Source organism: Nansenia antarctica (assembly GCF_963989245.1).
Source record: "Nansenia antarctica genome assembly, chromosome: 15".
NCBI lineage: Eukaryota > Metazoa > Chordata > Actinopteri > Argentiniformes > Microstomatidae > Nansenia > Nansenia antarctica.
The window spans coordinates 31,608,592-31,680,680 of record NC_137685.1 but is presented as its reverse complement, the minus strand read 5'-3'; the positions used below and the strand labels follow the sequence as shown (position 1 = coordinate 31,680,680).

At 43.5% G+C, this 72,089-nt stretch overlaps 5 protein-coding genes and 3 pseudogenes across 8 annotated transcripts in view; 4 read left to right on the top strand and 4 right to left on the bottom strand.

Annotated features, from left to right (window-relative positions):
• LOC308170782 (delta-1-pyrroline-5-carboxylate dehydrogenase, mitochondrial) overlaps positions 1–53 on the top strand; it is a 19,500-nt gene extending 19,447 nt beyond the window's left edge. The window contains exon 15 of the mRNA XM_080545621.1: positions 1–53. This exon is cut by the window's left edge and continues 992 nt beyond it. The gene's annotated coding sequence lies outside the window, so the exon portion shown is untranslated.
• A 2,719-nt stretch (positions 54–2,772) lies between these two features.
• On the bottom strand, positions 2,773–3,378 carry LOC308170801 (transcription factor HES-5-like; the record flags this gene model as incomplete). The annotated part of the gene is made up of 2 exons (XM_080545642.1): positions 2,773–3,207; positions 3,325–3,378. The coding sequence occupies 2 exons, from the start codon at positions 3,376–3,378 to the stop codon at positions 2,773–2,775; spliced, it is 489 nt and encodes a 162-aa protein (XP_080401768.1).
• A 4,397-nt stretch (positions 3,379–7,775) lies between these two features.
• LOC308171037 (transcription factor HES-5-like) lies at positions 7,776–8,390 on the top strand (the record flags this gene model as incomplete). The annotated part of the gene is made up of 2 exons (XM_080545909.1): positions 7,776–7,844; positions 7,965–8,390. The coding sequence occupies 2 exons, from the start codon at positions 7,776–7,778 to the stop codon at positions 8,388–8,390; spliced, it is 495 nt and encodes a 164-aa protein (XP_080402035.1).
• Positions 8,391–12,298: 3,908 nt separating this feature from the next.
• Positions 12,299–12,916, bottom strand: LOC308171344 (transcription factor HES-5-like; the record flags this gene model as incomplete). The annotated part of the gene is made up of 2 exons (XM_080546179.1): positions 12,299–12,727; positions 12,848–12,916. 2 exons carry the CDS (start codon positions 12,914–12,916, stop codon positions 12,299–12,301), a joined length of 498 nt encoding a protein of 165 aa, XP_080402305.1.
• Positions 12,917–17,851: 4,935 nt separating this feature from the next.
• Positions 17,852–18,540, top strand: LOC308171330 (transcription factor HES-5-like; the record flags this gene model as incomplete). The annotated part of the gene is made up of 2 exons (XM_080546163.1): positions 17,852–17,914; positions 18,202–18,540. 2 exons carry the CDS (start codon positions 17,852–17,854, stop codon positions 18,538–18,540), a joined length of 402 nt encoding a protein of 133 aa, XP_080402289.1.
• Positions 18,541–20,917: 2,377 nt separating this feature from the next.
• Positions 20,918–21,598, bottom strand: LOC308170722 (transcription factor HES-5-like; annotated as a pseudogene). The gene is made up of 2 exons: positions 21,474–21,598; positions 20,918–21,352 (listed from the first exon to the last, which is right to left on the bottom strand). The product of its transcript is annotated as a transcription factor HES-5-like (transcript).
• Positions 21,599–25,234: 3,636 nt separating this feature from the next.
• On the bottom strand, positions 25,235–25,758 carry LOC308170750 (transcription factor HES-5-like; annotated as a pseudogene). Its single transcript has 2 exons — positions 25,634–25,758; positions 25,235–25,519 (listed from the first exon to the last, which is right to left on the bottom strand). The product of its transcript is annotated as a transcription factor HES-5-like (transcript).
• Positions 25,759–35,827: 10,069 nt separating this feature from the next.
• On the top strand, positions 35,828–36,505 carry LOC308170726 (transcription factor HES-5-like; annotated as a pseudogene). The gene is made up of 2 exons: positions 35,828–35,952; positions 36,074–36,505. The product of its transcript is annotated as a transcription factor HES-5-like (transcript).
• The last annotated feature ends 35,584 nt before the right edge of the window (positions 36,506–72,089 follow it).

Sequence of the window (72,089 nt, the reverse complement as noted above, 5' to 3'; positions counted from 1 at the left end):
CCATTACAGCATGCTAACTGTACAGACAATATTTATTAGAGAAGACTACAATAATAATAATATTTATTAGAGAAGACTACAATAATAATATCTGCAATTACTATTAATATGTACAAACTTCTGGTCCTTATCTTAGCAAAAAATAGCGGTTGTTATGTTCTTTTTGTCGGGTGCTAAAACCATATCCTTATCCTAAAACCGTAAACTCATCCATCCACCTCTTTCACAAATGAATGTTTAATTTACAGAACTAAAGCAATGATCATCGCATAGGCTCTCCTCTTATGTCCTAATTGGTTGGCTGAGCTGTCACAGTGAAATGCCCCGCCTCCTGACCTGTCACTGATGGGAGAGGAATGTAGTTGGAGGTATAGATCTGGACAGGCTCATTGTAATGCATGGAATGAAGAATGGTGTGTTTGATACCATCCCTCCTGCCATCCCATGCAGTACAATGAGCCTGTCCTCCCATTTCTACCTCCACCAGCCTCCCCCGCTGGGCTGCTTGACAGTATGTGTGCTCTGTGGCTATGTGCATGCTGTTACCCTTTTACTTCAGTCTTGCTTTGCTAGCCAATTAATGTTTACCACAGTAACACTGCATCCTTACTGTTGCTTCTTCACTTGTAAAATACTGTATTTTACAGAGCTAGCTATTTTAATCTGTACATTTAAAAAAATGTCATGCTGTCTTAGTCGTTTGAAAATTAGGGGGGATATATTTTCATAAAGTGTATTTTGTATTTTAAACTTCTTTCTGTTTTACAGCAATGCAAATAGAAATGATTTATCTTCAAATGTGCCTGTATTAGTAATATACTAGAATAAGTTAGACTTTGAATTTGCAATAAATAATATTACATTATTTCAGTATTGATCTAAATCATACATCTTCGTCATCCTTGCTTCATTCGATGTCTTAAGAAAACATTTTCCATCTTCCAGTCTCTTCCATCCATTCTGTCATCCATCTATCCATCTTCCATTCTATCCTCCATCCATCCATCCATCTTGCTTTCTATCATCTAACCATCTTCCAGATCTTGTTGGCCCTGCATGGGGGCACTGTCCCACCCTGAGCCTTCAAAGTCAGGTCTTGTGCAGTCCTTTTCTTTTATCATCACCCAGTTCCTGGGAAAGCCTTTGACTGTCGTTCACAGAGTTATGTGGAGTATGCTAGTAGCTAATTTCTGATAGTGTATGGAATGCATTGTAATGCAGATTATGGAATAACATGATGTATTATCATTATGCACAATTCTTCATGAGACGGCATACCTCAAATACCTCTATCTCCTTCTTTGAATGATAGTAGGCTATGATTATGTGCATTGTTTTCTTCAATAATCAGTACGAACATTCACCTGTCAATAAGTATTCAACGGTTTATAGACTAAATTTGAGTCATGTCATATTCACGTCGAATTTTTTAAGCCGCTTTTTCCTAACTCTAACCCTTTCTTTCTTTCTTCTTTTCCCTTTTTTTTTTTAACCATATGGCCTTACTTAGAGCAACTGACTATAAAGTGCCATGCGTGGGATTGAGAATGTTGGCGCGAAATGCGACACACACTTCTAATTGACAACTCTGAATAGTGAGAGTGTGGAAAGCTTAGGTTAGCGGAGGCTTTCCAGGGGCGCCTTTGGCCGCTTTTGTACTCTGAGCAGCAGCTGCTGCTGGACTATTCAGTTTGAATGTTTACTCAATAGATGGAAGCTTTCGGGGTCTCAGTTCTCCCGCAAAAACTTTTGCCTCTTGCCATTTTTCAAGTGAAAGGTGGGGGCAAGTTTTAGGTCTGTAGATGGTCGTTAAGCCTACTTCAACAGTTGTCGATAGGAAGACTTGCCTAATCTCCGCTCTTGGCAATAGAGAGGCCTGGTCTTATATGCGGAGAGAGAGAGAGAGAGAGAGAGAGAGAGAGAGAGAGAGAGAGAGAGAGAGAGAGAGAGAGAGAGAGAGAGAGAGAGAGAGAGAGAGAGAGAGAGAGAGAGAGAGAGAGAGAGAGAGAGAGAGAGAGAGAGAGAGAGAGAGAGAGAGAGAGAGAGAGAGAGAGAGAGAGAGAGAGAGAGAGAGAGAGAGAGAGAGAGAGAGAGAGAGAGAGAGAGAGAGAGAGAGAGAGAGAGAGAGAGAGAGAGAGAGAGAGAGAGAGAGAGAGAGAGAGAGAGAGAGAGAATAATAAGAGAGAATAATGTAATACTAACCTATTTAGACCACTTATTTTATGACCATGAGTGTTTCATTTCTTTTTCTTATTTTAGGTAGCCTCCCAATGCTGGTTTAATGTGTATTGCAAGTGCAAGGGTTTCAGGCTGACACCAAGAGCTCCTATAAATCATTATCAAGAGAGATCCAAGATTCATCCAATATAATGTATTTTTTATTCGCTAATAATTTCAGTCAAGGAATACTGCCATATCAATGTGATACATCTACGTTCCACAGTTACAATTCAGCATGGGTTAAAACATTGTCTCCCAAATAAGAATGACACCGAATCGATATAAATATTTTACAATATGTAAGGACATTTATCTTCACATGTGTGAAGTTACAATACATGCGCAACTGCGCATTTGCACAATAAGAGCTAGAGCATTCTAAAGAGAATAATAGACATTAATTTCAACTTTTACAAAAAGATAAAATTGTAAAGGGAATAATAACTTCCTACAAGAAGAGAATACAATGGCCTGTAATAAGCCAACATCATTCTCTGGTATTTTTCACATTGACAGTCTCAGTGCTAAACGTCTCCAAATGATGCGCATCGATCACCAGGGTCTCCAAAGCGGCCCTCTGCCACCCACGGTGACGCTTTTTGGAGTGTTGATGTTGTGAGGGATCGTGGCGCGGCTTGGACTCAGCGTGGGCCTGTCACCAGGCTGCTGGGCACGATGGAAGTGACTGATGAGCTTCTGTTGTGAGTCTGACGGCTGGTTGTGCGCCGAGAGGAAACGGAGCGTTTCTTCCAAACACCGAATGAATCCCTCTGAGTGGCTCTGGCCAGACGCGCCTGCGTTGAGCGGGGCAGCAGGGTCCTCGGGGTGGTCTCTCAGGTAGAGCACTGCTGTCTCCAGGATGTCAGCCTTCTCCAGTTTGGAGTTGGGTTGGTGTTCTTGAAGCTCGGGTTTGAGGAGAGTTTTCAGCTGTTCGATGCTGTTGTTAATGCGGTCTCGTCGCATCTTTTCCACGACTGGTTTTCTTATCTGGAGAAAACAGAAATGAAGAAAAGTTGGTTAGGTATTTGCATTTGTTTTAAAATAGCACTTTTCAAATAGAAGACAGCGAGATTATAAAACACGACCGTTTTAGCATATACTTACTTTGATTTTATCTTTCGCGGTCAGCACCATGTTGCATACTTTGACAGGAGCCATCGTGGTGAATGAATGTTTGATATTGGTTGCCTATTATCATATGTTATCATGTCATATCAGAGGTCTGAGCTACTCACGTCAACAAGGCTTCCGTATTTATACGCCGCCCCACACTGTAAACCCGTGTGGGTCTCAGTGTGACAGGGCTTTCCCACACTTGCTGGCCAATCAGGGCCGCGGAGAGTACAATGACAGAGGCTTCAATTACTTCATGCTAAATGGACTGTCTATTGCCTCGGGGACAATGAGCGTGTCCCAGGGGAACAGGTGGAGTGTGCGATGAAAGAGTGCCGTGAAATAGTTGACTCTGTTCCTCGCGACGGCATTCCAAGATGTGGCTCCATTCACATGAAAGGCTGACAGATCAAAAGGCGGGAAAAGTTGGCCTCCATTAATGAATGAGGTTCCAAAAGATTAATCAGGATCAAGAGATTCCAGGCGTCTCTGCTGCAGGAGTTTTTCCCGCTCATTTTTGATAAATTAGTTATTTTGATGAATTCATTCAACGCTGTTATGATTAGTGTAGTCACTTTATTTATATTCACTCTCTACTGTATAATGGTATTATTAATGGATAGTTACTTATTATTATATTGTCATAATAATATATCTATAGTGACAATAATTCATATATTATAATTGTTATGTTATTATTATTATTATTATTATTATTATTATTATTATTATTAGTAGTAGTAGTAGTATTATGATCCACATTATTATTATTGTTATTATTATTATTATTATTATTATAATCATCATCATCATCATCATTACAATTAGGCATACACAATTGAACATGCATTTCAGACACAGTTTCGATACTGGAGCGAAACCGGTTATTCATCTGAACCTTAAGAAACAACCGTTTTTCTGTTGTTCCACATCTTTCAACGTGATATTTTTCCGTATGGACCCCTGGGAATTAGATGCCCCATTGAGGCCCGTGACTAATGCGGTATTGACCTCGGCACACTTCTATTGTTGCCGTGTTGAAAGTGTGCTGTGGGAAAGTTGGGACAACAGCCTCCAGGGTGAGCCTTTGAAGACAGGAGCAGCTGGCCTCGGTGGCGGGAAACCTCTGTCAGCGCGGGAAACCTCTGTCAGCTCGGGTGAACCGCGGCAGACTTGTCGGCTGAAGAGGGCGCCTGCGCTATGTCCAATGTCAATGCACTGACTGACTACGGTTCGAACAGTTTTCTTCCGTGAAATGTGTAGGTTTACCAAAGAACAATTCTGCTGTGGCAATGTTACACTACTCATCCATGTGAATATGTGTTCTGCATTGGCAGGTGTGTTAACTGAAAGTTGGACATTTGATAGGCCATATTTGCATGATGGCAGCCAGACAGTGAACAACTAGCGGTTTGGGAGTGAATGGACACTTGTTCACCCAAATAATTGTCTCTGAGTCTGCCTTTCTTTTTTTCTCCCACACATATTGCTCTTGTAAAACGGGCACAATGCATTCCTGGCTGTTGTGTTGAACCAGGCTTTGACTCTAGGTGCCCTCCCTCCCTCGCGAGGGCACAGCTCTCCCACAAAGAGGGGCAGGTGCTGGGTGTCACGCTTCCCATGAAGTGTCCTTGTGACTTCAGCCTCTCAGAGAACCTGGGAAGCGCCTGACCTCCGCATGCAGGAGAGGGGTCTCTCCATCTCCCCCTTGATGTGGCCCAGGGGCTGGTGTGTGTGTGTGTGTGTGTGTGTGTGCATGCATTCCTGGGTCATGTGACCTGTTTGCACCCACATTCACAGTGAAGGTATGCAGGGGAGGAGGCCACTCGAGGCGGGAAACCGCAGCACGTTGTCAAATACCTTCTGTCTTCCTTTAACGCTGTCGTTGGGTTAGTGAATGTGTTGATGGTCACCTTTACATTATGTCTGCCCCACACACACGCACACACACACACGCACACGCACACGCACACACACTATATTCTGTGTTGTAGTCTTGATCTTCAACATGACATACACATTTCTCTCCACATACGTGACCCACAAATAAGTCAATTTAACAAATGATCATCGCTGATTTGTGTATGTAATGCCATCCATTATGTGTGTGTGTGTGCGTGTGTGATTGTGTGTGTGTGTGTGTGTGTATATTTACTCTGCTATTATTTACCTTGTTGTTAGGTGTGCAGAGTGTGTGAGAGGCGCGGGTCCAGCCCTGGTGCAGATGGCCTATAGAGGAGCAGGATAATGGGGCTGATGGATCCGTGGTGGCCGCAGCAGGCCGGGCCTCGGCCCTGAATGGGAGCTTAAGTGTGGGAAAGAGGAGCAGGTCGGCGCTCTCACACATTCCTCACTAGAGAGAGGGCCTTTGGCTGCACACACACACACACACACACACACACACACACACACACACACACACACATTGGGGCATCTGGGCTCAAAGCCATGGAGACTGTTTGGCGTGTGTGTGTGGGGTGGGGTGGGATGTGTGTGTGTGTGTGTGTGTTTGTGTGTGGATGTGCCACATAATGAGGCCATCGCTTGTCTTTGTGAATAGATGGAATGTGGGCATTGGAATGCGTTCATCCTCCATTGATGGTGTTTTCATCTGCAGCGTTTTCCATGACTCACTCCCTGAGAAACCTCGAGGAGGAAAGAAGAGAAAGGAGTGAGGATTTCCCTCCAAAAATGACCCTGCCATCTGCCTCTTTACACACACGTCTGTATGGCTTTTTAAGCACATTAAACCTGATCAATATGTTTTCTCTATTTATCGTTAGTAACCATGAGAAACAATGTACATCATTATTTTTATGCAAGCTGTGACACTATATAGAAATAATGTACAGTATGTTGACTTATTCATGAGTGATATGATTTTTTTTTTTTTTTTAAAGAATAACATCATTGAACATAAGCACACTTTAACTATGTATCCATCACATCACTGGGCTTCAGTGACAGCAGCAGGATAGGAGGAGAGGATAGGAGGAGAGGAGAGAGGGGAGAGAGGAGAGAGAGAGGAGAGGTGAGGAGAGGTGAGGAGAGGAGGAGAAAGGTGAGACGAGGAGGTGAGACGAGAGGAGAGAGAGAGGAGGGGCGGGGAGAGGAGAGGAGAGGAGAAGAGAGGCAAGGAGAGGAGAGGAGAAGAGGTGAGGAGAAGAGAGGGGAGGAGAAGAGAAGAGAGGAGAGGAGAGGAGAGGAGAGGAGAAGAGAGGTGAGACGAGGAGGGGAGGGGAGAGGAGAGGAGAGGAGAGGGGAGGAGAGGAGAGGAGAGGAGAAGACAGGAGAGGAGAGGAGAGGAGAGGGGAGGAGAAGAGAAGAGAGGAGAGGAGAGGAGAAGAGAAGAGAGGAGAGGGGAGGAGAGGAGAGGAGAGGAGAGGAGAAGACAGGAGAGGTAGGTAAGTACTGCTAGACTATGTGAACGAGAAGGGGGGGGGGCACGTGTCCCCTGGCTCAGCGGTGCCTCAGATCTGGGCAGCAGGTTGAAAGGGTGTCTCTGGAGGGGAGGGGAGGGGGGGTGGGTGGGGGTGGATGGAGAGGTGGTGTGGGGGGGGGGCTATTGACAGGAGGATGTGTGAGTAGGTTCCTGTGCTGCTTTCCCACACTCCAGAGCCCATTTATTACACATTCTCTATTGGGGGGGTTCTATTGAACAATAGAAGTGTGCCTTTCCAGAGGACACTGGATAATTGTGTTTAATTGGCATTTATAATGGGAATGTTCCTCTCTCTCTCTCTGTCTTCTGCTCTGGGATGGCAGAGCAAGAGTTGAAGGATGGATAATCCATTTTTCAGACTTTTTTAATGTTGATATTCACTGTTACTATAAATAAGGAGGTCAGAAACATTGGTGAACTCTTTAGAGAGACTGAAAATGATGAAATATGAAATGATGAAATACATCATTTATTTCCTGCGTATTTACTTTTTATTTTTCTGCGTATTTACTTTAGATTTTTCTGCATCTTTGTTATTTTTGGTCTTCCCTATTTCTCTCTGAAGCGACCATATGCCCTGTGTGACTGGCCTCTACCGTGTGAAGTGTGCTGCTCCTTATCTTTATGCCTTTAGGGGCCCTTATCAAGTCTCCTGTCTCCCCCACGGCCCATCTGCAGAGGCCTGATCAGAGAGAGAGGGAACGTTCCCAGGTAATAAAAGTGTAACGACCTGCTTGTGTTCAGTCTGGACCTCTGAGAGCTGCAGCAGCCTTCCCTCTGTGGAGGCCATGAGGCCAGTTAACCAGGAGATAATTGATGCCTCTCCCATTGTTGTGTCCGCCTCGCCCACTGGCCTGGGAGTGTGGGAAAGCTAATCCTGCCTGGGACTCATGGCTTTGTAATGCTAATGTCCTCCTATAAATAGGGGAGCTGGCTCCTCTCTCAGCTCACAACTCACTCGCCTTCCTCAGAGAAGCAGCACTCTCCCTACTCTCCCAGAATGGCTCCTACCTGCTACACCAGAGACTCAACCGACAACTCGATGCTCTCGACCAAAGACAAACATAAAGTAAGTTCTGTTACCAATCGCTTTTTGCGTTATTGATTGTTTGAATGATTGAATTATTCCCTTCATGGATTGAGCTCAAAGGACATAGAACTAACAGACCTCCCTCTTTTTTCTCAACAGCTAAGGAAACCGGTTGTGGAGAAGATGCGTCGTGATCGCATCAACAGCTGCATCGAGCAGCTCAAGGCCCTGCTGGAGAGGGAGTTCCAGAAGCAGGACCCCAACGCCAAGCTGGAGAAGGCCGACATCCTGGAGATGACGGTGATGTTCATGAAGCAGCAGCTGCAGCCTCAGAGCGCCGCTTCCCCTCACAGCACCCGCAGCGACGGCTACTCCCAGTGCTGGAGCCAGACCCTGCACTTCCTGTCCGCCAACTCCCTGAAGGATGTGGCGCTTCAGCACCTGCAGCACTCCCACGGTGCCCAGAGAGCTGCCCGGGATGTCTGCCCCACCTCTCCCCTCTCCTCCTCCTCCTCCCAGCACCACGGCCAGGGCCCAGTCAAGCAGGGCACCAGTGGGCCGAGACCAGTCTGGAGGCCCTGGTAGAGCCGCTGGCAAAGATTTTCTCTCTCAAACTGGATGGCTGTTAACCATCTTTGATGATGTAGGAAGTTTCTACTTCCAGTGTTGATACATGCGTATGTCAGGTCCTTCATTTATGAAGGATAGCAAGCGTTGTGTAGCGACTGTTATGGTTTAGTTTCTCCTGTAAAGGAGGTATGTCTTGAAAATCTGCTTCGTGAAAAGAAGCACTGCAATCAGATTGATGGCAGTTTTGTTTATGAAATTAACTGTACTGATTTGATTATGCTCTCACAGAGAAGCAGACAAAAGTATTTGTATTACTTCATATTGAAGAATATGTTTGATTGTGTTTACAGTCAGTGACAGGTCAGGAGGCGTCGCCACAGTCACACTCAGATGCACCTGTGTGGTGCTTAGCCCTCCACATTTTCTGTGAAGATACTTTGTAAAGATTATATCTTTATAGCTCAATGGTTGCTTAGCCAACTGAAACCTTGTTATAACCCCAGCATTATATGTGCGGCACTGTCCTATTGAAGGATATTGCATTCAAATACATGAATATGCCTTTTGTAAAGGCTCGATTTGGGACTGCTGATGTTCCAGCTATGGTACTTTTGTACTGTGAAATACACTGTTGACACTGTGTGTCATTCGCTGTCACTTGATGAAGTGAACAAATGTAAAAAATGTTTGTGTCTGAACCAGAAAGTGTGTATATTTGCTATGAGCAGTTGTATCGCTCATGGCCTCAAATAAATGCTTTCAAATGTATCACACTGTGTGTGTCTGAGTTTCCTGAAGAGCTGCAGTCAAGTGAGGAGAAAGAGTTGGAATGTAGAAATGTTACAAACAGAACATTGAAACTGAAGTGTACGGGAGGGGAAGGGATAGTGGGATAGAACAAATAGACTGGAAAAACATTACAAAAAAAAAGTTACCTTATTTATTATTTACAATAATTCAGTTCCATATTACCTTAATATTTCACTACACTTCAAAACATCATACTTATTTGTGGAGTTTGGAATTTATAACTGCATTGATCTTTTATTATTAAGGACAGCACAGCCCTATTATTAGTCAAGCAGACTCTCTAATTCAAAGCAAATTACAGTTAAAATAATAATGGTAAGACTGGTATGTGTCATAGCTGATCTTGAAAGGGGAATATTGAGATAGATAGTAGATAGATAGATAGATAGATAGATATATAGATAGATAGTGAAACTCAATAATCAATGATCAGGGAGGGGCTTTGTGTGGATACAATAGGGTCTGCATCTGACCTCCTGGGTCTGGAGCTCTCTCTGCGTTCCCACACTCCTAACAATATACCTGCCCTGTGTGGGACAACAGATAACATCAACTACTGTGTGTGTGTGTGTGTGTGTGTGTGTGTGTGTGTATGCTTGTGCGTGTGTATGCCTGTGTGTGTGCATGTGTGTGTGTGTGAGAAAGAGAGAGAAGGAGAGGGGAGGGAGGGAGGGGGCACCCATGGCCTGGGGGTAGAGCCGCAGTCGATGAGGCTGGAAGAGGGAGTGTGCCATACAGGGTCTCACATGTGCGTGTGTGTACGTGTATGTGTGTGTGTGTGTGTGTGTGTGTGTGTGTGTGTGTGTGTATGTGTGTGTGTGTGTGTGTGTGTGTGTGTGATGAGTGTGTGTGTGTGTGTGTGTGTGTGAGAGTGTGCTCAAGGTGTGTTTAGGGCCTGTAAGCCATCACCTGGGAGAGGAGAGCAGACTTGTTCCCCAGACTGACACCTGCTTGCAGAGAGCCAGGGTTTCCCACGCTGGCTAACAGGCCCTGTGACAGGCCCAGGCCCATCCTGCCATATAGACAGCACCACTCAGATCTTCAAAGGAGACCTCACCCCTCATTAAGTTGTTGTGTCACTTAAGTCAATCCGTTCACTAGTCATATATAAATGAGGGCACACTCTGTTTTAGTCTGGATGAAAGAAAATGCACACATGGTCAGATCCTAAAAATAATTGACAGAATAAATCGTGTAACATTTAAATGGATGGAAGTTAGTATATAGAGTCTATGAAAATATTTACTATCATTTTTCTATTAGACATTTTTAAAAAAATACATTTTATTCACTTTTTGTGAGGAAAGGTGTATTTGATAATGAAGAACAACATGTTGATTAAATGAATTAGCTGGTTTTCCCTCCGGGGACAGATTTGAAGGGGAGGGGAGGGCGTGGGGTGGAGGGGGTGCAGGGTGGTGGTGGGCGGTCAGGGTTTTCACCAGCATGCCCTGAGGATAATTTAGCGTGGCACACTTCCTTTGTCCCGGCGATGAAAGGGGAGAATGAAACTGGAGTGTGGGAAAGGCGAGGAGAGGCAGGCCCCACACAGGAGGAGCACCACGCAGCCACGCAGCGCCTCGGATCACCAGCTGGCGGATGAAACAGGACCTGACGGAGCCCTGGCCAATGCTAGCCTGGGGCTTAGTTCACAAAGCACAGGACAGGCGCGCTGGACCTGGACCCACTCTCACGTGTAGATACACACACACACACACACACACACACACACACACACACACACTCTTACATGTAGATACACTAAACTACACACCCACACACACACACACACACACACACACACACACACTCACACACTCACACATACATATACTAAATTACACACACAGACTCACAGGCACTGACATACACGTGTGTGTGGATGTACACAAGTTCTCACGAGAAGTCATACCTATGTTTGTATACTCATACACACGACATGACATGCGATAAGCACATGGCCAGAATTTGATATTCAGAAACAACGCCCCTCCCTGACCCCTTACCCCTCTTATCCCCCCCCCCCCCCCACACACACACACCCTCATGGGGGTGACATGACAAACAAGCTGTGAGAGGGTAACATCATGAATAACTGATTAAACAAATCTTGCCCTAATGACTCATTATTTACTTCTAACATCTGGTTTTCAGTGCGCTCATTTTTAAACAGACTCAAATGGCTGATTAGAATTCCAGATCAGTAGGACACGATTAGCGTGTTGTTATCTTAACTGACTTATTGACTGTCGGCTTTAAGCAAAATGCAAATCTTAACTTTGTTTTACAAACCCAAAGTTATACCCTGTCTTGTGACTAATCTTTCTTTGCCTCTAATCCACATCAAGACCGCATCCTCTCTTTAACTGGAGCAGTGTACATTGATCTGTAATTAATAAATTGTATTATGTTTGTAATTTGAATGTACATTTACAATCTGTTTCATGTTTGTAAGCAGTGATTCTCTGTAAAAGAGACCAGTAGGACCTCCCCCTGCCTAAATAAAGGTTTAATAATAATACATATATAACACAATGTGACTGGGTAATGAAGAAATAATCAATTATCAAGATATGCATTTCAAATCATTTTTATTTCTGTGTGACATCAACAAGTGCATATGTTTTGTGTCAAATTTGAAATTCACACATAGAAACTCATCATATACAGACAATTCCTTTACAAAAGGTAACATAATCTGATTTACTTGTCATAAAAACACATGTGAGAACATGTTCTCCAATAAGTACTAAGCATTATAAATGCATTCAAGTGTATTTTCATCATCAATATACAGTTTCGACTTCATGGGAGTCACGTGGCTCCACAGGAGGCCAACAGAGTACAGTACTTCTACTTACAAAGCAGATTTTTCAAGACATACCTCCTTTACAGGAGAAACTAAACCATAACAGTCGCTACACAACGCTTGCTATCCTTCATAAATGAAGGACCTGACCTACGTATGTATCAACACTGGAAGTAGAAACTTCCTACATCATCAAAGATGGTTAACAGCCATCCAGTTTGAGAGAGAAAATCTTTGCCAGCGGCTCTACCAGGGCCTCCCGACTGGTCTGGGCTCTACCAGGGCCTCCAGACTGGTCTGGGCTCTACCAGGGCCTCCAGACTGGTCTCGGCCCACTGGTGCCCTGCTTGACTGGGCCCTGGCCGTGGTGCTGGGAGGAGGAGGAGGAGGAGAGGGGAGAGGTGGGGCAGACATCCCGGGCAGCTCTCTGGGCACCGTGGGAGTGCTGCAGGTGCTGAAGCGCCACGTCCTTCAGGGAGTTGGCGGACAGGAAGTGCAGGGTCTGGCTCCAGCACTGGGAGTAGCCGTCGCTGCGGGTGCTGTGAGGGGAGGCGGCGCTCTGAGGCTGCAGCTGCTGCTTCATGAACATCACCGTCATCTCCAGGATGTCGGCCTTCTCCAGCTTGGCGTTGGGGTCCTGCTTCTGGAACTCCCTCTCTAGCAGGGCCTTGAGCTGCTCGATGCAGCTGTTGATGCGATCACGACGCATCTTCTCCACAACCGGTTTCCTTAGCTGTTGAGAAAAAAGAGGGAGGTCTGTTAGTTCTATGTCCTTTGAGCTCAATCCATGAAGGGAATAATTCAATCATTCAAACAATCAATAACCCAAAAAGCGATTGGTAACAGAACTTACTTTATGTTTGTCTTTGGTCGAGAGCATCGAGTTGTCGGTTGAGTCTCTGGTGTAGCAGGTAGGAGCCATTCTGGGAGAGTAGGGAGAGTGCTGCTTCTCTGAGGAAGGCGAGTGAGTTGTGAGCTGAGAGAGGAGCCAGCTCCCCTATTTATAGGAGGACATTAGCATTACAAAGCCATGAGTCCCAGGCAGGATTAGCTTTCCCACACTCCCAGGCCAGTGGGCGAGGCGGACACAACAATGGGAGAGGCATCAATTATCTCCTGGTTAACTGGCCTCATGGCCTCCACAGAGGGAAGGCTGCTGCAGCTCTCAGAGGTCCAGACTGAACACAAGCAGGTCGTTACACTTTTATTACCTGGGAACGTTCCCTCTCTCTCTGATCAGGCCTCTGCAGATGGGCCGTGGGGGAGACAGGAGACTTGATAAGGGCCCCTAAAGGCATAAAGATAAGGAGCAGCACACTTCACACGGTAGAGGCCAGTCACACAGGGCATATGGTCGCTTCAGAGAGAAATAGGGAAGACCAAAAATAACAAAGATGCTGAAAAATCTAAAGTAAATAGGGCCTACACATTAAATAAATTATGTATTTCATTGATTCTCTCTTAAGAGTCCCCCGTTGTTTCTGACTTCCTTACTCACAGTGAATATCAACATGTCTGAAAAACAGATTATTCATCCTTCAACACCTCTTGCTCTCTCTCTCTGCTGTCCCAGTGGTGAAGACACACCTCTCCTCTCTCTCTCTCTCTCCCCCTTAAAAGTCTAAGAAGATTTGGGAAAAACCTCTTCCCACAGCCACTGTATCGTGAGGAGCTCTCTGACTCTGTGGAGAGACTAGACAGAACATGTCAACTTTGTTTACCAGCTACTGAAAGAAAAGATGACTCTTAGCCACTGCTACAGTAGTTAGTACTTCATTTGAACTACAACCATGACATCACTTCAGTTTGTTATGCCTAAGTGCCTTATTTCACAAGCTTAGGATAATAGGATATTTGCTATTGAAATATGTTGAGAAATGTCTGTTTAGTGTGTCCATGCTTATTTGAACAAACATGTTCTGTGTTTTATGGAATGCTCCTGTGTACAATTGAGAACGTATTCTGAAGTAATCGGAATACTGAATACACTTTGAGCCATGTATTCAGCAGCCTATTTAGCGGCTTAATACATTTTCAAAGTATTTCTATACAACCCTGTATGTCACTGCTGACAACTGGCTCGAGCAACACAGCCTACCGGAAATGTATATTGTGACCACCTGTAGAGTATGGAAGCATAAAGTTGACTAAATTCAAATGCTAATGCAATATGACATTGCAATTGCATGTTCCACTTTTGCATGCATTCTTTCAGACAATATTCAAATTCAAATGCAATTCTAATGATTTGCATTTTCATTTTCATGTACCCGATGTGCACATTCGCTGTCAATATTAAAATGATAATGCAAAGCCATTTGACATTTAATTTTCAGTCATGCGCTGCTTTGTAGCTGACAAAATTCAAAAGTTCATTCTAATGTGTCAATATTCAATATTCATCAGTGCGTCTGATGAATCTGCGTCATATGCGTATAATGCGGTCAACAAAAATACATCGCCATATGACTTCTCAATACGGTGATCAAGAACCAACTAACAAATTATTCATAAACACCTATGATCTCAAATTTAAAGAATTAGTGGACTTCAAAATGGCACAAGTAATGTATAAAGTAAAAAATAAGATGCTTCCAGACTGTATCCAGAGACTATTTCAAGTTAGACAGAGTAATTATGAACTCAGAGGAATATGTATGTTTATGAAAACAAAGATTAGAACAAATGCAAAACAAAGATGTATAACAGTTAAAGGAGTTAATTTATGGAATACTTTTGAAAAGGAAATGAAAAAGTGTAGTACATTAAAACGATTTAAAAAAATATTTAAAAATAAGATGATTAACAAGTATAAAACAGAGGTTTAAATATAGTTTTTTTTTTTTTTTGAACTTTTTGTTGACATGCGTAAGTGACATTTTGTTTATAAAAGTTTCAATGTTTTGATTATGCATTCATGGGGGGACATGCATACATGTAACAAGGGTAGGCGCAATAAGCCACGGCTTCAGCCTACACCTTTTTGGTCCTGATGTTATAAATTGTGACTATGTACATTTTCCTATTGTATTGTGAATTGTATAGGGGACCAAAATAAACATTCTCAATCAAAGGCAATAAACAAACAATCAAAGTAGGATTACAGACTTTCAGTCTGCCTCCATCCATGTGGATGAACCACCCAAAGGCCTGAGGTGTTGTCGGAGGCATGAATATGATTTAGGGGGTATTTAGTATAACAGGCTGGGTTTATTGTGAGTTTACTTGTTTGTTTATTGCCTTGATCACCGTATTGAGAAGTGATATGGTTATGGGGGGTGATATTGCAAGGTAATTTAAGCACCTGCGCACCTTGCATTGCGGTAGTGGAGAGAGAGGGGAGCGATGTATTTTTGTTGACCGCATTATACGCATATGACGCAGATGAACCACTGATGAACCAGATGAGACACTGACCTCATGTCTTTTAGCTTGCTTTTATAGTTGTTTTTATTTTCTTAATATTGTTGTCTTTATTTGCACTTGACACCACAGACCTCATTGGCTCTTAGCTTGTTTTATAGCATTTTCGCTTTTGAATTTGTCTAGTGTGTAATATTTGTGATATGTTATGTGTATATGTGAATATGTTTTTCTGTTTTTGCACCTTCAGAAGAACCACTACAATTTCATTGTATAGGCAACTGTACAAGGACAATAAAGTCTATTCTATTCTATATTCTATACGCATTGTTTGTTATTTTTCTGGTTTTGATCGCTTATGGATTATTTTTGTATGTCGCCAAGTTTGATTGTTCTATTCAATAAATGCTCTAAAACGTACTTTTCATCTCAGCGGATTGTTTGGCGCATCATACAATTACCAGCCAGACCCTGGTTGCGTTTCTCAGCGACTTTTTACTTTTGGCTCTATCTATCTATCTCGCTACAGGTGTCATATAACCCTAACCCATATCCTGTCATATAAAAGTACCTTATTGAATCTCCAGGTAATGTAGGCTATTTCTGACATCCATCACTTTTGCTGTCGTTAAGTGTAGTAGAGGTTATCTGCCGGGTCAGGAAGGTCCCGTGGGGGGGGCAGTATAGCTTCCGGGTTAGTCTAATGTGGGGAACGGCCATGCTCTGTAATGCTCTGCACTTATTACTATAAACCAGTTAATGTTTACCCGCTGTCCGCTCATCATTATTATATTAGGAAGATATCACATTAAGATACTTTATTTTTCTGTTTTGGTAGTCTGTCCAATGTGACACTTGCCCTCCTCCACCGGCCCTAGTTTTGGATCTAGTTTGCTGTTCATTATTTTCATGATAAATCGTAGCTAGCTAGCTATAACATCTTCATATACACCATACAGGCTACTGATTAACAGTAGGCACTGATTAACAGTAGGCAAATGCCAATTGAACAGATTTATTCATTATCCTATCTTAAGAAAACTAATGTAACACTCTCATCTGGGGACTTACACGGCAAATCAAATCAAAGATCGACAAATCCCTGATGACATGGAGATGACGTATGACTGCTCTGATGAATCAACCCCTATTTCATTAATTTTCTCTATCGACGTCGATCATTGATCGGCAACGACACTATATAATAGTTTGCCTAACTGGATTTTGCCTAAATCGGATTTGGGCTCCTAATATCTAAAAAGCACGGTTTTCTTATTTTATCGGATTAAAGTAGCAAAGACCAGAAATGTCCATTGACCGCCAGTCAAACTTCTCCCCTTCTATCACCCACAAAGGGGCGTGGACATGACGGGAGAGCAAAGTACCCGGATGCGTTCGAATTGCATAGATAGAGAGTTTTAATTTTGTCAGCTGTAAAGCGGATGTGTTTCCTAGAACATGTAAATGCAATTGCGTATCACCGAATTGCATAGAGAGTTTGAATTTTGTCAGCTGTAAAGCGGATGTGTTTTCCTAGAACATGTAAATGCAATTGCGTATCACATTATTGCATTACAATTTGAATATTGACTCAAATAACGCAGGCAAAAGTGGCAAATGAATATGCTATTTGGGATTGCAAAGTCATTTGCACATTAGAATGAACTTTTGAATTTTGTCAGCTACAAAGCAGCGCATGACTTTGGAAATTAAATGTCAAATGGCTTTGCATTATAATTTTAATATTGACAGCGAATGTGCACATCGGGTACATGAAAATGAAAATCATTAGAATTGCATTTGAATATTGTCTGAAAGAATGCATGCAAAAGTGGAACATGCAATTGCAATCTCATATTGCATTAGCATTTGAATTAGGTCAGCTATATGCTTCCATACGTGACCACCTGTAGAGCAGCGCGTGGATTAAACTTTATGAGCTGTTTTGACTGACCCCAAGCAGAGGTAGATTTGTCTCTGATGTTCATGGAAACGTGTGCCGTATTATGTTGTCGTCCCCCCCCCCTCAGCATATGGGTACGATCAAAGTCGCCACTAAGAAAAGGCCACCTCTTTTTGACACTGTTATAAATGTATACATGTAAATGGTGGTCTCGTGGACCGTGGGGCAGGCGTCTAGGGAGGTGAGACCCAGGAGCAGCACGCTTCTAGGTGGCAGGCCAGCATGTCACGCGTGTGTCTCAAAGTGACATCGGAAGTTGGAATGGGGGGGTCGTGCATCCGACTCAGGGGTGACAGGAGGAGGTGGTCGCCAAATGTTTGTTATTTAACTTTTATTGCGTCTCTGTGGTCTCTGGGGTTGACTGGCGAGTGTGGGAACGTCTCAGGTGCGGAAAGCCCACGCGTTTGGATCTGCAGCCTGCGGTATAAATACGCCTGGCTCCGGGACAGTCTCAGGTAGATCTGTTACTGACTGGACCACGAACACATCTTGAGCTGGGCTGAGAATCATCAACTACTTTTTCTGTTTATCATGGCTCCTAACCAAAGCAGTGATACTGCTGTTGTGAATGCACCATGTGGATATACTCCTAAGGTAAGTTAGATGATCAACCTTAGAAAAGCCTGATATAGAACAAATCAACAAGATAGTTTTGGAAAATTCTGGATGAATGAATGAATTAATGAATGAATGAAAGCTTTATTTCGAACATGTGAAAAAAAGAAATAGTTATAACAACAAAAAACTAAACAAAAACAAGAAAAAACCCAAACAAAAACAAGAAAAAACGAAACAAAACAAAAAACACTATTTACTTAACAGGACCTGTATTGTTTGATTACAAATCAACTAATCAATGTTTTGTCTTTTCCTTAATCCAGTTGCGGAAAGTGACCGTGGAGAAGTTGCGGAGGGACCGTATCAACAGCAGCATCGAGCGGCTCAGGACGATCCTCCACAGAGGGCAGAGGTGCAAGGACAAGTCCTCTGCAAAACTGGAGAAAGCCGACATCCTGGAGATGGCAGTGGGTTTCCTCCGGGAGAGGACCCATGGCAGCGGTGTGCCCCCCTGCCACTCCACGTCCCAGGGCTTCTCCCGGTGCCTGCGAGAGACCCTCCGGCATCTGTCCCCCCATGTCCCCCTGCGGCCCGCGGAGAGGGGGGAGGTCAAGCCCAGCTCCTCACCCCGGTCACAGGGCTCACTGTGGAGACCGTGGTAGTACTGTCCTGGGACACACCAATTGAATTATTATGAACTAATTCATAATGTAAAATATATATTAGGATCATTCATTATTATACTTGAATTATTCCAATTGGAACAAGATCTCCTGACTGTCTTAAGACATTGATATTCAGTGTCTTAATTAAGACATCTCAAGATGTTCTGTGTCTTCAAGACACAGAAAATATGGCTCTTATGCTCCATGTCTTAAGTGAGTGCATGTGTGCATGTCTTCAGGTTAGGTCTTAAGACGACTTGACAGACAAAATGTCTTATTTTGGTTAATTAAGACATCTTAAGATGTCTCGAGACAAGGTGATGGCTGGGTATGCTGTCATCACAAGACTGTACCCTGGTATTCTCTACTTGGGTCTGTTCTCCTCAACAAACAACGTATGCATATTATTGTCTTTGACGTGGCATGGTTAACTATGTTATTTGATTAGAGACGTTCCTTAGTTGTGCAATATTTGTACGTATTTTAGCACATATTTTTATTTTGATATACATACAAGCCTTCCCAGGAGGTTGTCTACAGTGTAGATGTTAGGCCGACTTCAGAACAATGTAGCCTAATGGCACACTTCTCATCATCACACAGTAGTTGATGTTATCTGTTGTCCCACACAGGGCAGGTATATTGTTAGGAGTGTGGGAACGCAGAGAGAGCTCCAGACCCAGGAGGTCAGATGCAGACCCATTGTATCCACACAAAGCCCCTCCCTGATCATTGATTATTGAGTTTCACTAAATATCTAGAGATCTATCTATCTATATTTATCGATCTACTATCTATCTCTCTCTCTCGGCTTCATAGTGTGGTGTATATCATATTATTTTTATTATGTTTATTTTTATATTATTGTGACCAATGACCATGTATTAAACATTCCCTATGTTTATTTCTTAAGAACTCTGCCTGTGTGTTGTTTTGTTTACTGCTATCTCACCGACGCTCCAGTGACTAAAATTCAAACCATGAGTGAGGATGAAGTTGATTTCAGATCAGTCAGTAATGCAGTCCGAACTGATTTCGTAGCTTTCGAAATTCATAAAGGGAAAATATACGGTGCTTCACCATGGACAAAGCTGCCAGCAACTAGTTGCATGAGTAGGCATGTATTTTGGCATGGCATCGTACGCATTAAGCGTACTTAATCAGTCTCATTTATAAGCACTTAATAAGCTATTTATAACACGTCATACTATTATATTAATTGTAAGACTGAAGGCCAAAATAATTGGATAAGACACTTGCAGTAGGCCTATGCCTATAGTCCTATCAATATTGCTCAAATAGCCTACACCATCAATCCATCACATTGGTATGTAGCCTATGTCCTGTATGTGATAGAGAATCATTCACAATTAATATTGATGAAAATATATTGATTTAGTGTGGCGCAATAGTAGCAGCGATATGCTACCAAATCCGTCATGATTACCTGCACGTGAATATTCTGTGAAACCTCTGAGATATTATTTGGTTTAAAATAAAGAGAGAAGCATGTAAAGAGACAAGTGAAATAATGAACAAGTACATATCAATTCATTTGTTTTGTTTTTTCATTTATTCAAGCTCAATGAGTCACATGGATCAACACCATGAATCAAGGTGAATAATTCAGTGATGAAACATCACAACCAGAGCTTGGACAGAAATCCAAGACATTATACTCTAACTGAGTACAGGATACACATTAACTGTCTTTACAAAAGACACATAGAGATGTTTAAGATAAACAGTTTTACATTGAGAGAACGTTATTTTCTCCATTCTGCAGACACATTATTTAACAAATGTGAATCTTATTTTCACAGAAAATACTAAACAGACAATCTAAACTTTGACATAAAAATACATGTAATTCAGTCAATATGACCATATCCCTAAAAACATGTAGTAACAACATTACTTGTAGTAACAACATTAAGTATTCCTAATAGAGGATAAGTATTGATCAATAAGAAGTGATCTTAATAATAACAAGTATTGATCTTAAAACAGTTCATTAATTGTAAATCACAGAGTGATTGTAAATATAATGCCCATTATGGGTAAAAGGTCCTCATGGATGCCTATTAGAAGCTGTTGATCTTATTTATCATAATAAATACATCAATCGACACATGTTTCACAGAACATGGTGTGATATCAGTTGTACAACAACTTTACATTAAAAAAAATAATCATTGATTATGACAATTTTCCCTGAAAAGGGTATCTTCACTTCTTCTGGACAGCTAACAAGTGCCAATGCATGGCATTAGAGTTAGTTGACTTTCTGTCAATATTACTGTCCATGACGCTTAATCTTAGACCAACATGGTCAATGTGTTTGTCTGAGAGTGGATCTCCAGTCTGTAGGACTCTACCAAGGCCTCCAGAGGGCGCTGTTGACTGGACTCTTATCTTTACTGATGCTGGGCTGGGCTGGGGAGCTTAGCAGAGACAGGTCACTCTCCCTCCTGTTCTTATCAGAGGATGGCTGCAGGCTCTGGACGTGGCTCAGCAGTCTTCTCTGGGTCTGTGTCTTCACCTCATCCTTGGACAGGAAGTGCACCATCTCTTGGACACACCTGGAGAAACCATGATTGGCAGCTGCTGCTGAACAGGAGGAGGAACTCACTGGCTTGTACTGCTGCTGTCGTCTCAGGTAGCAAACTGTCATCTCCAGGATGTCGGCTTTCTCCAGCTTGGAGTCAGACTGCTGGTTGAGGATCTCTGGACCCAGGAGGGACTTGAGCTGCTCAATGCTGCTGTTGATACGATCTCTGCGTAACTTTTCCACCACTGGCTTTCTTAGCTGCAAAAAGAAAAGAGGAGTCATTAATAACTTATTCTGGCATATATCAACTGTCATTTCAATAGGTATTAGTTACTAAGTACAGATAGTTACATAGTGAATAATTGTAATTTCAATTTACCTTGTGGGACAGAGTCAGGTGCTCCTTAGGGTAGGTCATTGCTGAAGTGATTGTAGGTGCCATGGCTGGATCTCTGTGCTGTGGAGGTCTCTGTGTCGAGAGAATCTGATTTCCACTGCCTTCATCCCTCCTATATATAGTCCTGAATCTACATATGAATGTGTGGGTCTTGGTCTTGTTGGAGTTTCTCACAGTCTGTAGCCAATGGGTGAGCTTGGAGAGAACAATGAGGAATGTGGAGCTGCCACATGCTCTTACTGCTGGGGGACAATGACCACGTCTCCGGGGAGCAGGTGCAGGGGTGGGGGGTGATGGGGAGAGACCCACAGAGCGCTGTGTGGATCTGGGAAAGTGGTGACCTTGTAAAGAGATCTGCTGCCTGATGTTGGGATCAATGACACTGACAGAGCACACGCTCATCATCACAGCATACACGTGTGACACTGACACAGATTATATGAAAATGTACAGTGTAATTTAATCCCCAGATAATATTCTGCATCTATAGTGGAACCTCCTTTTATGATTAATTTATTATTATGTCACATTTTATACCTTCATGGTGCGTTTGACCTCTGACAATGATGAATAACTCTGTAATGCTCCCCGTGTATTCATGATTTATAGTCATACTTAGTTTCACATTGGATTTTTTTTTAATGTATTGATCATAAGACAATGTAATCATCTTCACCATATCTGTCAAAAATAATAGGTGGGTGGAAAAATGTGATGATAGTTTTCCGTACGGTTCGATAATACATGGACATTCAGAGGTCGGTCAATATCAATTGTCAGGGGTCTCTGAATTCGCTGGGGCATGTCTGGACATGCAGTGACGTAACATACAGATGCAGCAGATGAAGCAGATGTGGTCTCTGTCTCCTGGCTGGTAGTGTGAGTAGAGAGCTGATCGGAGTTTCCCACACAGAGTCCTGTGTGCTGTGATCAATGCACCTCAAAAGCCCCTAAGGACCCTGAATAGACCATTAGTGACGGCTCCTTGCTCTATGACCATCTGGAGGGAAAGATCAGCAAGTGGTTTAGTTGGTTTTCCCTCTCTTTTTTTCACCTCCAATTCTGAATCATGAATCATGAAAGACTACGGAAGGATAAATACACATTTACACTCACAAGACACATTTGTATATGTTTTTAATAATTTAATTGCATCTAAAATGCAATGTTTAACGTAAAACATTTTGACAGTCTGGGCTCTGAAAATTGCCTCTAGAAAACTTTCACTATAAAAAAAAGTGGTTAAGAGAGAAAATCTCTCCCAATCACATGGGTAAACCGTACTCTGTTTATTTAATAGTGATTGTATCCCCTTCCCAAAGTGTGCCCATTCCTAATTGAGACAGTCAGGCGCTGGTGGGATTGAAGATGCTAATGGCACTGAACTGTGACTCTGCTCTCCAGAGCTTTCCCACACTTTCCCCATTGAGAGAGCCTCCACTAAACAATAGAAGTGTGCCTTTTGATATGCTAATCCATCGCTACACAAGCAGTTCCCAACAAGCCCGTGAGGGGTAAAGATCATTACTTAAATATTTCTGTTTAGAAACAAGTATAGACTCACTACTAGAGTGAATTAATTCAGCCTGTAAGTGTGTTTTTTAATTATGTTATTTTTAAACACAAAATAGTGTTGAGGGTAAGATTTTCCTATTGCAAATGGAGGACAACAATTATCTTTAAAATACATACTGTAGTATTTGCTGATTGCTGACAGTGTCCAGTTTACAGGTGTATCAATGATCATTATATGATGCAAATCATGTAGACTGAGACATGTACTGTACTGTACTGTACATCACATGATATTCAATAGTAGTTGTTGATTATTGAAACCTCACTTCTAGATAGTAAGTTTTATTCTAGACAAGTTGCACATCTGGTCACAGAATTAATGTATGAGGCTCGGAGTGTTTTAGATAATCAGAGATTTGACGTAAACCTACAAGTAATGTTATAGAAGGAAGAGGGAGTGGGAAAATAACATGAAGTTAGAAATGAAAATATGCATTAACTTGGTTTTAAAATATAGCTGTAACTATAACATATAACTTTGTGGAACCAATTTTTTCCTTATATTTGGGGTTTTCTTTGCCGGTTTATGCCAGATAAAAGTCTTATTTTACAGACCCAGACCCCCCCCCCCCCCCCCCCCCCTCTTCTGAAGGATCAGGGTAGAGGTCTGGTTCTATTGTCCCAAAGGGGGTCTGTGAGTGAGCTTTCCCTGGTTTCCCACACTCTGCCCATTCACTGCTTTCAAAGGAGGAACAACAGAAGTGTGTCTTATTACACATCACATTAGCTGTGGAGGTGACGTCATTGTTGAGGAGGGACACAGAAGCCCTAAACTGTTAGATGACATTCAGCAGTTTCTGACCAACATCTGGAGTCACATCGTTTCTAAGTGATTTTAGACGTTTAGGTGATTTGATAAGTTTAAAGGATTTTATACATTTAATTTTTTTTAACTGTATTATGAACAGCCATACTAAAAATACATTTATTTTTGATGTATCACTGATGCCTGCTGGCAAATCAAATTTCAACTGTATGATTAATAATCTCTCTGTATTTAGTTTTGCATATTCTGGGGGGCAAATAAAGAACTCTACATCATCACTTGTTGAAATACATTGTATTTCTGAATCAAACAGGTGTGATATGTGTTTTTCTTCTTCTTCTTACAGATGTTGAGTCCATTACTCAGTGGTGCTGTAGGCCACTATACTGTAAAAGAAGCCTTCTCTATCCATTCAGCCATTCCTTTGCATTCATTAACTAATAATTAAATATGATTTAGGTGGAAGTGATGTGAATAGAGAAGACAAGAATAAAGTAAAACACGGAGGAAGGTAATTTCATTTGATTGTTTTTGTATTTATTCAAACTGACTCAATGAGTCATCCGTTTTCGCACCTTGATTCAAGGCAGATGATGAGGTATCACAACCACAACTTGGACATTTATGTCAAATACAGTGTATAACTCTCTCTCTGAGTAAAGGATATACTGTAACAACTGTCTTTTTAAAAGACACACAGGATCATCTGTCTAAAATAAACAAGAGTTTCACATTGAGAGAACACTGTTCTCTCCCTTCTGCAATGTGCATGATGTTTTCACAGAAAAATCATGAAGCTAATTGCATTTTGATCTTAAAACATATCAGAACCAGTTAAAAGGTCATCACAGAGTGATGATAACAGGTATAATACCTAGTGATGGGTAGATCCTCATGGATAAACAGCGATTTTAGAACAAACATTGATCAATATTTAAAGCATAACTCATACAAGCTTCACAGAAGATGCACAATATGATATCAACATGACCATTATCACTACGAAAATGTAGTGTTAACAAATTAAGCATGTCATCAAATTGATCTTAAAACAGATCAGTTATGGAGAATCTTAGAAAGATTTAAGAAGGTATAATACCCATTATGGGCAAATGTTCTCAAAGAAGATAATTCAAGCTGTTGATATTACTACTAATTAGTAAACAAAACATGGAATCACGTTTTGTCCACATGGAACAATTTCTGTCTTGATAATTTTCTTAGAAAATGAATGTCCACTTATTCATTAAGTGTCAATGTCACATTGAATTTTAAAAAAACCTTCTGTACATACAGAAAAACTCTTTCTTCACCTTTGAATATTACTATCCATGACGTTAATACTTGTAGACCAATATGGTCAAGTCTATTTTGTCTGAATGGAGTTCCAGTCTGTAGGACTCTACCAGGGCCTCCAGAGGGCTCTGTTGACTGGACTCTTCTCTTTACTGATGCTGTGCTGGGCTGGGGAGCTCAGAGGAGGCTCCCTCCTGTTCTTCACCTCATCTTTGGACAGGGAGTGCACCATCTCTCTCAGGCAGCAAACTGTCATCTCCAGGATGTCGGCTTTCTCCAGCTTGGAGTCAGACTGCTGGTTGAGGATCTCTGGACCCAGGAGGGACTTGAGCTGCTCAATGCTGCTGTTGATACGATCTCTGCGTAACTTTTCCACCACTGGCTTTCTTAGCTGCAAAAAAGGAAAAAGGAGTCATTAATAACTTATTCCATATTCTTGAGTGGGCTAAGAATAAAGCAAATTAATAATCATATCAGTTGTCACAGATTTGAACCTTCAATTTACCTTGTGGGACAGAGTCAGGTGCTCCTTAGGGTAGGTCATTGCTGAAGTGATTGTAGGTGCCATGGCTGGATCTCTGTGCTGTGGAGGTCTCTGTGTCGAGAGAATCTGATTTCCACTGCCTTCATCCCTCCTATATATAGTCCTGAATCTACATATGAATGTGTGGGTCTTGGTCTTGTTGGAGTTTCTCACAGTCTGTAGCCAATGGGTGAGCTTGGAGAGAACAATGGTCATGTCTCAGGGGAGCAGGTGCAGGGGTGGGGGGTGATGGGGAGAGATCCACAGAGCGCTGTGTGGATCTGGGAAAGGGGTGACCCTGTAAAGAGAGCAGATCTGCTGCCTGATGTCGGGATAAATGACGCTGACAAAGCACACGCTCATCATCACAGCATACACGTGTAACACAAATCATCTGCATTAATCAAATCAAATCACATCAACGTTCATTTATCAAAGGGACAGGATACAGTACAATTAAATGTTTTCTATTATTAATATTAAAACATGTTTTTATTGAAAGACAGGATGGAAAACATGCAATGGACAGTAAAACAATATGTTCCTTTCTTTTTTTAAACAAAAACCACTTCCTGTCCCACCCCCCATCCTATCCCTCCCACCCCCACTTAGAGCACTATGAAAAAGAGCTATGAATTTAAAGTCACCAGCAAATTGGGTAATAGAAACTTTGACAGTCTTCAAAATGTACAGAGACTTTCAATATACTGAAGGCTACATTGAATTAGAACAAATCTTCACATCTTGTGTTCCAGTGCACGGGGAGCCTCTCTAGGCATAATCTTTGACACAGGTAGCTGTCCATTTATCTAACAAGGGTTGCCATACTTTCAGAAAGATACCCTCTCTGTTAATGAATGGCTTATTCTCTCCATGAGAAGCACATTCCCCAGACACCTAAGCCACTGCTGAAATAAAGGGCTGGCCTCCGACTGCCACTGTAGTAAAATAAGGCGTTTGGCTAACAGTGTGCAGAGGGAAATTGCCTGCCCCTCATATTTATTGATTGAAGGGTTAACAACAACTGATCCAAAGATAGCAAGCAATGGATCTGGTGCAACAGTTTTATTAAAAGCCTTTGATATATAGTCAAATATAAGAATCCAAAAGGAGTTTAACTTTGGGCAGGACCAGAACTGATGGGTAAGCGTTCCAGTCTCTTGTACATTTTTCACATAAAGGAGAGGTGTTGGGGTGTATGGTGTGAAGCCTGGACTTCCAATAATGGAGTCTGTGGACAGTGGAGGACTCAGGCTGTTTGAAGGGCAGGGGGGGCGAAAAGAAAAAAAGGGCACCTACTGCACAACATGGGACCCCATCAGTGCACATCGTCAAGTTTAGACCATTGGAAGGGCAGCCAATAGGGCACATCCTCTAATTTTGCCACTCAAAAGGGCACTTTAGTGGGACGTTTTTCAACTGTGGGGGCACATGGTCAAGTTTAAACCATTGGAGGGGCACCAATAGGGCACGTCCTCTCACTCAAAAGGGCATTTTTGCCACTCAAAAGGGCACTTAAGCGAGACGTTTTTCAACCGTGGGGTTACCAGGAGGGGCGGTCGCCCCCCCTGCCCCCCCTGAGTCCACCAGTGTCTGTGGACTATCTTGAATTATATCGAGTGTCGCCTCCCATACTTCTTCAGAGATTTCAGTATTGAGTTCTTATTGCCAATCATTTATCAGTTTGTCATTGGACACCAGTACCCGGGCCTGGAAGATATCATAGAAAAAAGAGGCTGAACCCTTAACGCCAGGTTCATGGCGAAGGCTGCTGTTGAGTGTGTTGTGCTTGGGCATACATTCATAATGTGGTATATGAGTCCTAATAAAATCCCTAATCTGGAGATAAAAACCATAGCTTTCCCTCGACATACAAGTCTTTTATCGTGACAATTAGAAAAGACTGGGTCAACTAAGGCAGGCAGGAAGGCATATTGGGCTGTCTATGTAGACCTTAGGCAGGTTGAGGAAAGATTGAATTTGTTGCCATATTTTAGTTTAGTATAAACTAAGTATATCATTGGATTGTTTATATAGGTTGGTGTCTTTGTTTTAATTAGATTAAGTGCCCACATGTGGCCAGTTCAATCTGAAGCCATGAAGATCTGTCTTCATGGTTGTGGTCAGTCGGCAGCAGGGGCGCCGCTAAGGGGGTGGTAAGTTAGGACGATTCTAAGGGCCCAGCACTGACAGGGGCCCATGAGAATCTTTTATTTTTTATTTTTTTTTAATATATTATATGTATAAATATTATTATTATTATTATTATTATTATTATCATAAGGACGTTAATGTAGCCGAATTCAAATTATAATTCTATGTAATAAAAAAAGTCACAAAAGAAACAAACTGGAGTTTTGTTTCTCTATGTTTAACAAAATTAAGCCTTATTATTTACCCCTCTATTTAGTCATTGCATGGTTCAGTCCACCGCGCGCGAGCTGCTAGACGAGAGGAACGTTACCGCAAATATTCTGACAAGGTTTCCATGACCAACACGTCCTGCTGTAGTATGTGTGTGGGACAGATGGAGGACAGCCAGATTGGAAATGCATCAAATGTACGTGTGCGTGCGTGGACGATGTCGTGAAAGGCAAAGCCAAAGTCAGGGTCTCAAAAGAGAAAAGTAAAAAAATCACTAAAAACAGTGGTTTAGTGATCTAATCACTGCGTGGATGATCTAGTTAGCTCGCTATCCGCTTGTTAAGTCGTGACGTGTTTCCGGGACCCAACGTTGGCTGAGGTGCTGTCTTCGAAATGGAGAAATAATAATAATAATTAATTATATTTATATAGCGCTTTTCCGGGGCTCAAATACCCTGACAATATGGAGAAAACGGGAAAGTGCTGTGTCCCTTGTTGTATGAATAGATCCGAGTCTAAAAAACTATTAAACTGTCATTCTACCGTTGTAGTTCAGAGGTATTCTGGTGCGGAGAATTTCTGGTTTGGACTCGGAAATGGCTAAACGTCACTTTTGACGTCAGGCTTAACAAGTGGATAGCTAATTAACATTAACTTCAAGTATAGTTAACTTACAGTGCACTGTCAGTATAATTTCAGTTAAATGTATGAGATGAGGGCAATTTTGGTCCAAATATAGGTTATTAGAGCTCAGTGAATTTGTATCCAGCAGCTATGCACTCTTGCTATTATAGCTAGCTAGCTAGTATAATGTTACATGCTAATGACGTCATGCACAGATGCACCTCCCAGTTGAAGGAGAAGGGGGTGAGCAGTAGGAGTTTGGGGTTAACAAACATATTTAGAATATTTTAATGTATGCTGCATTACCATGCAAGCATTGAATACAACTTTAGCTAATATTCATATTTAGTTAATAGTTCTTCCAGTAATTGCAATAACATTGACCACACTGGCATCTTAATAATATTGTTAGCTAGCTAGATAACATTTAAGTTAGCTAATCTGGTGTAATGTATGTGTTATTATGTTAATACTATTATAGGACATATTATGAATTATGTACCTATGGATACTCCATGCCAGGGCCCTCTTCAAGCAAGGCAGCCAGAGAGGAGAGCAGAGGTGGGGGGGTAGTGGTGGTCTAGTAGTGGATAGTGAGTTGGACTTGTGATCGGAAGGTTGCGAGTTCAAATCCCGCCTGAAACCACACCACTACTAGTGTGCCCTTGAGTAAGGCACTTAGCCTTCAGTTACTCCAGGGGGAATGTCCCTGTAATTCGTAATTGTTTGGATAAAATGAATAAAATGTTTACAAATTAAGAGGTAAAGAGGCAGAAGAAGAAGAGCAAGAAGTAACAAAGGACAATGACAGCAGCACAGCAAGTTGGCTTCATCACTAGATTTTAAGGATCTTATTAAAGATTTTGCTACTAAGAAGGCCCAGCGTTTAGCTTTGATTTGATTTGATCTCTTTACTCTATCTTGAATCGTTGTGCATTAGGCTAGATATAGTTTTTAGCTCTCCAGGTATACTATTCCACAGTACTGCCAGTGTAAAAATAAAAATCTTCCCATTTCACATTCAATTTCGCTGGCACCATGTCTGTGTTGCTCCGTCTTGTATAAGACACGTTTGTCTTTGTGTGAAACAAGCAATGCTGAGTCAGTAAATATCTCTCTGCTGTAATTCTTCATTGATCTAATCCTGACAGTATTATGGCCAACTGATCTTTACAAGATCTACATTTATTTAGACACAATACCACCCCATTCAAATTATATTTTTATTTTTTATTATAGATTTATACTTTTATAATTGGGTTCCAATCTTCATTTAATTATACTTTTGTCCTTGTGTTGTTCAAGTCTTAATTTAATAAGTTAAAGAATGTTGAGATTTCTTTGCTGAATTGTTGATTCCTGTATTAACTGTAATTTTAAATTACATTTACAAAAGATGTCCATCATTGGATTTCTTGCAGTGCATCAATAGTTCATCAACTTCAACTGGGTTTAGGTTGATGGGTGGTTTAGGTGGGGGGGCCCAAAATGTTATTCTGTCATGGGGCCCAGAATCTCTAGCGGCGCCCCTGGTCGGCAGACAACTGCGCCAAAAGGTTAGTGTATTCAATACTTACATAGATGTTTCTTGGATAAAAGTCCTGCTTCTCACCCACAAATGCATCAACGGACACGCACCTCCCTATCTACAAGAACTCATCACTCCATAAACCTCCACCCGCACCCACAGGTCTTCAAACAGCTTGCTCCTCCAGGTCCCCAATACCGGGCTCCACACCTTGGGGGACCGAGCCTTCTGCTCGGCTGCGCAGCGCCTGTGGAACAGCCTTCCTAGCCAGCCTTCCTAGCCAATTATTATTATGGCATTGATATGACCGACCATAGAGATGGGCAATGTATTCCAAAAGTCAATATTCTGTTTCAGCTGTTGCATCTTACAATCCCAGTTAATTTTCATAAGCTTTCCAGGCTCTCATCTAGCAATAATGCAATAAGGGTGTGGTGCGTAAAAAATGTAGGTCCACTTTGTCTGATAAGTCTGATAAGGGCATCAACTCACTCTTCTCCCAATTTACCCTGTAACCTGAAAAGCTATGTATGGATTAAGCGTAATAGTGATGGGATGTTTTGGGGTGCGACAGAAATAATGTTATATGATACAATTAAATGTTTTTAACGAGTTACCTCTCAACAGTGCAGTAAAATACAAGGATTGAAAATATAAGGGTAATAATACACAACAATCAATAGTTTTAAGAGTGAGACTTAATGATACATAATTCCATCTGGATTACTATTTGGATTTTGCTTCAAAGTAGAGGATCACCAGCTGCATTTTGGCACAATTTCAGAATATTATTATTATATATATAATTGTTTTCATATTAGATTTTTTTTTGTTTAATCTTGAATCATGCATGTTTTGCTGTCCAAGTCCAGTTCAATAGGGTTAGGGTTAGGTTACATTAAGTCAAGTCAAACTTTATTGATCATTATGCACAGAAAATACACTACATGATATAATGTACAATGAAATGCTTACTGCATAATGTAGCTAGCGAACTGAAGTGGGGGAAAAAACATCAGATCAGATATATAAACTGGTTATTTTGATAAACTGGCCACAATAAAGACCATTCATTCATTCATTACTTTGCAAGCTTTCCTCAACAGTGCAAACATCAGGACACAATAATACAATAGGCAAATACGTGTGAATAAGAATCAGAATCAGAATCAGATAAAGAAGACTTTATTGCCATGACATGTAAACATGTTAGGAATTGGTTTGGGACAGTGGAGCACAGTTAACAGCATGACAGGTGCAAGACTGTGCAAGGTGTAAATAGTGTAAATTGACATTAATTCTGGAGGAGAACACTACAATACTGATCCATTGTGTACTTTATCAAGATATTGGAGAGGATTCCTCAACAACTTTCAAGTCCTTCAAGTCCAGATGAAGCAGATGTGGTCTCTGTCTACTGGCTGGTAGCCCGTGTGAGTAGAGAGCTGATCTGACTTTCCCACACTGAGCCCTGTGTGCTGTGATCAATGCACCTCAAAAGCCCCTCGGGACCTTGAATGGACCATTAGTGACGGCTACTGGCTCTGTGGTGCGCTATCAACCGAGCTGACCATCTGGAGGGACGGATTCATGTGAGGCGTGATTTTCTCTCTCTTCTTAGTACCTCCAATTCTATCACTTTTTCACCTCTATCACTATTATAAGCAGTTACATTTTCACGAAACTACACTACAATGTTTTATCGATTGACTATGGAGACACTGACATAGTTTGCACTTTCGTTTATGCTAAGGGCAGCCGATGAGATGGAATTGTGGCTGTGTTCGGAATAGCATACTAGCGTACTATTCATACTATATATGACATAGATTTGAGTATGTAGTGTGTTCTCACTGCATAGTATGAGAACATTTGAGTATTCAAGAAATGTAGTATGCATACTAGATTCGCCAAAATGTCTGAGTATGCGGCGTGAGGATACTATTCATACTCAACTCCCCCAAAATGCATTGCGCGTCTCTTCAATCTCGTCAAACTGCCACTTGAAATGCATAAAATCCAGTTTATTTGTGTCTTACACACACACACACACACACACGTTCATGAATGGTCCCTGTATTGTAGCTTCAGAAGGAACAAGTTGGTTTTTATTGTGCTTACTTTAGCAAGCCGCACTATAAGTTATTGCTCATAATATAATTATTTTAATTCTGTTCTTTTACCAACCGCTAAGACAACAATATAGTAAGCTAGTTACTTTAGCTCGCTGAAGAAATTGGACCCTAAATCATTTGACAACTTAGCTATTAAGTTCCGACGTTTCTGTCGAATAGTAAAGGTATCTACGGTAACTATGATAATGTAGCTAGCGAACTGAAGTGGTGAAAAAAACATCAGATCAGATATATAAACTGGTTATTTTGATAAACTGGCCACTTTCTCTCCTGAAAACATATTAAAACTTAATAAAATGACATGTTAACACTTGTAGAGCCAGAATTACAACAGCGTTTAGCCCATGGAGGTCTAAAACAATGTAGGTTTGAAATCCCTGCTGCTGGCCAATGCGAAAGGCATTCTGGGATACTGAGAAGCATACTTATTATGAATTTAGGAGGCAGTGTGTAGTATATACTCATTGAGTATGTAGTATGTTAGTATGCCATTTTGAACACAGCCTTAGACTCTAAGGGAGGGGATGGGAGTGTTTGCTTAGTGAGGTTTAAATACATAACAATAGGACAAGAAGGATTTCATCGTAAAATATTTATTCAGTCTTTGAATTAAACATTTAAGGCAAGTTGGTATACATGTGACACCATTAATCATTCAGAAAAATCTAAACAAAATACTTTGATAAACAAAATTATAACATTTACCCTTTAAATAAAGGATATGCAGGGTTCAAACAGTACATTGACTCTTGCCCTAAAAAAGTGGGCTGAACCAATGTCAATATCTTTAAAAATGTCGAGAGTGCAGCACTGACCCCTTGTGTGAGTGGCCAGCACTCTGTCATTAAACCTCTGAGGACAGGGGGACAGGGGACAGGGACAGGGGTGTCCAGTCAGAGTAACCTGCTCTGGTTTTTCAGGCAGCGACTTGACATTAACATACATTGTGCCTCATGTGACTTTCTCAGAGAAAGATTAAAGCAGTATAACTGCTTATAACAATGCATGATATGCATTCTCAGGTTCAAGACTTAACATTTCAATAATATTAACAATTATACACAAGTTGGCTGCATTTGAAAGATCTTGAAGGACCTTTTCACATAATAAAAAAAAATCCCTCAGTCAAGTTTCAATCCAGTGTCTTCAGTGTGACAGAAGAGAAAGCACTGTGGCCAGAGTCTGTTTCAGCAGGTCCTGTAACCTGTAACCTCTGACCTCCAACCTTTGAGTCTCAGCATCATTTCCAGGTCATTATTGGAGACACAGTGGTGCCAGGTCCTCCTCAGAAGCGGGGAACAGACGCAGGATGTCCCTGGAACATTTAGAGTAGCCGTTGTGTGACAGCAAGGCCTTTCTCAGTGTGAAAAAGGACACAGCCTTCTCCAAGAGGTCTGCCGTAGGGATCCCGGTGTGGAGATGTTCTCCTATCACAGTCTTCAGCTTCTCCACACCACTGAAGCACTTCCTCTCCAACATGTTGAGTTTACACCTGAGAGGAAAACCAAGACACGTCGTTAACATCTCGTCTCAATTCAATAATCACTTTATTTTGTTGTTGTCGTTTGTGGTCTGAGCAGCTGCAACGGCTGAATTTCCCCTCAGGGATCAATAAAGTACTTATCTAGATCTATCAATCTTTCACAGACTTGACTGTCTATCACTGCCACAGTTACTGTATGTACTGTACAGGTCTGGAGTATTTCACTACAATGTAACATGAGCTTACCTAAACTGCTGCTCCTTGATGCTGTCCTGAAGAGCAAGATCCAAGTAGGCTGACATTTTCTGATTTTGGTCTTGAGTTTGTGTTGATCGCTCCTCCTGTGCTGCTGAAGGTCTTGGAGTGTGTTCAGAGTATCGTTTCTGGTGTGTCAACACTCTATTTATTCATTCCCTCATGCGCTGTCTCACGCTCTGTAGCCAATCAGAGGGCTCCTAGCTTGGGACAATAGTCTGGGGGAATATATTAGCCATCTCCTCACCAGACAGGTGGGATGTTGTTCTTTAGGCCATATGCCAACGAGGTCGGGCCAAGTCAGTCCCTGGGAACGTGTCTGCGCTTGTGTGGAAGAATCATGTTCCCATCGTCAAGTTGAGACAGACAGTGAATTTGCTCTGACTCATCTGCTAGAATGAAAAGTATCTAGTCTCAAGTATGCTTCAAAGCTTCTATGGCATTTATCACATAAATAATAAAGAACTAACATAAATAAATAACATATGCTCCTAAACAATATGATATTATATAACGTTGAATGATCTGTTAGACATCTGTAGACAGCCAACTATTACAGCAACTGCATAAAGAAAATATGTAAATGACAAATATCATGTTGTCATTTAACAGTCTAATATGTTTAGTCATGCTTTGATTTAGCTAACATTATTTACAATACCCCAACAATTGTCAATGATATACATGACATTTACACTATTTTATTTTATTTTGTCAGAAAGCTATGAGATTTTTGATAATGATTTTTACCAGTAGAAAATAAACTTTTAAGAAATTAGGATATTTCATTTAGTTTGTTCTTTCCCCAAGTATCTCTCCCTGAAGTGAGTTATTATCACTGGCCCAGATGGTTAGCCTGTGGGTGCTAACGTTACACTGGCCCATAAACCAGCCACTATCCCTGCATGGGAACAGTCTGAAAGGCTGTGTGGGAGCAGACACACTTCTGTTGTGTGAGGGGCTGAGCAGGCTGCATACAGAAGTGTGGGAAGCCGTGTGTCCCTGTGGCTCCCAGCTCCAGAGAGAGGAGGAGGGGGGAGAGGGGGCGTGTGACTGGGGCACGCTCAGCGAGGGAGCCAGGCAGCTGTGGGAGCTCAGAGGAGAGAAGTGTGCTGCTGCTGCTGGGGGTCTGGGTAACATGAAACTTTAGACAGACAGACAGACAGACGTACAGGCAGGCAGGCAGGCAGGCAGGCAGGGAGGCAGACGGACAGGCAGGCAGGCAAGCAGACAGACGGACGAACAGAGAGACAGGCAGGCAGGAAGGCAGACAGTCAGATAGACAGACGGACAGAGGGACAGGCATACGGACAGAGGCACAGACATGCAGGCAGGTAGATAGACGGACAGACAGACAAGAGATCAGTATGATGTATCAGAGATGCCTCAGAGCTGCAAAGACTCCTAACACAGTATCTCCATCTCATAGGAATCAAGTCTTACTAGCACTATGCTATATTGCCTGATTTTGATCAATGTCACTTCAACTTTTATGGAAACACAACTACTGTCACACGTGTATGCTGTGATGATGAGCGTGTGCTTTGTCAGCGTCATTTATCCCGACATCAGGCAGCAGATCTGCTCTCTTTACAGGGTCACCTCTTTCCCAGATCCACACAGCGCTCTGTGGGTCTCTCCCCGTCACCCCCCACCCCTGCACCTGCTCCCCTGAGACATGACCATTGTTCTCTTCAAGCTCACCCATTGGCTACAGACTGTGAGAAACTCCAACAAGACCAAGACCCACACATTCATATGTAGATTCAGGACTATATATAGGAGGGATGAAGGCAGTGGAAATCAGATTCTCTCGACACAGAGACCTCCACAGCACAGAGATCCAGCCATGGCACCTACAATCACTTCAGCAATGACCTACCCTAAGGAGCACCTGACTCTGTCCCACAAGGTAAATTGAAATTACAATTATTCACTATGTAACTATCTGTACTTAGTAACTAATACCTATTGAAATGACAGTTGATATATGCCAGAATAAGTTATTAATGACTCCTCTTTTCTTTTTGCAGCTAAGAAAGCCAGTGGTGGAAAAGTTACGCAGAGATCGTATCAACAGCAGCATTGAGCAGCTCAAGTCCCTCCTGGGTCCAGAGATCCTCAACCAGCAGTCTGACTCCAAGCTGGAGAAAGCCGACATCCTGGAGATGACAGTTTGCTACCTGAGACGACAGCAGCAGTACAAGCCAGTGAGTTCCTCCTCCTGCTCAGCAGCTGCCAATCATGGTTACTCCAGGTGTGTCCAAGAGATGGTGCACTTCCTGTCCAAGGATGAGGTGAAGACACAGACCCAGAGAAGACTGCTGAGCCACGTCCAGAGCCTGCAGCCATCCTCTGATAAGAACAGGAGGGAGAGTGACCTGTCTCTGCTGAGCTCCCCAGCCCAGCCCAGCATCAGTAAAGATAAGAGTCCAGTCAACAGCGCCCTCTGGAGGCCTTGGTAGAGTCCTACAGACTGGAGATCCACTCTCAGACAAACACATTGACCATGTTGGTCTAATACAGTCAGAGATTGTAATGAGAATAGGAAGAAATCTTCCTCCACTTCTGTTTATGCAGGAGTGTTTGAAAGAACTGCAACTTTTTCTATGAAAATTATTGCATTTATCAACACTACATTTTTGTAGTGGATATCATAGAATAGGAATTACAACCTCTATCTTGGCTAATAATATTTTTGTTTATCATGTGTTTACATGGTTAAAGATCAACACGATCAATAGCTCTAATAGTCCTATCAGGACTTGCTACCCATAATGGGAATTATAACCTTAATACTTATGTGATTTTATTATTGATCTGTTTCAAGATCAATACTTGAGTGAAAAGTATATTTGGTGGTATATCTTGTTTTGGTCATATTGACCTCATATTGAGCATCCTTTATAATGGATGCCTGACTTGAGCCAGCTTGAGTTCTAACATCGCTGTTTCTCCAGGAGGATCTACCCACACTGGGTATTATACCTGTTATCATCACAATGGGATGACGTTTTAACTGATCTGGTTTAAGATACAAATGTTGACCATTTCTGCAATTAGCTATTTTTTTCTGTGAAAACATCATGGACATTGCAGAAGGGAGAGAACTGTTTTCTCTTAATGTGAAACTCTGGTTTACTTTAGACAGAGTCTGTGTATCTTTTATAGCCTAAATATTAGACAGTTGTTAAATACATATCCTATATATCCTATACTCAGTGTGTTGTTCTCTGTATTTGAGAGACGTGATAACAGGTACTGTATGATAGCCACACTGGGTATCATACCTGTTATTATCACTCTGTCACAAACTTTTAACTGATCTGTTTTAAGATCAAACTGTTCATTTTATATTATGATGAATTTGAGGGGGGGGGGGGGGAAATCATTTCTTAACTTGCAAACTGCATACTGTGTATGCTATGAGTGAGAGATAATTTGCACTCATGACACATTCTAAAATGTTTGTTTTAAACCTTTATCTTTTATAAAGACAGTAAATGTGTATCTTGTGTCATGTGTCTTGGCTGGAATCATTCATCTTATGTTAAGGTGTTCAAGTCCATGATGTGATTCATTGAGTCAATTGCAATAAATTGAAAAACAATCAAATGAAATCATGTATTCTTGTTCTTTATTTTACCATCCCTTTACGATGATACATTTTCAACACAATTACTGAATGTGAGTCAATGATAATTATGTGACTAAAATGAAAGAGATCTTACAATGAGGCAAACATGTAGGAAGTTCTGTTAAAAAGCCATCTTGAATCTATAAATGATGCTATATTAATCAATCAATCTTCATCCTTACATTACATGAATATGTTGAACTATGTGCATTTTACTTAAAATCTAGAACAGAATGGGATGGGATGGAGGGGGTTGCCGGGGCCTGTTGGTGCTTTCTTGGGTGGGCCTGTTGGGTATGTTTTTCAGTTTTTCATAACGTTTTCCTTCTATAGTGGTTTTGGTTTTAGTAGCCTGCTTTGTTTATAATTTTGGGTTACATATATTTATGGGCGGGGCTGGATACTGATTCGTAGAACAGGGGACTTGGTAGGGTATATGGGGATGGATATATTTTTTGTTTTATAGGTTCTAAGGTTACCTGTTTGGGTTGTGTTGGCGGGTTGGGATTCTGTGGGGGGAGATGTCAGGTATGCTAGTTGCCTTTGGTGGCTCCAGTTGCTGCAGACAAAAACCCTTGCTCTCCACGCTCACCCTTCTGTTTTGTTTGTGGCTTTTTGTGGCATTTTAGGTTTACACTGACAACATGGCTTTCACTACATATTCCACTCATCCATACATACACACACCACTGATATACTGATTGACACACTTCATTTAATTTACGTTGATCATGAGTTAAGAAATACATATTTTTGTTAAATCTTTTTCCCCACTCTGGTCTCGGTCTCCCTCATTGTGCTCCACCTTTAGAGCCTGAAGGTGTGACACTCGCGCTCTCCTCTCTTCTTCTCCTCTGGTTCTTGACGAGATTTGAAGCGTCCGACGAACACTTCCTTGTCATTGAGCAGCGTGCCGTTCAGCCAGTCGATGGCTCTTCCAGCTGCCTCTCGGCCCTCAAAGTCCACAAAGCCATAGCCCTTGGAGCCGTTCTCATCACAAACCACCTTCAAATCAAATGAAAAAACAACATTTCATACACCAATGATTTGATTAGATTAGATTAGATTTGTATTGTCCCAAACACAATGAACATATAAAAACATATAAAAACATAAAAAGTAAAAAATTAGTTTTATCCAACACAAATTCATCTTGTGCAATTTACATTGTCCCAGAAGGACGTAGTCGTTGGGGAAGGAGAGGCGGGACGGGGAATCCCCAAAACACCTGCCGCAGCTTCCAGGAGGCCCTGGAAGTCTTGGTGGAGTGATGGGGGGGCGAGGGCGGGGAGCTCGTGAGCCTCTACCTGCCTCTCGCCCTCATCAGAGCTGTCTGACCCTGACCCTGACCCTGACCCTGACCCCGACCACCCAGGGCCAGCTGAGCGGGCGGGCCCGTCCCTACTTGGGCAGGTGCCTGCCCAGAACGCCGCTCTGGGACCTGTGCGGACGCATCGTCGGATAGCATGCCCAAGATTGCGTCCGCCAGGGGGATCTTCTCCCTGAACCTTGCCTTGCGACGGTAAGGACAGAGCAGGGGAGGCAGCGACCTTCTGCCTTGCCTTGCGACGGTAAGGAGAGAGCAGGGGAGGCAGCGACCTTCTGCCTTGCCTTGCGACGGTAAGGAGAGAGCAGGGGAGGCAGCGACCTTCTGCCTTGCCTTGCGACGGTAAGGAGAGAGCAGGGGAGGCAGCGACCTTCTGCCTTGCCTTGCGACGGTAAGGACAGAGCAGGGGAGGCAGCGACCTTCTGCCTTGCCTTGCGACGGTAAGGAGAGAGCAGGGGAGGCAGCGACCTTCTGCCTTGCCTTGCGACGGTAAGGAGAGAGCAGGGGAGGCAGCGACCTTCTGCCTTGCCTTGCGACGGTAAGGAGAGAGCAGGGGAGGCAGCGACCTTCTGCCTTGCCTTGCGACGGTAAGGAGAGAGCAGGGGAGGCAGCGACCTTCTGCCTTGCCTTGCGACGGTAAGGAGAGAGCAGGGGAGGCAGCTTCTGCCTTGCCTTGCGACGGTAAGGAGAGAGCAGGGGAGGCAGCGACCTTCTGCCTTGCCTTGCGATGGTAAGGACAGAGCAGGGGAGGCAGCGACCTTCTGCCTTGCCTTGCGACGGTAAGGAGAGAGCAGGGGAGGCAGCGACCTTCTGCCTTGCCTTGCGACGGTAAGGAGAGAGCAGGGGAGGCAGCGACCTTCTGCCTTGCCTTGCGACGGTAAGGAGAGAGCAGGGGAGGCAGCGACCTTCTGCCTTGCCTTGCGACGGTAAGGAGAGAGCAGGGGAGGCAGCGACCTTCTGCCTTGCCTTGCGACGGTAAGGAGAGAGCAGGGGAGGCAGCGACCTTCTGCCTTGCCTTGCGACGGTAAGGAGAGAGCAGGGGAGGCAGCGACCTTCTGCCTTGCCTTGCGACGGTAAGGAGAGAGCAGGGGAGGCAGCGACCTTCTGCCTTGCCTTGCGACGGTAAGGAGAGAGCAGGGGAGGCAGCGACCTTCTGCCTTGCCTTGCGACGGTAAGGAGAGAGCAGGGGAGGCAGCGACCTTCTGCCTTGCCTTGCGACGGTAAGGAGAGAGCAGGAGAGGCAGCGACCTTCTGCCTTGCCTTGCGACGGTAAGGAGAGAGCAGGGGAGGCAGCGACCTTCTGCCTTGCCTTGCGACGGTAAGGAGAGAGCAGGGGAGGCAGCGACCTTCTGCCTTGCCTCGCGACGGTAAGGAGAGAGCACGGGAGGCAGCGACCTTCTGCCTTGCCTTGCGACAGTAAGGAGAGAGCAGGGGAGGCAGCGACCTTCTGCCTTGCCTTGCGACGGTAAGGAGAGAGCAGGGGAGGCAGCGACCAATGTTGGGGGTTAGGGTGGCAGAAGTCATGCTTGTCGTCTGCTGCCAGGAAATCGCAGCAGCAGGCGTCGCGGAAAAATTGCTTCGGGGGTGGGCGATCCATCTCTTGAAGGGAAGGTCTGGCGGGTTCTCCAGTCTTTCTTAAACTTCCTTCTTTTCGTCTTCAGATTTCACAGGGCGAGCGCGGACATCGAAAATTTCAGTCAATTGCTATTTTAGGTAGCGGAGCTCCACGATACAGAACTGGCAAGGAAATATTTCTGATTATTGACAGCTTCTTCAAAGACAACGATCTGGAGTGGAAATCCTGCAGTCACATCTGTGCCGATGGAGCGGCAGCAATGACGGGTAAGGTGCGTGGGCTGCTTGGGCGTGTGATCTTGTCTGTTTTCTCTCCCCATCAGTCAAGACTCTGGGATGAGAAAAGGATGGCATCACTGCACCTCAGACAGAAGCCACAGAGGAGCAGGAGAAAGGGAAAAGAAACAGATATCAAATCAAATTCATTATTATTTCTTTTTCTATTTTCAGTGAGTGTGTGGGCATGTACGTAGGTGTACACTGTTTTTTAACCATTGAGGTGTTTGGCCATGTGGCACACATGTATTGGCCAATTACCTCATGTAGTGTAATTTTGAATGGCAGTGTTTTGAAATGGCAAACATGTGACTTTATGTCAGATTGTTGTGTCTTAGACAGAGAACCGTGTTCAGTGCATTTAAAAAGTGCCATTTTGAATAGCAAAATGTGTGTAAGGCAGAAAATGTGTTTAGAGTTTTGGAGACTTGAGAAGAGGTTTTGCTCTCTGTGTGTCACTTTGAATAATTGTGATATGCATGTCATTTTATTGTGTTAGCAATTGGAAAAAACTGTAATAGAACACCTGTGCGGTGGAAAGATACATATAGTTAAAAGTCCCAGTGCTGTTATACTGTATATCGGCATTCATGGAATGCCTCTTGTCCAATCAAATTACTTGGTCGGAACTAACTGTTGTATAATAAATGTTATATTTGCAAAGAAAAGTTAGAGTTGAATTGAACATTTTTGGAAATAATCAACACGCATGAGTGAGGGGGTACTTCTGGCATGGCAAAACAGCTCAAGGGGTACACAAGACACAAATTGTTGGGAACCACTGGTCTACACCGTCATTCATCATGTTTAAAAAAAAAGTTTTTTTTTCAGTATATCTGTGTGTTTCTGTGTATTTGCCTAGGTATTCGGTTGCCATCTTTTTCTCCAAGGCTGCAATTCTCTTTTATATCAGCAGAGGTCGCAAGGGGACACACACTGTGCTCAATCTTCAGTGCTGAATGACAGTGAATAAGACTGACATTTGTAACATAATGTGTTTATATATAGGCTATATATAGGCTATATATAGCAATAGTGATACATAAGTTATGTATATGTACAGACAGTTAATACAATTATAAACTGTACAGTATGTAATTGCAAATCCTACATTTGATTATGCCTGTAATCATCAACGATATAAGGAATGGATATTTATAATATTGTATATATATATATATTTTTTTTTTTTAAAATATAATGTTATTTTCTTTCTGAGTGGGGCAGTCCCACTCATAATGTTCATGTTATTGGACAGATATAGTGAAGACAGACAGGAAAGTAAGGAGAAGAAGGGAGAGAGTATATTGATAATTGATAATAAGATATTGATAATGTATTTCGCTGCCGCAGAAAGTCGATCAAAATCGTGTGAAATGACGTGCTTGTGCATTGAATAACACTATTTACAGCGCTGTCAATTTTCAAATAATGCAATAGGCTATATATATGAATGTTCAGTTATGATATGAAGTAGCCAACAATTCTCATGTCGACCTGTGTCGGCAATGATAATAATAGGCTACACAACAGTCAAAACGGTTGTACACAGATTAATATTTGGATAGTTGATTTTGGCACCATTGTATAGTAGCCAATTGCAGAGTGTATACAAGATTTTGTTTGTTTACTGCACATTATAAATGAAATGAAAATAGCTGTTGTGAAAAGTGAAAATATAGTGTGTTCATGTTGCAGTGAAATATCTTTACATACATATATCAGATGGATATTTGTACTACTTTTCAAACAAACGAACACAGACAGAGAGACAGATAATTCAAGTTACATTTTTATTTACTTTCAATGTTCACGTCAATTCTTCCAAGTAAAAAGTATGGTAATTAATATAAACACCAATATACTGTATAAAAAAGTAGAAAGTGAATAGGAGGTCGCCGGAGCGCTCAGCGTGGGCACTGTCAGGTAGACAGGGCAGGAGAGGCATCCGGCCTGGCCATAGGACAGTCAGCATCCCCAGCACACCGTTGCTGGCTTGGTGCATGTGCCACAGACAAATCGTCCACATGACTGGCAGATGTTAGATGCTTTGTTCCCTCAACATATGGCGCCTTGACACTTTTTTCTTTTCACATGTGGGGACGGAGGTGGGTGAGGAGTTTCGAGCTGCAGTCGCCTTCTCGCTGCTGGTGTAGAAGGAAGCCTTGTCATTACCAGAGGCTCACACAACTCCCCTGCCAGCTTATGAAGGAATTTCTTCCTGTTTATCCTGACACCCATGCACTGGCTGTACAGAATGCATGCATTAATTGCAGCCATGTCTAAAATGTTGTAAAACACAGCTACAGGCCAACGGTGGGTCCCTCCTTTTACTGTGTATTTCCTCGTCATCTGGTCCAGAACATCAACACCGAACTTAGTGCTGTTGTAGTAGGAAACCGTTTCGGGCTGTTTCTTTGGGCCATCATCAATAGAAACGGTTTGATGTAGTGTGCTGAGGAGGCATACATTTTTCTTTGGCTTTGCCTGGTAAACCGTGAGTGTGGCTTCTCCAGCCCTTGCTGGAAAATCCCGTGCCCGTGCACATGGGGGCAACTCCTGTCTGATTTTATTAATTGTGCCAACAATTGTGGTTTGTTGGGCAAAAAGGGTGTTTGCCAGTGAAAACGATGTGAAGTAATTGTCTGTTGTGACATTTCTTCCTTTGCCCAGGAACGGCTCGATCAGACGCAGCACAACATTGTCTGATTACCGCTGACCGGCCGGCCTGCTCTCATCTTTCCCTAGGTAGGGATGTGCGTTCAACATGTATTTGGTGTCCACGTCCGCAGCTACCCAGAACTTTATGCCAAATTTCTCAGGTTTATTGGCCATGTACTGTGTGAAACGACATCTTGCTTTGGTCGGGAACAACTGTTAATCCACGGTGATATTGTCACCAGGTGTGTACGATGCAATGCTGTTTTTCACAAATTTGTAACAAATTTATGGAATCATGGGAAATGTATCCACCGGAACGCGGGCAGCTCGTGTGTTCTTGTCAAAGCGTAGATAGCGCATGATATCTCGGATTTTCTGGCGAGTCATTGACTGCGGTTACATGCACACCATAAGCCGCTTAATACAGAGGGTATTAAGCGGCTTTTACACCTATTAGCAGAGTGGTTATGGGCAGGAGGTTGCACTCTCCCTCCCTAGTGGCGAACATCTCACGGGGAGCGTAACATAAATTGGGGGCTCGTCCGGGATTTGTACCCGGGACCTCTCGCACCCCAAGCTAGAATCATACCCCCTAGTATGCTCAATAAGCCGCTTGGGCAAGTGTCATGTAAACGCGTACCCCTGGCTTACGCCTGTTTGAAGCCGCTTATTGTGGCATGTAAACACCTTAAGCGGCTTATGACTCTTATCGGAGTATTCAGTTACGTCTGCGCATGCTCAATTCTCCTCGAGCACGTGATCCTGGGTTGTGTTGTTGCCAACTTGTTGCTAGGGACAGCATAGCAAGATAAAAATGGCAAGCAATAAGACGCACTTTTGGAGTGAGGAGACAGCATCATCCTTATAATCATCAAAGAATTAAATATAATGGAACATTTTGATGGAAGACATCGGCGTAACACCGATATATTTAAAACTGTTTGTGAGAAACTGAATGAGGCGCGTTTTTTTTAGAACTGTTGACCAGGTGAGGTGTAGGTGGAAGACCCTCAAGGCGGCCTTTTCAAAGGCGAAAAGGCAGAACAACACCAGCGGCTCTGACCCATCTAATTTTATTCATTTCAATGGAATGAATGATATACTGGGGCATAGACCGCTGGCAATCGCCGAAAATTCCCACGGAGTGGATATCGGCTTTGAGACCACCAACGACGACGACACCGGTAAAGGCGGCTACACACTAGACGATTTTAACCCCGATTTAGCTGTCGCCGACCAGTTTTTGCGGTCGGCGACAAAATCCTCCAGTCATTGCAAACCCGGGGACGCGCCATCTCCGACGCTCGTTTAGTGTGACAGGCTCAGAGACGCAATCGGAGGACCGCCGATCCCGTCGGAGGGGCCGTCGCAGGGCTCCAGATCTTTTCAAACATGTTTCATTTTATCGGCCGACGGAATCTACATTCTGCTAGTCTGAGATGGGCAACGACCCGTGTGGACAGCACAGACAATGATAGGTCGAGGAAATGCAGCGCGAAGGAGGCGTGAAAGAAGGGATGGCTCTGAAGAAAAAAGTTGTCAGCGCTCGGTGGAGTGAACAGATGGAAGGAAGGCTTTTCTGAGCAAATAAATGCACATGCATCAAGTGCAGCTAATTGTTGTTGCATGTGCATTGCATTGCAACAATTGCATGTGTAGTGCATGTGCATTGTGCAATTGCATGTGCATTGTGCAATTGCATGTGCATTGCATTGTTGTTGCGTGTCGAGCTCCATCTTTTTGCATGTGCAAATTGCATGTGCATTGCATTGCAACAATTGCATGTGCATTGCATGTGCATTGTGCAATTGCATGTGCATTGCATTGTTGTTGCGTGTCGAGCTCCATCTTTTTGCATGTGCAAATTGCATGTGCATTGCAACAATTGCATGTGCATTGCATGTGCATTGTGCAATTGCATGTGCATTGCATTGTTGTTGCGTGTCGAGCTCCATCTTTTTTTGACAGCCGTCAGCCTGTCAACGTCTCGTCATCATGTGCTGATATCGCGACACTACAGCTTGGCGAATCGTCCTGACCAAGTGAAGAATCGTGTAGTCTGTGAGCCCCCGTCGTTGCCACATCCTGTAGTGTGCGCTGTGCTGCGCAGTATGCGCGCCGCTGAGACGTGGACACCAGCACGACGGTCGTTTAGTGTGAGAGGCTCAGCGATGTTACAACTTGAAAAGTCGTCTAGTGTGTAGCCGCCCTAAGTTGAGCTAACTCGCTCCGAACTTTTAACTCTTAAGCTAAGCTAGCACATACACATACTCACGCGACTACACTCATACACAATTATCGTTAGTTGCAGCCCTACCTAAAAGTATGTGAACTAAGATTGAAATAAGCACACCCGACTAGGGTCCCCAAAGTCACCAAATCTATGAGCCAGTCAGATGATAATAACAAATGTTGCATAACCCTTGGTAGTGCACTGACAGGAATATAACTACAAATTAAATTAAATAACCAGCACAGTACGTCACAATTCAGACAGTCCCTCGCTCAAAGATTAAATAACCAACAATTCAGAAACTCACTCGCTGACTTTGCGATATGTAAACTTTGACGTGAAAACATGGCTTGCGGCAAATTGGTGGCTGAAATTGCTTGGTGTCTTCTGGCCTTTACACAGTAAGATAGATTTCTGTAACAGTCAAATAGTATCAGGCAGCAGTTTGCATTGTGCTGTTGAACATTCACTTTTGTAAAAAAAAACGGGGTGACATCTCTTGCCAATTCATCAATGCATCAAATGTTCTTTCAAAAAGAGCTGAACTCTTTAAATCATAACCATTCCACGGCGGGAAGAAAATCATATTTGCCTACCTTATGGATCTACACATGGCGTAGTTGAATAAATCGATAATGTTATTGAAATCCAAAGTGTCTGTTAGTTTTCTTTCAAAAGCCAAAAGTGTCATGTTGTTCAGGCGTCCAGAAAACATGATGATCTCAGGCTTAATTTAGTGCTTTGCACTGCTGCAGTCTGGGCTTGTTAGCACTTTTGCTAAGGTTAGCATGCAGGGTAGCATGACATGTTGTCGATGCTGTGGTCATTTCTCCTTCATTCCCAGGGACAGCAAATGTCTTTGATTGATTGATTGAAAACTTTATTAGAAGATTTGCAGAAGTAGGTACATGCAAGTACATATTACATACAAGGTCAACTAACAGGATAAAAACCCAAGAAAGCCACTGGCTTATTTCAATTGGGGTCCTTGATTCTCAATTCATCGTTACATGTAAGACAGACAAAAAAAACTAGTACTATCTACAAGATAATACAGACAAATAACTATTACTATCTACAAGATAAACATACATCCATCATGGGAAGAACAATACAACAAAACATAAGGTATGTACAGCGGGTAGGACAGGTGGGGACATACACCACCGGTGGGGGCGGGGGACAAAACACAAAGTATGTACAGTGGGTAGTTCGGGTCTTTTAATCAGATTTTTGATTTAGAGGGTCCAGTTACGGATTGCAGCCTCCTGTAAATGTTTTTTGAGAGTGGTTTTGAAGGTCGGCAGTGTTTTGCACTCCTTTAAGATTATAGGAAGGGCGTTGCACATTTTTACTGCATAGTTTGCAAACGAGTTTAACCCCTTGTTTGTGGTGCAACGCGGTTGAACGTGGTTCGTGGAGCTTCCTCTGGTGTTGTATGTGTGGACGTTGTTCACTTTTTGGAAGTATGTTGACAGGTACTTGGGTGTCTTTGTGGTGTAGCGTATCTTGAAGACCAGGCCCAGTGCAAGCTGCTGCACTCTGTCAACTACTCGTAGCCAATCAAGGCTCAAAAAATGAGCAGCGGTTAGATGTGTCCTAGGGTTGAGGCCTAGCAGAAGCCTAACCAGTTTATTTTGGGCTGTCTGGAGTCTTGTTTTATGGGCCTTTGTGGTTCTATAGTACCATGATGTTACGGCATAGTCGAAGTGACATTGAATGAGAGCTCCTGATAGGGTCCTCCTCAGTGTGTTTTTACTGACAAGTGAGGATATCCTGTACAAGAATCTAGTTCTATGGTTCACTTTTTTGATTACTTTTGCTGCCATTTTATCTCCGGAAAGATTTGCCTCTAAGATGGAGCCCAGGTATGTAATATCCTCTTTTCTTGTGATATTAATGTTACCCACTTTTATTTTAAAATTTTCAGCCTTTCTGAGTTTAGATGGGGATCCGTATAGGATGGTTTCAGTTTTACCTAGGTGTATTGATAGTTTATTGTCAGCTAGCCAGATGCAGATTCTACTCAGTTCAGTGCTTAGCGCTTTTTCCACCTGCAATATGTCCCTGTCAGAGACCAGCAGAGCCGAGTCATCCGCGAACAGGAACAAATTGCAATCACATGCTGATGACTTGTCATTCACATATATTAGGAACAGTAAAGGTCCCAATATGCTTCCTTGTGGAACGCCGCAGGTCACTGGGAGGGGGGGGGACAGTGTTCCGTTCACACTAACCACCTGTTCCCTCCCTTCTAAGTAGGATTGCATCCAGCTCACCGATGTTCTATCGAACCCAATTGCTTTCAGTTTATCTAACAATATGTGGTGATCTACTGTGTCGAAGGCCTTCTGGAGGTCCAGCATGACCATGCCGCAGTACTTGCCCGAGTCCACCTCATGGTTGATGTGGTCGTTCAAATAGAGAAGGCATGTGTCAGTGGAATGGGATGTTCTGAATCCTGATTGAAATTCATACATCAGATTTTTTTCGGTAAGGTACCTATCAACCTGTTCATAAACTATTTTTTCCATAAGTTTCGAGATGGAATTAAGAATAGAAACAGGTCGGTAGTTGCCTGGGTCTAATTTGCTTCCTTTTTTATACAGTGGGGTTACCCTTGCTATTTTAAAGTCAAGGGGGACGTGTCCCTGTTTGATGGAGAGGTTTATTATGTGGGTGATGATTGGGGTAATGGAGGCAGCTGAGTCTTTTAGAAATCTGGCTGGAATATTGTCATGGCCCGTGGCCTTTTCTGAGTGTAGAGCGCCCAGCTTTTTAAACACCTCATCGTTTGACACCATGGAGAGTTTAAAATCATCTTTGCGTACACCCAGTTTATTGTAGAACGCACGGATGTGCTCTACACCATAACGCCCTGAGTGGGGTGGTAGATTGTTAACTAATTTAGTGGCTATTGTTGTAAAGAAAGTGTTTAAGCACTTAGCCACATCCAGCTTGTCTGTAAGGAGAGAATCTCCAGATTTTATGCTGATGTTTGTAGACCTGGTTTTGAGTTTTTGACTGCAACCTAGTTGGCTATTAAGTAGCTTCCAAAGGTCACGTGGTTTGTTTAAGTTTTCTTCGATTTTGTTATCGAGGTATTCTTTCTTAGCAGATTTGGTCATGGTAATTACCTGATTGCATAGTTTGTTGCATTGTTTTTTAATTTTCTCAAAGTGGGTTTTGTGATCTTCGTTTAAGTGTTTCACTAATTTAGATTTGCATTTTTGAACTTCAGAGCATTTTAGGTCTCTGACTTTCATAGCATTTAGAATGTCCGAATTCATCCATGGTTCCGATCGGGCTTTAACCCTGGTGGTTCTCATGGGGGCTATACTGTCAATAATATTTAGGAATTTGGTTTTGAAACCTAGCCATGCCTCTTCAACCTGTGTTGAAGAGGATCCTGCCATTGCTCTTTGGACAGGGCCTGCTGGTCCACAACTTTTTCATTCTCCAGACGTGATTGTTTTAAGAAAACGGGTCAAAGATAACTGTTTAGCCATAGTTGCACACTTAACAATTACGAGCATAAAACTCAGATTTGGCGCCTGACGTAAGACCAAACGTAAGAGAGGAAGTTCTGAATAATATTATTAACCCTTTATACCCAGTGGGTGGCATCACACTACCAAAGCAAAGCACTCTTTAGCTTTTAATGCTGGCTCACACAAGTTGATTTCATTTGAAATAAAAACCTTAAATATGTTTTTCCCAGTTTGTAGGCCTACTTGCTTTGAAGCACCAGGAAACATGCTCTCTCTTCCATTGTATGGGGCTTATGCAGTTAATTACTATTATAATATTCTATTATTATTAAAACAATTCTAATTATTCCCAAGACAAAACAAATCACATTCAAGGTAATTAGTGGAAAAAAAAGAGTTCTTAAATGTGTTTTTTTTCATTTTATAACTTAATAGAGAATGATGATGTAGACCCATTGCAGCCACCCACTCCTCTGGCTGAAGGGGAACCAACCAGGAGCAGCTCACCTGATGACCAACACCCATCCACTTCTACAGCGTTGCCTGTTCAGGGTAAGATTGCAATACCATACTTGTATGCATAACACTAGTGCAACTGAATCAACAACAATACCACTAAATGAACTGAATACAGCAGTATTGTGATGTTACCTTTTTGACGTTCAGGTAACAGTATTCTTAGCTAAAAGTGCTACTGTATTTCTTGTCTAGGTCATTCAAGACGTGATTCAAGACGTCGTAGGCCTAGGACCAGTGGTGCTCAACACGAGGACCAGTGGTGCTCAACACGAGGACCAGTGGTGCTCAACACGAGGACCAGTGGTGCTCAACACGAGGACCAGTGGTGCTCAACACGAGCACCACAAATTCCTTGAGCGGATGCAGCAAAGTCAGAGGGAGTGGTTTGAGGAACAAAGGGAGCGTAGTTATGCAAGGGAGGAACGCCTCATAACCCAAAGTGTTGCGGAGAATACCCGGTCAACAGGGATTTTAATGGACCAACTCATTGCATCACTGAGCCACTACCAGCCCCAAGCCACTCCACAGCAGCCCCATGACCCCCTGTACCAAAGCTACAGATACCACGACTCTCCAGCACACCCCCCACATTCACACACACCTGAAAATGACTCAGATGAGTATGAACCAAGGTTCTACAGACACTTGTAGTGTCACACACCATGTGCCTTGGTTCATATTCATCTGAGTCATTGGTTTTGTGTTGTTTAGGCCCCCACTTTGGTTTTTGAGGCTGCAATTTGTTTTCATTTTAAGTGAGTGCACGTTGTACTTTGCACTTTATATTTAAAAAAACTTTTGTAATACTTTATTTAAGTAATTTGAATGAATGAATGAATGAATGAATGGTCTTTATTGTCATTAATATAGTACAGGTACCATACAACGAAATTTGGGAGGGGGGGGCTCCCCTGGTGCTAGGAAAAAAATACTAAAAACAAGAAGGGAAAAAGAGCTGGTTTACATAAATAAAGGCTATATACACTATCCACTATACTATACTATACAAATAAAACACTGTGCTGTACTCTATGCTATGCTATAAATATCCTAACATTTCCTATCTCTGAACCTTATGTACCCGAGGGTTGTCATATTGCACATAGTATTATTGCACATTCATTTAAAGTGTCGCAGTTTGCAGGTTTGAAATGTTCACAGTTGTGTTTCAGTATTGCACTTGATTACAATCTAGTAGCTGCCATCAAATTGTCTAGATTGTACAGGGCCTAGAACCTAGGTCTTTGCTGTGTTCAGGGCCTGAATGGCCCTAGGGTAGAAGCTGAGCTTCAGTCTATTTGTCCTTGCGGACATGGTCCTGAACCGCCTGCCCGAGGGCAGCCGAACAAAGTGTTCGTTCCCAGGGTGGGATGGGTCTCTGGAGATCTTGGAGGCCTTCCTGAGGCAGCGTGTGTTGTACAGCTCTTCCAGAGAGGGGAGGGGGGCGCCGATGATCTTCTGGGCCGATCTCACGACTCTCTGTAGCGCATTCCTCTCTGCGGCTGTGCAGCTGGAGAACCACACGCAGATGCAGTAGGTGAGGATGCTCTCCACTGTGCAGCGGTAGAAGGTCACAAGCAGCTCCTGTTTGAGGTGGTATTTCCTGAGGACTCTCTCAGTAAAATGTACAAAATTTATTTATTGTAAATGTTTATTGTAAAATGTAAAAAAATAAAAATAATTTCAAAATGGTTAACATGTTTAGGAATAAAAACAAGTTTTAAATAAAGCTGTGTAAGTGTATATTCAAACTGTGTAAGTGTAAATTAAAAACAAGAGTTTAACTTTGAACCTCAAATATGTACAGGTGCCCCCCCAACTGGCAGCCAGATATACAATTAAAAATAAATAAATAAATATATTTTTAATTATTCATATTTATAACTGTCAAGGGTGCATTTACATGTAATGTGTCAATAGGAAACAAAACTGAACATGCAGAATTCATTGTAATCAGGAGGAAAGGTGAACCACTGCTGGGAAAAGACACAGCGATGAGACTGGGCGTCCTGAGAATAGGTGCCGACGTTGCTGCTGTCGCAGAGACAAAGCAAACACTCCAACAACAATACCCTGAAGTGTTCAGTGGAGTCGGGAAACTAAAAACAGGACAAGTTAGTCTATGAGACGGTTAGAGCAATTCAGCAAGTTAGACTTGAAGTGGGGCTACCACCAACTCGAACTGACTCCTGAATCGCGTGAGATCACCACGTTCGCTGTGCACAACGGCGTGTACAGGTACAAAAGACTGTTGTTCGGTGTGTCATCTGCTAGCGAGCAATACCAGCACGAGATAGCCAATACCTTGGCTGGAATTGAAGGGGTTGAAAACATATCCGATGACGTGATCATACATGCACGTGACCAAGCCACGCACGACAAACGACTGCACGCCGTTATGGCGAGACTCAGAGAAGCAGGATTGACACTAAATCCAGAGAAGTGTCAGTTCAACATGGACAGACTAATTTTCATGGGAATTCTGTTGTCAGAGAAGGGCATTGGTCCAACAGAAGAGAGGGTGCGAGCTGTGACAGAAGCACGGGAGCCAGAGAGCGACACGGAGGTGCGTAGTTTCCTGGGGCTGGTCGGATACAGCAGCAGATTTATCCCTCAGTTTGCTACAATGTCAGAGCCACTGAGACGCCTGACAAGGAAGGACACGCCATTCATATTCGGGCCAGACCAGAAGCAAGCATTCAGTGCTCTTAAAGCAGCGCTCGCCAGAGCGACCACCCTTGCTTATTTCGACAAGGACGCGCCGACACAGGTAATAGCTGATGCAAGCCCTGTAGGATTAGGTGCAGTCCTGGTGCAGAACCAGAAATCAACGTTCCTGTGTGCTACGTGAGCCGCAGCCTGACAGACTGTGAACGGAGATACTCGCAGACAGAGCGAGAGGCACTAGGTCTAGTTTGGGCCTGCGAGAGACTTCATCCATACCTGTATGGGAGACAGTTTGATCTAGTCACAGATCACAAACCACTAGAAGTGATCTATGGTCCCCGTTCCAAACCCTGTGCGCGGATAGAACGATGGGTTCTTAGGCTACAGCCCTACGAATTCAAAATTGTCCACATAGCAGGGAAGAGCAACATCGCTGATTCGCTATCAAGACTCCTGTCAAGCAGTGTGAAACAGGCCAAGCACAAGCATGGAGCTGATGAGTATGTGAGGTTTGTGGCGGTGAACGCAACACCGAGAGCACTCACCACCCGAGAAGTGGAGGAGGCATCCGCCGCTGACCCTGAGCTTCAGGAGGTACGCGAAGCCATAGCGACTGGACACTTTGAAAAGTGCAAACCATATGCTGTCGTTGCAGGCGAGCTATGCACAGTAGGATACCTTGTTCTGAGAGGCACACGCATAGTGTTGCCACAGGCCTTGCGGACGAGGGCACTTGCACTAGCCCACGAAGGACATCTGGGTATAGTGGGAACAAAGCAGCATCTCAGGACTAAAGTGTGGTGGCTTGGCATGGATAGGGCAGCTGAGAGACACTGTAAAGCCTGCCACGGATGTCAGATAGTGGCTAGACCTGACCCACCTGAACCGCTGAGACCCACACCGCTACCTGATGGACCCTGGCGGGATGTCGCCATTGACCTACTGGGGCCTCTCCCGTCCAACCACTCCATTTTAGTGGTAGTAGACTATTTCAGACGGTATTATGAATATGACGTCATGACCACAACCACATCAGAAAAGGTCATAGACAGTCTGGAGTCAATATTCAGTCGACATGGACTGCCAGTCACAATCAAGACTGACAATGGACCCCAGTTCAGATCTGAACAATTTAGACTGTACTGTGAGGAAAACGGCATCACACACATCAAAACCACACCGAGATACGCTCAGGCCAACGGAGAAGTTGAGCGTCAGAACGCGTCACTGATGAAGAGGATTCGGATTGCTCAATCAGAGGGACTGGATTGGAAAAAGGAACTGAGAAAATATGTGACAATCTACAGGAGCATCATCCATCCCTCCACAGGTAAAAGCCCTGACGAACTGCTTTTCAACCGAAAGATGAGAGGAAAGCTACCGGAACTGATTGAAGTGAACACAGATCAGGAAGTGTGTGACCGTGACGCTGAGCAGAAGGCAAAGAGTAAGCTGTATGCTGATACACGCAGAGGAGCACAGCAGTCAGAGGTCAGTGTCGGTGACACTGTTCTCCTGAAACAGGACAAAACTGACAAGTTCTCTACCACATTCAACGCAACACCACACAAGATCATCAGTAGGGCCGGAAACAAAGTGGTAGTGGAATTGCCAACAGGAGCACGGTATTCGAGGAACACCACCTTTGTTAAGAGATACGAAGGAAAAGGACTGAAACAAGGGACATTCCAAGAAGAGGAGGACACACAGGAAACTGAGGACACAGAAATCAGAGAGGCAACAGAAGAACACACACACGCCACTGATAATCAGAGTCCACAAGCCGAACATAACTATGACACACAAATACAGACAGGCGTGCCAGACAGGCCGCAAAGGATCAAGCGAACACCCAGTAGACTGTCTGACTATGTTTTGAAGTGAAGAGGATTCTCAATGTGTTAAAAAAAAAAAAAAAAAAAAGAGTTGTACAATGTTTTGATTTGTGATTTGAAAATACTGTAATGATACACTGATTTTGAATTTACAGGAAATAATTTGGAAAATACAGTGATTTATAATAATAAGAAAAAAATGTTACCTGATGTTATACCAGCTGACCATTACGAAGTGTCAAAGGATATTTTGATAATTACTGAAATATGATTTAGAATGCAATTTAGCTACATTAAGGTTAGTATAATCATCAGCTGTGTTTGTTGGTTAGTCAGAGTTTAATGCCAAGAAAAGGGGGGATGTCATGTCTATGATTGCCACGCCCCTCAAGGGAGTTCATTCTATAATAAAGCGTGCCCGAGTTAAGACCGCAAGTTCGATGTGTCGTCCCCAGTTATTAACTATTGATTAGATTCTGCAAGGTCTAGTAGAGATTCAACAGTTATGATTTAACACAAACACTTCTATCAATGTCTTTTTTCCATTAACTATTGTCTTATTACATGTTTTATCTATTTACTTCTTATATTTGCTTTTATTCAATTTTATTTTCTTACTATGCTGCTCTTGCTGTATTTTTAAATAATGTATGTAAAGCACTTTGAATTGTCCCTGTTGTATGAAATGTGCTGTACAAATAAACTTGCCTTGTCTTGCCTTCCTACACCAAGTGCCTACGGAGGGGGAAACCTGCAGCCATGTAAGCAGTTAATGCTTGTCTGACAGAGGGGGTATCATCAGCATCATGGTGGGCATTGTTGGCGTGTTGCACAGGCTGAGGGAACTGCCTCTCGAGGGCTGCTGCTTCTTCTGCTGCCCATCTAGGGTGGACCTGCTCCTTCTCCCTCTCACAGAAGTTATGCAGGGCGCAACATGTCGCAACCACGTAGGGGGTAAACGTGAAGTGGAAGTCACTGCGCTTCAGGAGGACTCGCCACCTGGACTTAAGCCTCCCATAGGTGATCTCCACTGCCGTTCTCGCGGAGCTCAGGTAATAGTTAAAAGACTCCTGCTCCGGTGTCAGCCTGGGAGACTGCGGGTAGCCCTTCATGAGCCACGGCAATAGTGGATATGCAGGGTCCCCCAGAATGAAGAACCCCACATCTTTCCCTTCGATCTGAACATCTCTCTGAAACGGGATATTAGATTATGAATGTCAACGCTTTATTTGAACCCTCAAACATAAGTAGGCTAGTGAAGTTCCCACACGAGATCACATCAACCTCCCTTCGGCCAGATGTCGTACTCTGGTCTACCCCGATGAGGACAGTCATCATGGCGGAGCTGACCGTTCCATGGGAAGAGGGGATGGAGGCTGCCTTCGAGAGAAAGAAGGAAAAGTACACAGACTTGGCAGCTGCGTGCTTGCAAGCAGGGTGGAGGGCAGTCACCTATCCTGTGGAAGTTGGGTGCAGAGGCTATACAGGAACATCTACACAGCGGCTCCTGAGGTCGCTGGGGATCACAGGATCCAAGCTGAGAAAGGCGCTCAAAGACCTGGCGGAGGAGGCTGAACAAGGGAGCTTCTGGCTCTGGCTCAGAAGAAAGGACAAGGCGTGGGGGAAAGGAGGATCATAGGGCTGGCTGCAGGGAGTGGCAGGGAGACGTCCCTGTCACTGCTCCACCACCTTGAGATGTTCCGGGATTAAAGGAGCGAAACATCATTGAAGGGTGGCTCCCGGCTGACGACCCTGCAGTCAGCCCACTGGCACCGTCGGAGGTGCGACAGGCAGCAATGCCCAGCAGGTATACCCACCTGTGCTTTCATCGGGCTGCCACAAACGATTATTTTCATAGTCGATTAGTCACCGATTATTTTAACGATTAGTCGTTAATCAGATCATACATTACAGCTTATCGCACAATTACTCAATCGCTCTTATTTAGCTATCATCTTCTAAATCATCTTCTAAATTTAGCTTGAAGTTGTTAGTTGTTGTTGTAGGCCTGTGCTAACTAAAAATAAAGACAATTAAAATGATTGTTCACTCAAAAATAGATCTTTTAATGAACTTTGCAGCTTGCAGCAGCAGCATATTTATTTCTGGCATCACTTGCATGTAATGTAATGTAATAGTGCAAAACAAAGGGTATAGTGCATCTTCTCAGGCATCAAACACATTTTTTAAATGTAGTAGTAGAGAGTGCAAACTGCTGACTCTCATATCCTTAACCAGCATGTTAACGATTGATCCGGTCAGGACGGTGGCTTGCTGGGGTGTGCACGTTGGCTACGGCGAGCAGACGTCCCCGATTTCCGAGGACAATCCCCGGTTTGGATGACCTGCCCCCGGCAACAAACTGTCCCCGGAAAAGTCCCCGTTCCAAGCATTTATTTTTTTTATTTTTTTTAAATCTTGGCTTGTATTGTCACCGAACCTGCTGCCAAGGGTCCTACCCATGGGGTCCTCCACCCCTTTATAACGTCAATGTATGCATATTACCCGTTAATGGACGATCGTTACATTCAATAGAAAGCATTTCAGCCCCGATTGTTCCCCATTAACGAGCTCATTATGATTGAATGGAGCAATAACAAGGCCATTCTTCACCACTCAGTGAATTACATCCAAGCGTGGGGAAAGCACGCAGACAGTCTCAATGCTGTCTACTTTCCAAGGTTTCTGCTCTGCTCGAAAATACACTCTACAGAGAAATATTCTCATTAGGTGAGAGAGAGAGAGAGATGATCTATGCTCATTGTGTGTGTGTGTGTGTGTGTGTGTGTGTGTGTGTGTGTGCGTGTGTGTGTGTGTGAGAGAGAGAGAGAGAGAGAGAGAGATGATCTATGCTCATTGTGTGTGTGTGTGTGTGTGTGCGTGTGTGTGTGTGTGTGTGTGTGTGTGTGAGAGAGAGAGAGAGAGAGAGAGAGAGAGAGAGAGAGAGAGAGAGAGAGAGAGAGAGAGAGAGAGAGAGAGAGGGGGGGGGTGGATGATTAGATGAGTGAGAGAGAGACTTAATCTGAGACTTAATCTGAGACAAAATTTTATTTTGTGTAAAAAGCAAATTACAGAATTCAGAAATATTAAAACGGAAAAAACGGAATTTGGGAAAAAATAAAATGCCTAATTTCCATCAAGCATACAGCCGGTCCTCCACCAAGTGCATCAGCCGCCCGCCAAACTTTACCTGCTGAATAAACTGTGGTAAGTGCTGTGAATCTTGATGACAGTAAGCACCAGAATGTTCATGACACGTTATAAATACAGAATAATCTGCTGATTTTGAGCTGACAATGCTTCGTGGTGTTTGTAAAGAGCATTGATCATTTACTTTAGCTAGTGATCACTTAACCAGCCTAATATTGGTAGCTATAATGTCAGCGCTGTTGTGTGAAGCGTTACGTTAGAATTATAGACCCTATTATAATGTCAATGTATGCATATTACCACGTTAATGGGCGATCGTTACATTCAATAGGAATAATTTAATAAGACTAATGACTAATGACTAATGACTAATGACTTCATAAGACTAATGACAACATCATTAGTCTTATGTTAGGCTTAAACATTATGTTAGGCTTAAAGTATGAGTAGGGTAGTGGAGATAAAAATGGGCATAAAAAGCACAGTGTGTACAAATTCACCAGAATGCAGGAAATTAAGTGTTAAATCCTCTTTTTTTTCTGGGGGAGGACCCCCAGACCCCCCGCTTGGTTGATGGTTGGCTCGTCAACCTGAACAGTTCTAAGAATTACTTTTAATACCACTTACAGTACACTGACACTAATGTTGAGAGGCACATTGCAGTTGTTACTAGGGGTGTAACGGATCACGGATAATCCGTGATCCGTTCGGATCGCCCTCCACGGTTCGGAACGCATGTGTACCGCGGATCAATAGCAAAATCGTTTTTTTTTTTTTTTTTTTTTTTTTCCCCTAACACCAGGGGAGCCACCCCTCCTAAATGTCGTTGTTTGGTACCTGTACTGTAGCAATGACAATAAAGACCATTCATTCATTCAAATGTAACCGGTAGAAAAACAATCATGTGCGCTTTATTCTCACTCTCTGCATGTGTACTGAGTTGACAACAACATTCATTCACTCATCTCTGTCCCAATTATATCACGTCATATCACCCGCTAAGCAGCCTGGGTGATTGTGTTAACACACAAAAAAAGTACTCTGTTACTTTGCAGCAGTGATGTTATATATATGTTGCTATATATATGTTGTTATATTATATAGATGTTATATATATATGTGAGATATATATATATATATATATCAGTTTTGACATCTTGAATGTTGTTTTTTTGTTTCACACATTAAAAGTGGTGTTTTTACAGAATTCAAGGAAAATGTTGTTTTTATTAAAAAATATATATATGTTTTGTGTTGATCCGAAAAATGATCCGATCCGTGACTCAAAATCCGTGACACGATCCGATCCGTGAGTTAGGTGATCCGTTACACCCCTAGTTGTTACACTTGAGTATTCTTGCTTGAATGTGTATACATTGGTCAAAATAAGGTCAAATTAAATGAAACAGCAATTGTCCCCGTTTCTGTATTTCATCATGATAAAATGTATACATTTGTTGGAAATGTCTCCAGATTGCATCTGAGAAATCTGGTCACCTTACCCTAGACCTAATGGATTTAAAGATGTAAAAAAAAATTGAGCTCTGAGACCAGGCTGGGCTGCACACAAAACTCAGACGGATGACGTCATAATCACAACAGTCGAGATGACATAATGACGTCACAATCACATGTGGGTTTATAAAAGACAATCGAGCCAGTTTGGTGTCAGTATCACAAGGATCAAGACGCTATCACAAGGTAAGCGCCTGTGGACGTTAGCGTACTTGTGTGTGTGTGTGTGTGTGACTGGGTGTGTGTGTGTGTGGGGGGGGGGGTAGGGTGACCAGATGTCCCGCTTTGCGCGGGACTGCACAGCATTTTCACGACTTTTGGTGGGTCCCGCAAATTGGGACGATGTCCCGCATATTTAATTTTGATTGGCTAAAACACTTTTCTAAAATCTGATTAATCCAATGGCTGTGGAGAAAGCAGGGAAGGCTATCATCACGGGGCCAGTGTCCATCTAAGCGCCGCAACAAAGCGCAGCGATTTGACATGTTCAGTTGCAGCAGAATGTCCAGATTCTATGGAACGTCTTCAGCCTATCAGGAAACAGCATTAATGTTCCCATGGCAACGGACATTGCCCCACGTGGACATAGAGAGCTGGCTGAATGTGTGAACCAGCCGCTGACTCAAAGGTCGTAAAGTGACACTTATTGTGTCAACAATATCTAGTTTTCGTTGTTTTTTTCACAACACCAACTTGAAGTTTTAAAGTACCCACTCGATATAATAAACAATAGTTTAACTATCACTAAAAACGTATAATGTCTGGATTGGATTCACTGTTCTCGTTTGCCGTAGGCTACTGATAAGTGACCACTTTCGTTTTAGGACGTGTTCAAAAGCAAGGACTACAGTGTTCATCTATTTATGTGTTTTTAGCATGTTCATGTTCTATCAGCATGTTGTGTGATGTTATAAAAACGTATTTAGACGTTCGTAGCGATGTACCACTGTTAGCCGCTAGCTGTTAACAGCATTTGTTGCTGCAGCAGAGTGATTTTTCTCCCAGTCTCTGTCTGAGGTGTACGTGTACCAACATTCAAATACTCATGTCGTCTTCAATTCTTTTCCGATTTCAATGTATGACACATCATTTGAAAGCTTACAATCTGTAGTATCAGGCTATGTAAAACACTGAAAAATGACTTGGGCAATTGGTTTATCCTTTGACCAGCTGTCATCACTGTCATTGTCTGAATGAGTGCAGAGTTGTGTTTTATGTTTTCGTCTAGTGTGTGCGCGCGTTAGCCTTGACAGCTATGTCAATGCATTTGTGTTGCAAATGGGAGGCAAGTTAGCTAGCTAGATAGCCTACATACTCAATCATCTACAGGCCTAACACTGTCATACTACTTTTCTTTATTACTATACTTAATTGATACTGCACTTTGACCTAACTTTCTGCTCCATACAGATACTTTATTGTGAGGTTCACATTCAAATAAGATATATTTGTTTTTATCTGCAAAGTCTATTGGATGCTACTGAATAAACCAAACAGAATAGGAAACAGAATGAAAATGCACATATATTTAAAAAAATTGGATAGACATAGCTCTCTCGGCCGGGGGGATGCTACTAGGGGCACCTAAAGTTCGATCCAGGCCTGTTGAGAGGGTGTCCCACATTGTCCCACACAAACATACTCCTTGTCCCACATTTGGTTTGTTGGGACCTGGTCACCCTAGTGGGGGGGGGGGGGGGGGGGGTCTGGGTGTGGCTGCGCGGGTGTGTGTGTGTGTGTGCGTGTGTGTGTGTGTGTGTGTGTGTGGGGCGGGGGTCTGGATGTGGCTGCGCGGGTGTGTGTGTGTGTGTGTGTGTGTGGGGCGGGGGTCTGGATGTGGCTGCGCGGGTGTGTGTGTGTGTGTGTGTGTGGGGTGGGGGTCTGGATGTGGCTGCGCGGGTGGGTGTGCGCGCGAGCGCTGACTCCGCTGAGTGTCAAAGTGTAGCTCGTTTATTGTTTGAAAGTGATCCAAAGTGTCAATGCCAACAGAGATTCTTATATAAAGAAGCTTTTGCTTTACAACCCGACGTCCTAGACATATTTTTTGAAGGTAGAAATACGAAAAGGAGAATGGCTTTTTGGCGCGTTGCACCTGCAACTGATGCTTCAATCACAATGTCACGCAATATCAACGTCAGTCACTTTGGAAGTTCAAACAGCCTCACAGTCATCCATGAACTCATAGGGGACAAGTCATTCTATAATAATAATAATAATATATAAATATAAAATACGTCATTTCACATTCTCTTCCTTGTTCAGTTGTTTGTAGAAAGTTATAGAAATGCCAAATAAGAAGAAGAACCAGGGAGATGACTTCAATGTCCAGTCTGCTGTGCAGCTTGAAAAGGAGATTCACGATGACGACATCACCTTAACCGACCAACCCAGAGGTGTGTGTGTGTGTGTGTGTGTGTGTGTGTGTGTGTGTGTGTGTGCGTGCGTGTGTGTGTGTGTGTGTGTGAGTAGAGATCAACGTGGGTCTTGTGTGTAAATTACCGGAGAGTCTTGAATTACAGATTTGCGCTTTAAAAATGTGCCTTGACAAGTAAAAGTCTACGGGCTTGACGGCCCGCCTTTATTCTGTAAATTTCTTTTATTTATCTATTTTGTGTTGGAAGTACTAGACATAATGCAAGAAACAGATCAGTATTCTTGCTAAAATTGATTTATTAATGTACTATGTTATAAGAATGTTCATGCATACATTCTAAATATTCCATTTGATGTCATAATGTACTCCAGCAGACATCATACATTGCAGTTAATGGAAGTTCTAGATTGCACAGTAAAATTCTAGAATGATTTGCAGAAATATTTTACTCCTGAAAATGTGTTGGGTACCCCAACTTTGATTGGTTCTCCTGGATTTTCCCAGTGGATTTGAGTTTGCATCTTTTTAGAGGTGTTACTAGACACCTATATGAACCCATTGGTGAAAAAAGCTATTGGTAAGATTCCCTAACTATAATAACAGGAGAAACAATAAAAGACACAACCATGACAAAACACAGACAAACAGGAGACAAACATTGCCAATTGAAAACATCACAACCATAACAAGGCCAAAATGGATAACAGAATAAGGGAAGGCGGATCTACATACATACTACACTTAACAATAAACCTAATACAGCTGAAAATAATATTAGGTGTAAATGGATTGTATTAATAGGATTGTTGTAACTTTATCGGTTACATGATTAACTTTATAGGTTACATGATTAACTTTATAGGTTACATGATTAACTTTATAGGTTACATGATTAACTTTATCGGTTACATGATTCACTTTATAGGTTAAATGATTAACTTTATCGGTTACATGATTAACTTTGTAGGTTACATGATTAACTTTATAGGTTACATTATTGATTAATATGTTACATGATTGAAAATTAAAAGAGATTGATTAATATGTCACATAACTTAAAGAAGTACATTTCTGTTGTATTGACTAAGAATAGGTAGAACTGCAGGTCCCAGAAGGCCTTGCGGCAAGACGTCATAGAAGTTGACAGTTTAGTTTGTTGGTTTTGAGAACTGACTAGGGGACAAGTAATTATATAATAATAATATATAAATCTAAAATACGTAATTTCACATTCTCTTCCTTGTTTTTCATATTGTAGCCATGTATAACGATAGCTCAAGAACGACAAGAAGGAAGCATGAGCAGAAGGCACGCCTTCAGCAGGCTACTAGGCGGAGGGAGGAGGCTGTTAAGCTGAAGGTTTTTTATATTGTAGCCATGAGAAACAGGACGCTTCGGCAACCTGCTAGGCGGCTAGAGGAGGCTGCTAGGCTGAAGAAGGACAGACCTATTACTGTAAGTGTAACCATCACTATTAGCACACACGTCCCTGCAGTTATACCAGTGTTGTGTAACCATGTAGCCATGAATGATGCCACACCTCCTCTGTTCTGCTCCTGCAGGTCTGTTCGGGTGACGAGGCCTCTGAGGCCAATACCCAGGAGGAGAAGCCTGACGAAGATGAGACCCCCAAAATGTCTCGTGTGGCCCGGATGTGTGTGCGTGTGCAGGCGGAGGAGGAGGAGAAGGGGAGGGCCCTGTTGGAGTACCAGGCCCTCCTGGAGACCGTCACTGCAGAGGACAAGAGTCTGCAGAGTGAGGCCCTGGAGGACAAGGAGGCAGCGGAGGAGGAGAAGTGGAGGGCCCTGTTGGAGTACCAGGCCCTCCTGGATACCGTCACTGCAGAGGACAAGAGTCTGCAGAGTGAGGCCCTGGAGGACAAGGAGGCAGCAGAGGAGGCACTGGTCCTTTGCAGGGAGGAGGTGAAAGAAGGCAGACTGAGAGAGAGCGACCTCAAACAAAAACTCCACGTTATGGAGCAGGAGAAGAGGAGCCTCGTCTGTGACAACTCCGACCTGGAGAAGGAGAGCAGCCAGGCCCTCGCTGCCCAGCGAGAGACTGAGGGGAGCCTGGCCGGGGTCAAGGCGACCCTCCTGGAGACCGCCAACACCACCAGGGAGGCAGAGGACCACATCAAGGCCCTGCAGAAAGAGGCCCTGGAGGACAAGCTGGCGGCAGCTGAGAATGCTCTGGTGCTTTGCAGGGAGGTGGAGGAAAGCAGACAGAGAGAGAGAGACCTCAAAAGAAAAGTCCACGTTATGGAGCAGGAGAAGAGGAGCCTCGTCTGTGACAACTCCGACCTGGAGAAAGAGAGGAGCCAGGCCCTCGCTGCCCAGCGAGAGACTGAGGGGAGCCTGGCCGGGGTCAAGGCGACCCTCCTAGAGAACGTTGAAGCCACCAGGGAGGCAGAGGACCACATCAAGGCCCTGCAGAGTGGGAAGAAGAAGAAAGGGAAATTCAGGAAATTCTGTTCAATGGTGAAGCGCAAGGTAAAAAAGAAATGAATTTATAAGAGAGCCACATTCCACATAATTTCACATTAAGGATATGTAATGTAAAGGTAAAGTCTTACCAGTTTATCATAAAACAACAGACAAGCTATGCATTGTTGTTGTAGGAATACTGGGGTTTTAAGAGATATGTTCTGTCATTGATTCTTCTTCTGTAACAACTGATATAGTGCAAGAGGACCAACCAGGCTGGTGTCCAGCCTCCAGCCCCAGGACAGGAGGACATCAAGGATGGTGTCCAGCCTCCAGCTGAAGGACAGAAGGACATCAAGGTAGGTATCCAGCCTCCAGCTCAAGGACAGGAGGATATGAAGATAAGTGTCCAGCCTCCAGCCCTAGGACAGGAGGGCATCGAGGTTGCCCACGACGATGGACACAGCAGAGGTAAGTCAACATGTAGAACACATAGACCAAGGACATACTAACCAAACTAATGAAGTATTCTATTCTGTAGCTAAGGCCTGGTGAAGCTCATATGAACTCTCTCTCCTCTCTCTAGCGGCCAGCCCAGTGACAGCTGAGATGACGCCTTGTGAGGAGAGCGGAGCTTCAAAGAAACAGAAGCGTTCCCGCCTCCAGAGGTTGCTCACATATGTGAAGAGCCTTGGGCTGCTGAGCTGCTATTCAGGCAGACGGCCTCCGTCCCCCCAGTAACCGTCTTCACGACGATGGACACAGCAGAGGTAAGTCAACACATAGAACACATAGACCAAGGACATACTAACTAAACTAATAAAGTATTCTATTCTGTAGCTATAGGCCTGGTGAAGCTCATATGAACTCTCTCTCCTGTCTCTAGCGCCCGACTCCTCCAGGGGACGCTCACAACTGCAAACAGCCTTGGCCGGAGCTGCTGTCCACCGTGAATAAAAATTATTTGGATGCCATTCCTTTTGCTTGTGCATTTTTCATATCTTATGAACTTGTTATGCTGAAGATTGTGTAACTAGATAAGTGATCTTAAATATCATAGCTAGAAGCAACTGCGATTACAGAAACAAATATAGTAGCTAAGCATGTTTACAGCTATGCCTGAGACAATATCCCAATAGAAATGTAATCATAACAAGAATCCTATACAAGAATCATGTACAAGACATATAATGAATCATTAGAAATATACATGAGCTAGAAATGGTAGGCCTACTGAAGAAAGATGGTCATCCATTCTCCCTCCCTCCCTCCCTCCCTGATACTAAACAACAAAGTAATTACTATTAAAGTGATTATTACTATACATTTATTAACTTTAACTTTGTGAAGCAGTTTAATTGGAGTTGTGTTAGCCACATAAAGAAAATACATATCTAGAACTGAATTATGAAGGTTACTATGGGATTAGGTTAGAGAGAGAGAAGGAATGAGGATTGTGTTACAAGCAATATCCCCCTACCTGGTCGTACCCTTAAATGTCCACTAGATGGCAGGCATGTATCAGCATAAAGCAGGGGTCTACAACCTTTTTTCATCTGAGAGCTACTTTGAAAAAATGTAAGTGGCCGAGAGCTACTCATATCTTATTACTTACATTCATTCACATAACGAATTATTTTCTCTTTTTGTCTCTTTCAAAAAATATTGTGCATGTGTGTAATAATAAGTGTGTTGACTCATTCCTACACTTAGTGAGATGTTATGTTATGTTATGTTAATTTCATTTATAATGCGCCCCCCATCCAACTTTTACATCGGCCCGGGGCGCAGCTCGGGTAAAGGAACAGATAAAGACAAAGACAAGGAACACAGAAAGCAATCAGACACAGACGACTTAAACGTAAAACTCAGGCATACAATTCACAACAAATAGGGAGTAGATTTAGGGAATGTCATTTTGGAAGAGGTGGGTTTTTTACTTGGCTCTAAAGGAGTCCAGAGTGGGGGCAAACTTGATGGCAGAAGGGAGCGCGTTCCACAGGGTCGGTGCTATCACCGCAAAGGCACGGTCACCCTTCCTCTTGAGGTTGGTACGTGGGACCCTCAGGCTGAGTTGGGCGTCGGACCTGAGCCTGGGTCTGGGCCTTGAGGAGGTAGACTGGTCCAGGAGGTCCTTGATGTATGGTGGGGCGAGACTGTTGAGAGCTTTAAAAACAAAGGTGCAGATTTTGAACTTCACTCTCTTCTTCACTGGGAGCCAGTGAAGGGAGATGAGGACAGGGGAGATGTGGTCCCTCATTTTGGTGCCTGACACCAGCCTGGCAGCGGCATTTTGGACTAGCTGCAGGCGGTAGATGGTCTTATCAGGGATGACTGTCACTGCATGGAGTCTACTACAGTTGTGTATGCTGGAGTGTATCCACTTAGGTTCACTCTTATAGAGTCATTTAAATGGTCATCTGTCAGTCTTGTTCAGAATGTAGATTTCATTACATTCATATCAGAAAAAGCTGATTCGCAAAGGTATGTAGACAAATAAAGCAAATACTTTCAGGGCTGCTTGGTGAATATTCTTATAGTTGTCTGGGTCTACCAGGCTCCAGAAATGTTGTGAATGTTGTTGCGATTGTAGCTGGACATTATTCTGGAGATTTAACCTCCATCTCCATCTCTACAAGATTGACACTGAACAGTTCATCTATCTGCTCTCAGTGTTTCCCCTAGGTTTGCTGCCTTGGGGGGGTGGCATGGACTGTGGCATGGAACCCCCCCCCTCGGTGATGATAACTCAGCATTAAGGGTTGGTTGGGGGTAAGACCCTGCGACATACCAGCGTCATGTCCAGGGGGTGTACTTGTACATCAAGCCGCCTCACGCTACAGAAACAGGAGAATCCTGCCCTATGGGCCATTAGGCTCGAGAACCATCGGTTCACAATGCTACTTTTGTGGTCTTGACTACCTGTCCACTTTCTCACCTGGTTCTTGCTCTCTCTCTCTCTGGTGTGCCGACACCATCCTGCTCTCTCTCCTTCTCTCCCTCTCTATCCTCCTCTCTCCCTCTTTTGCTGTCATTAGTAAATGATCATTTAAATCATTATAATCTACTCTATGAGTTTATTACACAATGTCAATAGTTCCACCTGTTGTGAAAGGGATTATGATGTCCCTCAACCAGTTTGACAGTGTCTGGGTGTCTTTTGATCATATCAACTTGAATTGATTTCAATTGACTTTACCTGAGTCCAATCAGAGCTGTCGGCACATTCTACAAATGGACAGTTATTTATTTTGAATAGCAGAAGTCTGAACAGTAACAGTCAGGTATTTGTGCAAAATGACTGTAGCCGTCGTTGGCATCTTGACAAGATAACTATCCATAGTAGAAGAACGCGCCTTCTTAGCACTGTAACGTTAAGACAACTTTAACATTTTTTGCTATTTGATAAGTATCGCTTTGATGACAATGTTACAGCACATAACGTAAAATAATGTAAGAAGGCTTTTAACGTAACGATATCGTTAGCCAATAGCAAGTTTCTCCGTTTGTTTTTCCGGGGATGTCACGTTTGCCCCGGATGACCGACACTGCGCATGTACATCAAAGACACTGGGAGACGCTAGCCAGTGGCAGCTTCAGGGAAGAAAAACGAATGCTTATCGCTTATTTCAGCTACAAAAAAACATGCGATGACGTCGATTACCAAATATGTCGGCGACGATTTTGGTAATCGACGTCGTCGTGACTAGGAGACTAATCGTGGCAGCCCTAAAGTAGGCTATCATCAATCTAGTCATTAAGTTTGTCATTTCATGACATTAATAAAATGCCAGGTACCATTACCACCACGACATCTACATGCATACCTTTGGAAGCAGGTGGGAGTTCCGAAAGAGATCGTAATGTCTGAGGTCGTTGGCATCATGGGCTGAGCCCGACATTTTACAGTTCACATTCCAAAAGCTATGGCAAAATAATCAAAGTATGTTCATACAGTAGGCTTACAAACAATAAGCCATTTCAATAGTATTTGAATAGCTTTTATAATGTTACAAGTATGCCAAGGAGCACACATAGGAGATAAACTACATGAAATGCCAGTAATGCAGGGGTGCCCAATACGTCAACCGGTTGATCGCAAAGGTAGTGTGGGTAGATCGCATGGCATTGAAAGGATTTTTTAAAATAAAAAATAAAGTTAGCCTATCATCCATCCTCACTATGACATTTGCCACTTGATTGAAGTACAGGTAAGCCAGTCTGAGATCTCATGTGCTATGGCTCCCATATGCAGACTAGGGAATATTGCACTACGGTCATATAAAATGGAATATCGTTCTTATTTACAGACTAGTGTTTGTGTGTGTGTGTGTGTGTGTGTGTGTGTTGGCACACTGTCACACTGGGGAGTTTGTCATTCCAGCGTCACAGGAGTGTTACACAATTGCCTCTGTTGAAAGGCCTGATTGAGGGCCCCATAGTGTGGGCCTACTCTACTAAATACTATAGAGGACGGATGGCACAGCTGCAAAGGGGTGGGAGGGGTAGGGAGTGCTTAGGCCGTCCCACTGGTGACCCAGAGGTTGCGCAATGCCCATGCCTCAAACGAGCCTCTTTTGAGTCGGAGCTACAATGCATGACATGCTCAGCACAGTACAGCTATTAGGACCAGCAGTACAGCCACTGGTCGTAGATGTGGTGTGGTTGGGCTATTGATGACGGGGTAGGGGGGTTACACTTTGTTTTATAGTCTGCTGTTTATCTGTTTTTGTTTTTTTTGTAAACCTTTTGTAAACCCCCTCTCTCCTCCCTCTCTCAGGTGTGTTAGCAGCTAACAGCGAGGCAGGATGACTTGTCACCCATTGAGGATGGACTGAATGAGCTAATGGACGGTGGTGACAAGGCTGGGTACTTCACAGACCCACAGGCCCTGTAACAACAGGCCCCAGGCTCTGCTACATTATGGCTGGAGCCCAGCCTTACTGGGGACAGCAGATTGACATGAACAAGTGAGTAAATAGAAATTGGGATAAAAATGCTTCTTAAAAGGGGTAATTTACTCAAACACATGTATATGATTTACACTGACCCAAATATGCACTTGAATCAATTTGTTGCTACCTTAACAAAACCTCAACACCAGACATCTTGTCCTCAGCCTGTAAAATTGCATCTTTACAGTGACCTTGTTCTCTAGTAATGTTATCCTGGAGTGAGCTGTTGAATTCAACTGCAATTGACCTTGTTGCCATAGTTGCAAATTGCACCTTTAACTGTCTGCGTCTATTGGCAATAGCCACTGTATGTGACAAATTCTGTGAATTTGTATTTTGAGGAAATGATCTCCTTAATTTGGCAGTAATTCAGTAAATCTGGAGATGGTAGTTAATAATCAGTAACAACTTCATGGACTGAACAATACAGATCATCAAACAATTACAATGAACAATTAAGTCTTTTTTAGTCACCGCTCTAATTTCCTTTTGCCCCAAAATAGTTTATTCTCTTTACTTGGGGTTTTGGTACAACCTTTTTACATACAGTAATAATAATAATAATAATAATAATTCATTACATTTATATAGCGCTTTTCCGAGGCTCAAAGACGCTGACAATATAGGGGATATGGGAAACACAAAAACAACAAGTAACAATGAACACAGAGTCAGCGAACGGGGAGGGGGGGGGGGGGTGGGGTGGTGGGGACAGGGGAGGTGGTTAGGGGTAAGGGAGAATGTATGCACATCAGGGGGGTGGCAGGGTTAGGGGAGATGGGTAGGGGTAGGGGAGGTTGTATGCGTGTCAAGGGGGGGGGGGGGGGGGGGGCGGGGGCGCCGGGATGGGGGAGATGGCTAGGGGTAGGGGAGGCTGTAGGCATGGGAGAACAGGTAGGTTTTGAGGTGGGATTTAAAAGTGAGAAGTGAGGGTGAGTCTCTGAGTGGTTGGGGGAGAGAGTTCCAGAGGCGGGGTGCAGCTCGTGAAAAGGCACGGTGACCGAAGCCTTTGAGTTTTGAGGGTGGGACAGTGAGGGGAACAATGGATGAGGATCGGAGGGTACGGGTAGGGCGGTGGGGGAGAAGGAGGTCAGTCAGGTAAGGGGGGGCCAGGCTATGGAGGGCTTTGTATGTGAGGATGAGGATTTTGAATTGGATGCGTTCTTTGATGGGGAGCCAGTGGAGAGAGTGGAGGACAGGAGTGATGTGGTCACGGGAGCGGGTGTTTGAAAGGAGGCGTGCAGCAGAGTTTTGGACCATCTGGAGTCTATGGAGGGAGCGGGAGGTGATGCCGGTGAGTAGGGAGTTGCAGTAGTCAAGGCGGGAGGAGATGAAGGCGTGGATGAGGGATTCAGCAGCGGACGGGGAGAGGCAGTGTCTGATTTTTGCTATGTTGCGGAGGTGGAAGTAGGAGGTCTTGACGATGGAGCTGACGTGGGGATCAAATGAGAGGGTGGGGTCCAGGATGAAGCCGAGGTGTCAGTAATGTATATTTATTGCATGTGTGTGGTTGAATTCAAGTTATTTTCTTCCTTTATGTCACTGTTTTGTCTTTGTTGGTTTGTTTATTTCTAAAGTTTCATTAGTTTAGTGCGACCATGTGTGGACTGGATGTTGCATAATGTCCATCACCATTGTAGGACAAAGTGCAAAGGAGTCTCTTGCTGACGATGTGAATGGAAGCTGGACCACTGCATTTTGGACTGATTGATTTATTGGACTGATTAAGAGCAGGCTTGCAACACTGAGGAGAGCTGAAAACCTCCTGAAGAGGCGCAGAAGGAAGGAGCAAACAAGATCACGCTTCTACAAAGATCCTTTCAAATTTGTGAAGACTCTCTTCACAAAGGAGAAGAGCGGAAGTCTCTCTGTGACAAAGGCCCACCTGGAAGAACATCTGAAAAAGGGCTGCACAGATGACCGACACCAGGAAGAGGTCACGCTCCCACCTGACATGCCACCAGTCAATCCACCAGAGCACGAACTAGATATTAGTCCACCCAGGTGGAGTGAAGTAGACAACACTGTGCGTAGAGCAAGGGCCGCGTCAGCTCCAGGTCCCAACGGAGTTCCATACAGGCTCTACAAAAATGCACCAGATGTCCTGAGATTCCTCTGGAAGCTGATGAAAGTTGTGTGGCAAAAGAAGGCGATACCAACGTCCTGGCGGAGAGCCGGAGGGATCCTTATCCCCAAGGAAAAGGACTCAACAGAAATCGGACAGTTCCGGCAGATCAGCCTTCTAAATGTCGAGGGGAAAATCTTCTTCAGCGTGGTCGCTCATAGGCTGGCAGGATACCTGCAAAGAAACAACCTGATTGACACGTCAATCCAGAAAGCAGGCATCTCAGGCTTCTCAGGGTGTGTCGAACATGCTAGTGTCATCTGGCATCAGATCCAGGTCGCCAAGAAGGAGGGAACGGACCTCCACGTGGTGTTCCTGGATCTCGCGAATGCCTTTGGCTCAGTCCCTCACAACCTCCTGTGGACAGCCTTCGACTACTTCAGGATCCCACCAGCTCTCACAACCCTTGTCAAGGCCTACTTCCAGGACGTCCAGCTCTGCGTGACCACAGCAGAGTACACCACAGCATGGCAACATCTGGAAGTGGGAATCATGGCCGGCTGCACCATCTCCCCGCTGGCCTTCACCATGGCCATGGAGGTCATTATTCGGGCCTCTCGATGGGTGGTTGGCGGACAGCGAATAAGACCTGGGCTGAGGCTGCCGCCGATCAGAGCCTACATGGATGACCTCACAACACTCACCACGACCAAGGCTTGCACAGTACGGCTACTAAGAAAGCTCCAGGAAAACATTGAGTTGGCTCGCATGAAGATCAAGCCGAGCAAGTCCAGAAGCATCTCCATTGTCAAGGGGAAGCTGTCAGACCACCGCTTCCACATTGGCAAAGAACCCATTCCAACGGTCTCCGAGAAGCCTGTGAAGAGCCTAGGTCGTTGGTATGATGCCTCCCTCAAAGATAAAGAGCAAGTAGAGCAGCTCAGGAAGGAGGTAGCCAGCGGCCTGGAGAACATCGACAGAACCCTGCTTCCTGGCAAGCTGAAGCTCTGGTGCATGCAGTATGGACTACTTCCACGTCTCCTGTGGCCACTAACCCTCTATGAAGTTCCTCTCTCAAAGGTGGAAAAGCTGGAGAGACTGGTCAACTCATATGCAAGGAAGTGGCTTGGCCTTCCCAGGTGCCTCAGCAGCATTGGGCTCTACGGCAAAGGGATGTTACACCTGCCCATTTCCAGTCTGACAGAGGAGTACAAGTGTGCCAAAGTCAGACTGGAGATGATGCTTCTGGATTCGAATGATCCATTTGTAGCCCAAGCTGCCCCCATCCTGGCCACTGGGAGGAAGTGGACCCCATTGGCTGCAACTGAGCAGGCAAAGGCAGCACT